General features: G+C 43.2%; 2 protein-coding genes across 2 annotated transcripts; both read left to right on the top strand.

Annotated features, from left to right (window-relative positions):
• Positions 1 to 26347: 26347 nt before the first annotated feature.
• LOC142217665 (hemoglobin subunit alpha-C-like) lies at positions 26348 to 27229 on the top strand. The gene is made up of 3 exons (XM_075285998.1): positions 26348 to 26503; positions 26680 to 26884; positions 26995 to 27229. The coding sequence occupies exons 1-3, from the start codon at positions 26406 to 26408 to the stop codon at positions 27121 to 27123; spliced, it is 432 nt and encodes a 143-aa protein (XP_075142099.1). The 5' UTR covers positions 26348 to 26405; the 3' UTR covers positions 27124 to 27229.
• Positions 27230 to 48263: 21034 nt separating this feature from the next.
• LOC142217664 (hemoglobin subunit beta-2-like) lies at positions 48264 to 49471 on the top strand. The gene is made up of 3 exons (XM_075285997.1): positions 48264 to 48419; positions 48739 to 48961; positions 49197 to 49471. The coding sequence occupies exons 1-3, from the start codon at positions 48328 to 48330 to the stop codon at positions 49323 to 49325; spliced, it is 444 nt and encodes a 147-aa protein (XP_075142098.1). The 5' UTR covers positions 48264 to 48327; the 3' UTR covers positions 49326 to 49471.
• The last annotated feature ends 22618 nt before the right edge of the window (positions 49472 to 72089 follow it).

Here is a 72089-nt window from a genome sequence, read left to right as displayed (position 1 = left end):
ACTTGCCATACAATTTATAGTGGGGGGTTTTGTATTGAAGCCCTACCCCATAGACCGACCGATACGACTCATATGGCAAGTGAGCAGTTCAGCTTCTAGCATGTGAACAATACTAGGAGCCACCATTTATGGGCTTGTTGTTTGCGGGATTAGTTGAATTTTTTTTAAAAGCATAATTTTTATAACACAAATCATTTAATAATTTATATTTTTTTTAACTCTTGGGGAAAAAACAGCTATTTTGCCAATGATTTTTGTACTATTAATTCTATGCTGTTCGTTCTATGGTAAAAATAACATTCTTATGGTGCATTCACACTAAGTATACGCTGAGCTGATTCTGAACGTAAAGCACGTTCAGAATGAGCGCGTACAAAGCAGATCCCATTCATTTCAATAGGAGTCGGCATACGAGCGCCCCCCATTGAAATGAATGGGCTGCTTTTTTCCCTATTGGTTTCAATGTGATACGCGCGTATGCCGGCTCCCATTAAAATGAATGGGATCTGCTTTGTACGCGCTCATTCTGAACGTGCTTTACATTCAGAAACAGCTCAGCATATACTTAGTGTGAATGCACCCTTAATTTATTCTGCGTGTCTGTACAATTATGGCGATACCATATATGTATAGGCTTTCTATAGTAGGTCTTACTACAATAACACTAAAAAACTCGCTTTCTATTCTATTTTTTGAATAGTGGGATAAATAAAAATGGCGATTCTGGCATTATTTTTTACTTTTATTTTTTATGCCATTCGTCATGCGGGTGAAATATTGTAATAATATTATACGTAGGGTGGTTACGGATGTGGCGATACCAAATATGTGTACTTTTTTCATTTTTAATATTTAAAACATGCAAAACATCTTAATGAGGAAAATGGGGTGTATTTGTTTTATTTCATTTTATTGTTTTTTTAATTTTTAAAAAATATTTTATTCATTTTATTTTTACTTTTTTTCAAGTACTTTACCACTAAGAGTCTTGATCAACTGTCCAATATGTTACTTAATTGCAAAGGCAGGTCTCAATAGAACGTCTATGATGGCAGTCACATGGGCCTTTGGCTCAGCAACGCATCGCCACCACATGAGTGGACTGCAGGGGGCCGATGGGATTGTCAGTTTCACTGACAAACATCTAAGTTACCTCTTTCTGGGATATCTAGGACTATTTTTACAGTCCTGAAAAGCAAACTTACCAAGTTATGCAATCAGGGTCGTATTAACCATCCCAGCCTACTCCTCTCTCCTGGCACCACTTTCTATCAATTTCTACAATAGTTGAGAACTTGCTTCACTGTTCTCCATCGCCTGCTGTCAGTGGCGTAACAAGGAATGGCGGGGCCCCGTGACAAACTTTTGACATGGCCCCCCCCCGACTGACACCGAAGACCTCGACCGACCCCCTCCTTCGCATTTCTGTGCGTTCTATTATGCCCCATAGTGGCCCCTTAACACAATATTAACCCCCATAGTGGCCCCTGCACACAGTATTATCCCCCATAGTGGCCCCTGCACACAGTATTATCCCCCATAGTGGCCCCTGCACACAGTATTATCCCCCATAGTGGCCCCTGTACACAGTATTATCCCCCATAGTGGCCCCTGCACACAGTATTATCCCCCATAGTTGCCCTTCACACAGTACTATGTCCCACTGTGGACACCCATAAACAATTATTGTACTCTGGGGTCTTTTCAGACCCCAGAGTATAATAATCGGAGACCCAGGGGAATAAAAACATAAAAAAACTACTGTTACTTACCTGTCCCCCAGCTCCTACGCGGTCTTCTCCGCTGCCTTCTGCACTGCTGTCCTTGTTCAATGACGTCGGACGTCACATGACCCGGGACGCAGGCCGGGTTCATGTGACGTCAGAGACATCAGGAAGGAGGCCTGGCAGGATCGTGGAGAGATAAGTAACAGTGTTTTTTATGTTTCTTACCTCTGCCGGGCCGCCGATCATTATACTTGTGGGTCCGAAAAGACCCCCGAGTATAATGATTGCAGTGGTAGCGGTTGTCACCGGGCACCCAATGTCCCAGGCCCTGTGGCAGCTGCCTCTGCTGCTATAGCGGTAGATACGCCACTACCTGCTGTGGTCTAGCTGTGCAGCCTTGGAATAAAGCCCTCCTCCCCCACCAAGGGAACTCTTTCTTGCACACAGATAAATGTATTAAGATTTTGCAAGCATAGAAAAAAGATTGGGGGCACTCACCAAGGCTGGATATTGTTAAAAAATGAGTCCTTTATTCAATATGTTATGAAAACAAGGAAGGAATAGATGATAGCTGGACAATGACTCTGGGCAAAAGCCATTTCGCGCCCCAAAAACCACCTCTATGTCAAAAACCGCTTCCTAATTCCTGAAGCGTTTTTTTTACAGACCAAATTCCGCCACATCCTATTCACGTGTGAACTAGCCCTAAATGTGACCTAATAGACTAAAAAATGTAACCTAATAGAAAAAAACAAAAACACAAGTGAACAATAATAAAATATACTTAGAACTGTCTTTCCTTTTCAAGTGTTCTATAGTAAATGAATAGAAACTTTGGTTTCTATTCTGGTGGCAGGAGACCTGGAGGTGAGAATTCTGATCTCAAAGGTCTGTCTTATCTCAATAGTCTGTACATCTGAATAAGATAGTGGAGGGAGCTGCATAAGGTCTAGTTTACACGGGTATGGAATAGCATATTTTGGTCCTGATTTTGACGCGGGAAGCCGCATCAAAATCGGGACCAAAATATGCCTGCTGCAAATATCAGTCCCAGCTTCCCGCTCTGGAGTAGGCCCAACATGAATGGGCCTAGTCCGGAGGGTGCTGCCGCGAGGCGGAGGCCACGGCTCAATGAGCCGCAGAATCCACCTGAAGAAAGGGCAGCTCGCTTCTTTTTTCCGTGAGCAGCAGGATATATCAGGATATATGAGGATATATAGAGAGGGAAATTTCCAAATTGTAACATGATTTTCTTCTAGTAAGACACCCCATAACAGCAACCTTTTATTTACCAACTAAAATTCACAGAAATTTGGAGCATCCACCTGGTAGACTGATTGTGTCTCATGTGGCGTGCCTGACCAAGAAATATAGTGAATATAATAAGGTAATCTAGAATTTCCTGGTAGATGGCTGCGCTGACTTTGGTCTTGATAAAACACAGTGGACCTACACCAGCAGATGACATGTCTCCCCAAACTATCACTGATTGTGGAAACTTCACACTAGACCTCAAGCAGCTTGGATTGTGTACAGCAGGGGTGCTCACACTTTGTCAGCATGTGAGCTACTTTATAACATGCCCAAGTCGAAAGATCTACTACCCACTTCTTGTGGGCGGTGGCGGGGCGGGCCTATGGGCGGGGTGGGGCGTGTCTGTGGGCAGGGCCGGGCATGTGAGCGGGGCCAAGCGGAGCATGAGAGCAGGAGACAGCGGCGTTCTGTGGCCACCCAGGGATCCTCGGTGTCTGCTTGTTCACAGCGCAGGCTGAGAGTTATCTCTGGACACTGGCAGGCTGGGGCTGCGGCAGCCCCTCCTGCCAGGGTCAGTAGATGACTCTCAGCCTGCACTGTGAACAAGCAGACACCGGGGATCCCTGGCTGCATCCCGCGATCGGCCCATATGTCCATTGCAATCGACCGGTAGGTCGCAATCGACGTATTGGGCACCCCTGGTGTACAGCCTCTCCACTCTACCTCCAGACTCTGGTACCTTGATTTCCATATGGAATGCAAAATTTACTTTCATCTGAAAACAACTTTTTGATGATATTTTAATTTATTGAGATGCACTAGTATTTACTTGACTGCACAAGTAACAGATGGGATTCAGTAATGCTGAACTTTCATGGAGGAATGTTCGAGGTCTTTGTTGGCTTTACGTCCTACCACAGTTGGTAGCAGTGAGCACAGGTCTACACTCCCGGGCAGTTTTGGTCATTCACGTTGGTAGAAATTACCTTTATTCAGTTAGGCTGGGTTAATTTATTCTGGTTTTGACTTAGGGATCCTCAAAGATGGAGGATGGTTAAGACAGTAGGTAGATAGATAATGACTTCATTGATTTCATTTGCGCCCATAAGTTTCAGACTAAGTTTGGCAGAAAGGATCTTGAGTTGAACAGCCCTTCCTATCTTTCTTTTCTGTAATGATAAAACACTCAATATTCCACCAAACCTGCTTCAATTGGTCAATATAGGACTCACTCGACCTTTGGAGTGTTGAAATCTACTGAACAAGAACCAAACTAAGGACTGAAACAATTATTACAAAAACATTGGAGAAGTTTTGGTAGAATCATGGACCTAGTTGTTCAATGCAATTCAACTAGAGGAAATAAAGACACCCAGTCAGATCTATGTTCAGAGAGGATTTATCTGCTATTGAACCCACCTCTGCTTGCTGTCTGAATTCTCCCTTCATGCATCTGCTGTAATATTCAATGGTATATAATCTGCTATTGAACCCACCTCTGCTTGCTGTCTGAATTCTCCCTTCATGCTTCTGCTGTAATATTCAATGGTATATAATCTGCTATTGAACCCACCTCTGCTTGCTGTCTGAATTCTCCCTTCATGCATCTGCTGTAATATTCAATGGTATATAATCTGCTATTGAACCCACCTCTGCTTGCTGTCTGAATTCTTCCTTCATGCATCTGCTGTAATATTCAATGGTATATAATCTGCTATTGAACCCACCTCTGCTTGCTGTCTGAATTCTCCCTTCATGCATCTGCTGTAATATTCAATGGTATATAATCCTGTATTTCACCTCTGCATGATTACTGAACTATATCCTAGCATTTCATCCAGGCTGTATATTTTTTGCACTTCCATGTCTTCTTATCTGCACTAGTGTCAGTCTTTTGATCCGCACTGATTTTATTGCTGTTTCTGGCCAAGTGTTTACTTGGATCCACACTGCCAGTCTCCTCATGTGTCACAGTTTGTAGATTAATTAGTTAACGACTTAAATTAGTGCTAGTCTGAAGCTCTGCTTTCCTATATAAGTAGATATAGCTTATGGGGTGCATCTCATCTGCAGCATGCATCTTAACCAAATTGCATCTTAACCGAAGTGCAGATTTACCAAAGTGCACTTATACATGGCACTGAAACAGGGCACGAAACAGGCTAACCATGGCAGAACACCAGGTAAATTTCAACCTAAAACAACAAGTTTTACCACATGGTATCCTGTAGCTGCACTGTCTCTTACTATCTTAGCCATTGTCTTCCTGCAGTCCTCTCCTCCATCTCCACCATCGGTACACTCCATCCATATCAGTCCCTCTCTTCTTCCCTCTCCCATGTACAGCTCTCACACACTTTTCACACTCTGTAATCACCCCTTTACTACTTTTAGCAGTGACACCAAACAGAAGCGCCCACATAAATCACTGAACCACCTTCTGTCTCTGTCCATTTTACTCCTCCTAGCTGCTGGGGACATCTCTCCTAACCCCGGCCCTCCTTCCTTCACTAACTCTTCTTCCTGCACACATAGAAGGCCTACAAACCTCATCAATATTTACCGTGTTCCTTCCCCTCATCTCTTCCCTGTCTCTTTTAACTGCTCTCTCTGGAACGCCCGCTCAGTGTGTAACAAACTAGAATATATTAATGACTTATTCCTTAGTAAATCCCTTGGCCTGCTCGCCCTTACTGAAACTTGGATCCAGCAGGCAGACACGGCCTCCCCTGCTGCTCTGTGTCATGGTGGCCTACAATTTGCACACACCTCTAGGCCTGATAATAGGCAGGGTGGTGGGGTAGGATTACTGCTGTCACCGCAGTGCATTTTTCAGTCCATTCCCCCGGTCCCCTCACTCACATTCTCCTCATTTGAAGTCCATGCTATCAGACTTTTCCGCCCACTCTCCTTACGTGTAGCCATGATCTACCGTCCACCTGGCTCACCATACCAATTTTTGGACCACTTTGCTTCTTGGCTTCCCCACTTCTTATCCAGTGAAATTCCTACCCTCATCATGGGTGACTTTAACATCCCTATTAGCCCCCCTCACTCCCCGGCTGCCTCACAGTTTCTCTCATTAACCACTTCTCTTGGTCTCTCACAATGTTCTTCTTCCGCCACACATATAGATGGTAACACGATTGATCTAGTCTTCCATCGACTCCTCACAGTCTCTAAATTTACTAACTCTTCTCTGCCGCTCTCTGACCACAATCTTCTGTCTCTCACCATCAGTGCTCTCTCCCCTTCACAAGACGCCCCTACCCATCACACATATAGGAACTTGCGTGCTATTGACACCCAGCACCTCTCAGATACTCTACAGTCCTCCCAGTGCCGCACCTCCCATGAGGCGACCTGAAGCGAGCGCTTCAGGCGGCGCTATGGCAGGGCCTCAGGGAGGGCGGCATTTTTTCTTACCTAAGCCAGTCCAGGACAAGCTGTCCTGGACTGGCTTAGTACGGAGCGGTGGATGGGGGAGGCCGCTGAAGCAGCGCTGCTCCGGCAGCCTCCCCTCACACTCAGGCAGAGAGCAGGCCTGCTCTCTGCCTGCGAACGGCGCTAAGCCCCGCCCCCTCACACTCAGGCAGAGAGCAGGCCTGCTCTCATGCCTGTGAACGGTGCTAAGCCCCGCCCCTCCGCTAAGCCCCACCTCCTCCACTAAGCCCCTCCCCGGCGGGGGGGGGGCGGCTTTCTCTCGTTCGCTTCGGGCGGCGAGAGGGGCAGGTTCACCCCTGAGTTCTCCCTGTCCCCCATCTCTTTAATCACCTGTCTTAAACCCTCAAAAATGCATTGGATAAGGTTGCTCCCCCCTCTACTCGTAAAGTCCCACATAGGAGGCAGCAACCCTTGCACACGCCACAGACACGATTTCTCCAGCGATGCTCTAGGTGTGCCGAACGTCTCTGGAGAAAATCACGCTCACCTGCAGATTTCCTCCACTTCAAGTTTATGCTTAAAACATATAGCTCTGCCCTTTACCTTGCCAAACAAGACTATTTCACCGCCCTCATCTCTTCTCTCTCCAGCAACCCTAAAAGGCTTTTTGAAACCTTTCACTCCTTACTCACACCCAAGGTACAGACGCCATTCACAGACCTTAGTACTGATGACCTGGCCATGTATTTCCATGATAAAATTGATAAGATCCGTCAGGAAATTACTGCCCAAGCCTCAGGTGGCATTGACTCCCACACCTATGATAGTACTGATCCCCTCAACAGCCGCACTTCAGCCTGTCCATTCTCATCTTTTGAACCTGTTACAGAAGAGGAAGTCTCCCAGCTACTTTCTTCATCTCGCCCCACAACCTGCAGTAGTGACCCCTTCCCCTCACACCTTCTCCAATCTCTGTCCCCTGCTGTCACTACTTACCTTACTAAAATATTTAACCTCTCTCTCTCTTCTGTAATCTTCCCATCCTCCTTCAAGCATGCTATTATAACCCCGCTACTGAAAAAACCCTCCCTGGATCCATCCTGTGCTGCTAACTATCGACCCGTCTCTAACCTCCCCTTCATCTCTAAACTTTTGGAACGCCTGGTTTATTCTCGGTTAATCTGTTATCTCTCTGCTAACTCTCTGCTTGACCCCTTACAATCTGGTTTCCGCGCTCTGCACTCTACTGAAACAGCTCTCACAAAAGTCTCTAATGATCTACTAAAGGCTAAATCCAATGGTGACTTCTCTCTTCTTATTCTTCTGGACCTCTCTGCAGCTTTTGACACTGTTGACCATCAACTTCTCCTCACTATGCTCCGCTCAGTCGGCCTCATGGACACTGCGCTCTCCTGGTTCTCCTCTTATCTCTCAGACCGCACTTTCAGTGTATCATTCGCGGGCTCTGTTTCCTCCCCTCTTTCCCTTGCTGTTGGGGTTCCTCAGGGCTCGGTCCTCGGCCCCCTGCTCTTTTCTCTCTACACAGCCCCCATTGGACAAACCATCGCCAGATTTGGCTTCAGGTACCATCTTTATGCTGATGACACCCAATTATACACATCTTCCCGTGACATCACCCCTGCACTCATACAGAACACCAGTGACTGTCTCTCTGCTGTCTCTAATATCATGTCCTCGCTCTATCTGAAACTAAATCTCTCTAAGACTGAACTACTACTGTTTCCACCATCTAACAGATCTGTCCCTGATATATCCATTGCAGTCTCAGGCCTTACTATAACTCCTAGGCAGCATGCCCGCTGCCTCGGGGTCATATTTGACGCAGACCTTTCCTTCACCCCTCATATTGAATCACTCGCACGTTCATGTCACCTCCACCTCAAAAACATCTCCAGAATACGTCCTTTCCTTACCAGAGATACACTAAAGACACTTATTGTCTCTCTGATTCATTCTCGCCTTGACTACTGTAACTCCTTACTAATCGGTCTTCCCCTCACTAAACTCTCCCCTCTACAATCTATTCTGAATGCAGCGGCCAGGCTCATCTATCAGGCTAGACGCTACAGCGATGCCTCTGGTCTGTGCCAGTCACTACATTGGCTGCCTATTCATTATAGAATAAAATATAAAGTTATTACTCTCATCCACAAGGCTCTCCATAATGCCGCACCTCCCTACATTTCTTCCCTCATCTCTGTCTACCGCCCAACCCGTGTTCTCCGCTCACTCAATGATCTAACACTTACATCCTCTATTATCAGAACCTCCCACGCTCGTATACAAGACTTCTCCCGAGCTGCACCACTTCTCTGGAATGCTCTACCCCGGACAATAAGATTAACTCCCAACTTCTACAGTTTCAAACGCAAACTAAAGACACATCTTTTCAGACAAGCCTATCACAATTCCTAATGCTAACCCTACCGTTCTTGATGCCTTTTCAGCCTAACATAGTTGTCCAAGCTCTATCCACATGTTAAAGGACATGACTAGTGACGGCTCACAAAGTTTTGTATGTGTAATGACTGTAACCCCTATTACAAAATTGTCTGAACACTGTATAAGCAATGCCGCCCCTGCTACCTCTTGTGTCACCCCCTCTACCTCATAGATTGTAAGCTCTTTTGAGCAGGGCCCTCAGTCCCATTGTGTGAAATGACGTTCTTTGTTATGTATGTCTGTATCTGAACCCTATAAATTGTACAGTGCTGTGGAATATGTTGGCGCTATATAAATAAAATGTATTATTATATTATTATTATTATCCATCCATATTGTTCCAATTCCAATTAAACTCTGGGAGATAGAGATTAGCGAATTGAAGCTGATGAAGTGGAATTTGATCCAAATTTCAGGAAATATTCGATTTGCAACAAATCCGGATTTCCACACACTTTGTGGTAACAAATCACATTTTTTTCATAAAATGGCTGCTACATGTTAGGACATGCGGCAAGGAACTCTGGGAACGTGGAATCACCCACAATACCATGCAGCCAATCAGTAGCCAGTCAGCACTGTTATGTCACAGCCCTTTAACCCCTTCGCAACTGCACACTGCATCTGGAGTGGGTATTAGCTGTAACTGACAGCTAACACCCTGGTCAATAACCTCCGGTTGGAGCACAGCCCCAATCGCGGGTTTTCTCCCCTTGGATACAGCTGTCAAACATGACCATGGCATCTAAGGGGTTCCACCATGCTACATGTCCCACTCGGCACCCCCGCAGCGATATCGTGGGGTGCTAATATGCATCTTCTGCAGCCCAGTGTCTGGCCAGTGACTCCAGGCTGCTAGTAGCCCCCTGTACCTGTTTGATGCTGCCCAGAAGTGAGGAAGCCAGCTTATGCATCTGCATAGGCTGACTTCTTCTATAGACTGCAATACACATGTATTTCAGTCCAGAGTACTGAACCAGCGATCAGTGCTTCACTGATTCAGGTCCCCTAGTGGGACATCACTAAAAACCACAGCAGGCTCCCTATGTGTGTAAGCACAATCTTCTACACCACTATACAGGCTCTCTGCAGCCAGGAAATAGCTGTTTTTAATGTGATTTGCTGCAAATTGAGTTTTTAAAAATTCACTGATCTCTACTGGGAGAAAAGTAGATAAGAATCTTAAGTCAACTTTAGAATCCTAAGTCAACTTTAAGTGTGGTGCAAAATGTCTTCTGGACAAAAGCTGGATATCAGAGACAACATTCTCAGGCTAGGTTCAGACTAGCGCTCAATTTCTGTCCTCCGTCTTTGCAGGACTTTTCTCTCTGTTGATTTAAGTGGAATCTCAGTCGGGTTCACCTGAATGCTAATGTAAACCTAGCGATCTAAACTGATCTATGGTGATGTAAAGCTATCTCTGCCAGGGATACTATGTAGTCTCAAAACATGTTGGAAAAGCAATTTAGATATAGTCACAAAGGGGAAGATTTATTAAAGGGGCTCTATCAGCAAAATTATGCTGTATGAGCCCCACATATGCGTGAATAGCTTTTAAAAAGGCTATTCAGGCACCGGTAATCTAAACTTATTTTAACCCCCCTCCCGTTTTAATATAAACTATAAAAACATATATGTAAATCATACTTTAGCTTGCACACTGGGCGGTCGTGCACGATCTGATATCATCTTCTGGCACGCCTACCTCTTCTTTCTTCTTCTTTCGGTGACGCCCTCCGGTCCTGGCTCTTCCCCAGCTTCATCTCGTCTTCTTCCGGCGGTTAAATCCGATTGGCTCAAATCCGGTGCGTGCACACTGCCATTGAGAAAAATGGTGCCGGTGCGTGCATAGTAGCTCTGGAGGGAGTGCTACTGTGCACGCACTGGATTTGAACCAATCGGATTTGAACCGCCCCGGAAGAAGACGACAATGAAGCCGGGGAAGAACCAGGACCGGAGGGTGTCGCTGAAAGAAGATCTATAATGAAATCCATGGACAAGTGAGTCCAGGATCAGTTAGGTTACGGGAAGAGGCAACAACTTCCAGCAGATGAAGAACGAGGCGGTTTTGCTCAGGGCTTCAAAGTTGAATAATAGAGATATATTCGGAAACTGTAGAATCACCTCTTCAAGGTACTGGGATTAGATTTATAACCAATTTACTACTGACAGTCTCCCTCTGAACTCTATTTATACATGATAACCCAGATTATGTAAAACCAATTCAAAACTACAGCCAAACAAAGGAGGGTTGCTTCCGTAATAAAAATAGCTAGCAATGAATACATTACAAAAATCAATAATAAACATATTAATATAATAGTCAGCATTAGGAGAAGCCCACCTTTACATCTACACTAACAGACAGCTGCCAGGGTTTAGAAGAATATTCACATGAAAACATGTTTGTAGTCCACATCAGGCTTTTTAGCAATTTCAATGCACAATACACCTGAGACACAGGATAGCTGTAAATGTACATTCTTGGTTCCAATAATACACTAAAATTGGGGATGGGACATGGAAGATATAGTCTCTACAGGGAAGTTTTTATAATAGGTAATCCATAGTTTATAAATCAACACAAAATCAATTTCAATAGTTCAATATATTGTGTGTGTGTGTGTATATATATATATATATATATATATATATATATATATATATATAGTATATCATAGTAGATAGAATAATAAATAAATACAATCCATATCTGATAGATAACACGCTATTAATTGGTTAGCTCATTGCCAGTGAGCCCATGAATTGAACTTGATGTGTATTCCTGACTGCTAGTTATTCTGTGCTTGTAGTGTTAAAGAATAGCCACTAGATGGCGCTATTCTGCTGCTGATTCTATGTATGGAGAGCTCTATACTGTAGGAATATGTTATCTTTACTAGAGATGAGCGAATACTGTTCGATCGAGTAGATATTCGAGCGAATATTAAGGTATTCGACATATTCGATTCCAATCGAATACCATTCGGTAAACGCAGTAAAAATTCGTATCCCCTCCCACCTTCCTTGGCGCTTTTTTTGCATCAATAACTGTGCAGGGAAGGAGGAACAGGAAGCAGGAAAACGTAGGCACAAAAAAAAATAGGAAAAAGTTATTGGCTGGCTAAATCAGGTGACCTCGGATTTATAAGAATATTGTCAGCCATATACACTCACCGGCCACTTTATTAGGTACACCATGCTAGTAACGGGTTGGACCCCCTTTTGCCTACAGAACTGCCTCAATTCTTCGTGGCATAGATTCAACAAGGTGCTGGAAGCATTCCTCAGAGATTTTGGTCCATACTGACATGATGGCATCACACAGTTGCCGCAGATTTGTCGGCTGCACATCCATGATGCCAATCTCCCGTTCCACCACATCCCAAAGATGCTCTATTGGATTGAGATCTGGTGACTGTGGAGGCCATTGGAGTACAGTGAACTCATTGTCATGTTCAAGAAACCAGTCTGAGATGATTCCAGCTTTATGACATGGCGCATTATCCTGCTGAAAGTAGCCATCAGATGTTGGGTACATTGTGGTCATAAAGGGATGGACATGGTCAGCAACAATACTCAGGTAGGCTTTGGCGTTGCAACGATGCTCAATTGGTACCAAGGGGCCCAAAGAGTGCCAAGAAAATATTCCCCACACCATGACACCACCACCACCAGCCTGAACCGTTGCTACAAGGCAGGATAGATCCATGCTTTCATGTTGTTGACGCCAAATTCTGACCCTACCATCCGAATGTCGCAGCAGAAATCGAGACTCATCAGACCAGGCAACGTTTTTCCAATCTTCAATTGTCCAATTTTGATGAGCTTGTGCAAATTGTAGCCTCAGTTTCCTGTTCTTAGCTGAAAGGAGTGGCACCCGGTGTGGTCTTCTGCTGCTGTAGCCCATCTGCCTCAAAGTTCGACGTACTGTGCGTTCAGAGATGCTCTTCTGGCTACCTTGGTTGTAACGGGCGGCTATTTGAGTCACTGTTGCCTTTCTATCAGCTCGAACCAGTCTGGCCATTCTCCTCTGACCTCTGGCATCAACAACGCATTTCCGCCCACAGAACTGCCGCTCACTGGATGTTTTTTTTCTTTTTCGGACCATTCTCTGTAAACCCTAGAGATGGTTGTGCGTGAAAATCCCAGTAGATCAGCAGTTTCTGAAATACTCAGACCAGCCCTTCTGGCACCAACAACCATGCCACGTTCAAAGGCACTCAAATCACCTTTCTTCCCCATACTGATGCTCGGTTTGAACTGCAGGAGATTGTTTTGACCATGTCTACATGCCGAAATGCACTGAGTTGCCGCCATGTGATTGGCTGATTAGAAATTAAGTGTTAACGAGCAGTTGGACAGGTGTACCTAATAAAGTGGCCGGTGAGTGTATGTGTCAGATGCGTTTAGGTGAGATAGGGAGAGATTGTTCTGAGAGTGAGAAAGAGATTGTAACTTCTGCTAGGCAGGAAAACGTTTGTAAAACAACAGCTCTTTTCAGAGCTACACTGCAGGAACATTGTACACATACACTGAACCTGAGAAGGATGCGTCAGGGTAGCATAAAGGGACGGGTGGTGGTGGGGGGGGGGTGGGTTGGGAGAGAGGTGAGCGTGGAAATCCAGCTGGGGATCCAGTCCACAGGGTGTAGTGCTGGCGAGGCCCGAGCACCAGGAACCTATACTAGGGTGGATAGCAGATATTGTGGACCCGCAACCAGCATGTCCTGTCCACAGTACTGACGAGACACAGTTCCATGTCCTCCCCGTGTGGTATTGTGTGAAGAGGCGCGTATCTAATCCTCCAGTAAGTGAAACTGTGTGCAGACACGCGTATCTAATGAATCTGGCGTGTGGTACTGTGTGCAGACGCGCGTTTCTAATCCTCCGGCGTATGGAACTGTGTGCAGATGTGCATATCCAATCCTTTGGCGTGTGGTACTGTGTGCAGATGCGCATATCTAATCCTTCCCCGTGTGATACTATGTGTAGAAACGCGTATCTAATCCTCTGGCGGTGGTACTATGTGAAGACATGCATATCTAATCCTCCAGCATGTTGAACTGTGTGCAGATGTGCATATCTAATCCTCCCCCGTGTGGTACTTAGAGCAGACATACGTATCTAATCCTTCAGCGCATGTAGACGCGCACATCTAACCCTCGGTCGTGTGGTACTGTGTGCAGATGCACGTATCTAATCCTCCCCTGTGTGGTATTGTGTGAAGAGGCGCGTATCTAATCCTACGGCATGTGGAACTGTGCGTAGACGTGGGTATCTAATCCTACGGAATTTGGTACTGTGTGCAGACGTGCTTATCTAATCCTCCCCTGTGTGGTATTATGTGAAGAGGTGCGTATCTAATCCTACGGCGTGTGGAACTGTGTGTAGACGCATGTATCTAATCCTACGGCATGTGGTACTGTGTGCAGACACGCGTCTCTAATCCTACGGCATGTGGTACTGCGTGCGGACGCATGTATCTAATCCTATGGCATGTACAACTGTGTGAAGAAATGTGTATCTAATCCTCCCCTGTGTGGTACTGTGTGCAGATGTGCGTATCTAATCCTCCCCTGTGTGATACTGTGTGCTGAGATGCGTATCTAATTCTCTGGCTTGTGGTACTGTGTGCAGAGGCATGTATCTAATCCTCCAAAGTGTGATACTGTGTGCACACACATGTATCTAATCCTCCCCTGTGTGGTATTGTGTGAAGAGGCGCGTATCTAATCCTTCGGCGTGTGGAACTATGTGTAGACACGCGTATCTAATCCTACTGCATGTGGTACTGTGTGGAGACGCGTGTATCTAATCCTATGGCGTGTACAACTGTATGCAGACACGCGTATCTAATCCTCTGGAGTGTGGAACTGTGTGTAGACGCGTGTATCTAATCCTACGGCATGTGGTACTCTGTGCAGACATGTGTATCTAATCCTATGGCGTGTACAAATGTGTGCAGACGCGCGTATCTAATCCTCTGGAGTGTGGAACTGTGTGTAGACGCGCGTATCTAATCAAACGGCATGTGGAACTGTGTGTAGACGCGCGTATCCAATCCCCCGGCATGAGGTACTGTGTGCAGACGCGTGTATCCAAACCCCCGACATGTGGTACTGTGTACAGACGCGCGTATCTAATCCTATGGCATGTGGTACTATGTGTAGACGTGCGTATATAATCCTCCCCCGTGTGGTACTGTGTGCAGACGCGCGTATCTAAACCTCCCCCGTGTGATACTATGTGCTGAGACGCGTATCTAATTCTCTGGCTTGTGGTATTGTGTGCAGAGGCATGTATCTAATCCTCCAAAGTGTGGTACTGTGTGCACACACACGTATGTAATCCTCCCCTTTGTGGTATTGTGTGAAGAGGCGCGTATCTAATCCTTCGGCGTGTGGAACTGTGTAGATGCGCTTATCTAATCCTACTGCATGTGGTACTGTGTGCAGACGCGTGTATTTAATCCTATGGCGTGTACAACTGTGTGCAGACGCGCATATCTAATCCTCTGGAGTGTGGAACTGTGTGTAGATGGGTGTATCTAATCCTACGGCATGTGGTACTCTGTGCAGACGCGTGTATCTAATCCTATGTCGTGTACAAATGTGTGCAGACGCGCGTATCTAATCCTCTGGAGTGTGGAACTGTGTGTAGACGCCTGTATCTAATCCTTCGGCATGTGGAATCGTGTGCAGGTGCACGTATCAAATCCTTCAGTGTGTGGAACTGTGTGCAGAAGTGCGTATTTAATCCTCTGGTGTGTGGGACTGTGTGCAGACCCATGTATCTAATCCTCTGGCGTGTGATACTGTGTGCTGATCTGTGTATCTAATCCTCTGATGCGTGAGTCTCAGTTTGGATATCAGTGTTGTATTGTGCATGTGGAGTGACCGTGTGTATTGCAGTTGGAATATGAGTGAAAGACTTGCAGGTTTGTATTGGCTAAGGGGGGTGGGGGGCACTGTGTTTGGTATCTCAGCAATGGTACATCCGAGCGAGTTGGAGTCTCGTCTTAAACCTTCCCGGATATCTGAAGTATCTGTGTACCAAATTTGGTGAAGATCGGTCCAGTCGTTTGGTTCGCATTAGAGAACAGACAGACAGACAGAAATTCATTTTTATAATATAGAGAGATTGCAACACATAATAAGTACCAAGTTGTGGTACACAAACTTTTTATCTTTGTGTTCTCATTCTACTTGTGCTAGGTTCACACTAGCGTTCGGGTTTGCGTTCTTCGTACCTGCTTGGGACCAGTTACCCATGGAAATCCATGGACCCCATAGACTATAATGGGTTTCAACAATTTTTGGACCAGTTTCTGCTTGAAAAATGCAGAGAGAAAAGCACTGCTCGCATTTTTCAAGTGGAATGGGGAACGGAATCCCCAAACAGATACTGAATGCTAGTGTGATCCTAGCCTTACAGACACAGCTAGGACAGGGGTTTAACACTTCCCTGTACAATAGCCCTATTGTACAAGGCGTGCTTACACCTTACACTATAATAGTTTTGTCCATATAGTGTATCTCATTATTCAGATCTACTGTACATTAATTGTCGCCGCACTACCTGTTGTGATACAGTAGATGGCAGTGTTGTAAAATTTTAAGTTACTGATAGTCATCACCAGAGCCAGAAAGACTAATACAATTCTGGATAGAAGAACAGAATACTGAAACAGTATTTTCTAATAGATGACAATATACTCGAATATGATTTTTTGCTCTATGTGATATTTAGTTACATGCAGCACCAATCAGAAGTTTAGGCACTCTTGAATAACTTCTGCTTTCTATAGGTTACAACTTCAGTGCTGTAATATTTTGCACAAATAGAAATATTGTAGTTGATGCCTATGGGTGAAAAATAGTAAATTTTGCAAAGATAATATTTTCCTTTTAATACCATTTCAATTTGAACTTGTGACATATTGATGTGGAAAATATTAAAACCAAATCAGACTGAAGACACTGGAGGAAATCTATAAAGACTGGCATGTCTTAGACCGATCTTAGGCTAGATTCACATAACATCCATCTGTGCTCTGGCCTGAACATCATACTGGGAGAGGGACTCTGGCATACAGGACAGTCCTTCTCTTGGCATTAGGTTCAGGCCAGTATATTCGGCGCACACAACGGAGGGTCAAGTGATAAGGGCTTTATGCCAATTTGAGCCTTTAGAAAAATGGATAACCCCAGTGTTAGGGAATCTTGTGTGTTTGAAAGATCGTCAGAATAAAAGTAAAAAAAAGATAAAAATTTAAAGCGTAAATCATCCCCTTTCCTTAGATACTCCTGCGTCACACAAAAAAATGACCCATTACACAGCTACATGTAAATAAAAAAATTCTGGAGTTCACAATATGGTGATGGAAATAAACTTTTGTTTTATACAAAGTTTTATGATTTTTTTTGAAGGTATTAAGACATGATAAAATGTATATTAATTTGATATAGTCCTGATTGTGCTGTCCCATAGAATATAGGAAATGTGTCCTTCTTACTGACTAGTAAGCCCTGTGTGAATCAAACTTGTAAGAAAATTGTACAACTGTGATTTTTATTTTTCCCAATATTACTACATTCTGATTTTTTGGGGCTTTCCAATACATTGGGGGAAGTTTTACTAATACCATAGTTGGCAGCACAAACTGCACCAGATTTATCAAAGTATCTGATGCTGTATGATAAATTTGACATATTCATAGACTGTCTAGTCTAAATTTACACCTCCTTTTAATTGGCTTCAAAGTTTGCAGAAGTGCAACATAAAATGGCTCTACCTCTTCTTGTGCGGAATCTAAGGATTAGTGAAGCAATTTGTTTAGAACCAGATTCAACCTGAAATTTCCAAATGTTTCGGGTTCGCCCACATACAAAACCCTTGGGGTTTGTCATCCAAAAAACACTATGAGGGTGCATGCACACTGAGTAACGCCGGGCGTGTATGAGAGCCGTACATGCCGGCATTACAGCAGACTGCCGAACACTTCCCATTCACTTCAATGGGAGCGCTCGTAACAGAGGCGTTTACGAGCGCTCCCATTGAAGTGAATGGGAAGTGTTCGGCAGCCCTGCTGTAACGCCGGCGTGTACGGCTCTCATACACGCCCGGCGTTACTCAGTGTGCATGCACCCTTATACTCTGAGGTCCCCTCAAATCCCAGAGTGCAATAAGTGCAGGTCCAGGGGAGATGGGGGGTAATAACAAACACTAATACTCAGCTTCCTCACCTCTCCTGAGTGTTTAGCAGTCTCTCAGTATCCTCTTAAGGCCTCTAGCTGATGTGACAATTACAGGCCTCAGTGGTGACCCGGGACATGTCACATCAGCTGGAGACCTTAAAGGGGTTGTCCCATCACAAGGATCCTATCTATACTGCTGGTTAATGTGAATGTAACACTTTTCCTAAATACATTGCTTCAGCAAAACTGCTTTGTTTGTCCACTATTTTACTTTATTCATTTTTTTTCTGACACATCCCTTGACTTATCTGGTCATAAGTCAAGTGATGTACCTGCTGCTCTGAGGGGGGAGGGAGGAGGGGCTAAGTGCACGGGAGCGAGCCTGGAGGGAGGGGGGGGGGTAGTTTACCCTTTGGGGGGAAGGGGCTGCCAATACAGACCCGGCATCCACTGTAATAGAGAGGCGGATGCCGGGGGTGGTTAGACGCCAGCACAGATGCCTGCAACATCACTATGCTCCTGCCCTGCATGAAGCCAGCAGCGGCAGGAGCGATGCTGCTATTCCGGGGGGGGGGGGGGGGGGGAGGAGCGGAATAACGGCATCTGCTGGCTTCATGCAGGACAGGAGCATAGCGATGTTGCAGGCATCTGTGCCGGCGTCTACACTCCCCGGCATCCGCCTCTCTATTACAGTGGATGCCGGGTCTGTATTCACATATGCAAAGCCAAGCGGCGAGATGCCGCTGGCCCTGCGTTCACGCTCATAGACCAGTCTAGCCTTCACAATGCGAATACAGACCCGGCATCCGCTGTAATAGAGAGAGGCGGATGTTGGGTCTGTATTCGCATTGTGAAGGCTAGACTGGTCTATGAGCGTGCACGCAGGGCCAGCGGCATCTCGCCGCTGGATTTGCATATGTGACCCCGCCCACCAATGACGTAACAAAGCTGGAAGACAGAAGAATTTACAGCAACAAAGACTGGTGAGTATGCGATGTGGGAATACCCCTTTAAGCTCTGGGTCCTAGCATCGTATGGTTGCCGCACACCGCATTACCGCTGAGCGGTTGAAACTGCTTTGTTTTTAACCAGTTTGTGATATTCCTCCTCTGCTCTTCTACCTCTTGTTACATGTAGTGGTTGCCATTTTACATTTGTCAGAGACCAATCGCAAAAGTTTTGGTTTCGTTATACACTAAAATTTTTGGAAATTTTGGGTCAAAACCAGTTTGTTCATAACTTGCTTACTCATCTCTGCTTTCTAATGTTTATAACTTCACTTTACTGCAACAGAAAGATTACAGAGGAAACCAATGGAAAGGTCATTACTTCAACCTGAACATGATAGGGCCAGTGAATGGTGGAAAAACCACCTGGCAGGTTCCCTTTTTTATTTTAACCAGAGTAATATGTACAGGAACACGACTGGCAATAGCATTGGCTGTAATCGATAATTCTGCAAACAGGATAATTCAGTGTACAAACACGCAGATTCACAATATATACAATGTACAATAAATATGTGAAGTGACAGTCTTAATATGCAACTGGTCACTGGCCACTTGTTCTGCATACATTACACTGAGCCCTTTCCAATAGATGCTAGCCCAGGGTAGGTGAATAAACATAAGAATTACTTATACCCACCTTTCCTGGGATGCTGTCTATCCACAATATCTTCACCAGGGCTCTTCTAGTCTGTGACTGAGGTAATAACACAGTAACGTCAGTGTGCTCTAAGTGACCACTGAGGCCCAATCAAAGGCCCCAACAGTGACGTCTGGGGTGCGTCATCTCAGTCTCAGGCAGAAGAGGACTGAATAAGATGTTAAAGAGAGCCAGACAGAGCAAACATACCCAAGAGAGGTGAACCAAAGTGTTTGTTATTTTTAATCACCTTCCCTGGGCCTCTACCTTGGAGCATATTATACTTTGTGGGGTCACTGTGGATCACATTGTACTGTGTGGGGTCACTGTGGAGCACATTGCACTGTGTGGGGTCACTGTGGAGCACATTGCACTGTGTGGGGTCCACTGTGGAGCACATTGCACTGTGTGGGGTCCACTGTGGAGCACATTGTACTGTGATATTGATACAGATAGTGTGGTGCTTTTGCAACTCCTTCACTATTCAAATCACACAGCATCTGTTACATAGCAGCCATGCACTATTATTATGGACCGTAATAACATCACATGGTCATTATAATGCAGATACTGTGCAATGTAAATAGCGAAGGAGTCACTGCACTTTCAAAAGCACAACAGTATCTTCAAACAGTTGATCAGGGACTATACCCATACCTTCAGGTCGTCTGTCTGGAACTCCATTGCAACTGTTGTAGCCCCCTATCTGTGAGGTATATTTCTAAGTCTGTTGGAACCCAGACTGTACTCACATCACACAAACACATCAAACATAGCATGTGCCTGAAAAGCAGAACCCTAGAAACTGAGTGCTCAACCCTTGTGAGAACTGAGCAATCGCAGGATATTGCTATAGGACTGCAACACTCATACTAAGAAAGATTGCTGAGCCTTCAGAAAATGTAGTGCTGAATTGAACTGCTGTCCTTGATCCTTGCTACAACTAAGCAAATGTTGTTAACTACTCTGTGGCTGAACACCTTCCACCACAGTACAGCACTGGTGATAACAAATCTTGTTGAAGTGAATGTGCTTTCTTTGGCTACGTCTCTGCAAGCATGAAAGTACTGGCATTCTGGCATTTTGGTGACCTAAGGGGAGTATTTGGCCTTACACAACTTGGTGGTATATGCAGTTCGTGTCCCAGTCCCTTATACTGCACTGCAACATAACATAAGGCAGTTTGGAACCAGGTTGCAATGAACATAACTCTACAAGACAATTATTTGCAAACTAATCACATTGCAACAAAAGAAGGTTTCTTCAGCCATCTTGGAACCTGTAGAAAGCAGAAAGAACATAACCAACACAGCACTAGTATTAGGTACTAAAACACACATTATGTAAGATAATAGATGCCAATTTTAAAACCCAGTATCATATAGTATAACCAGCTTATGATATAATAATAATTATCATTAGTATCATTATTTTCCAAGGGGGGGGAATCCACCAGGTCTTACATGTGGATATTTCCCCTTTACCAGCTCCAGCCAAAATCGAGGAGTGTGCTTTTTATTGATCATTTATCTGTAGCTAATCATATAGTAACCAGGGATGGAGTTAGACTTGCGATGAAAGTGAAGTTCAGCAAGATCCACTTGATTAAAAAACTTGAATCTTTATTACTTTGTCCAATTAAAAAATGTAGATATACAGATGGTACGGACATAGACCCTGATGGTATACCTCGGTAGCAGGTTACACGAAAAGCAGCTGATGCGTTTTGAAACTTACTGTTTCTTAGTCATAGCTAGCTTAATCCACAAAAATACAAGTCTATTTATAGGAAGGGGGGGAGGGAGAAAGTCAAAACAGAGTATGCAAACAAACAGCTGACGCTAGGTTAACACCTGCGTTTGTGTCTCCGTTCTGTAGTTTCCGTCTTCTGCATGCAAGAAGACGGAAACCACAGACCGGGTCCGGCCGTGAGCGGTGGTGAGCGTTTTATGCTATCCGCCGCGAAACCATTTTTTTTTTTAAACCGGAAACAGAGTACTGCATGTCCGACTCTGTGTTCAGATTTAAAAAAACGGTTTCGCAGCGGGGAGCATAAAACGCTCACCGCCGCTCACGGCCGGACAGCTTTCAAACCCATTCAAATGAATGGGTATGAAAGAGTCCTGCAGGTTTCCATCTCCTGCCTCTGTTTTGTACAGGAAACGGAAACCTGCAGAACGGAGACCGGGCGCAGATGTGAGCGAGCCCTGAAACAGTTTGACAATATTGACTATTAACCCTTGAGAGAGTAATAAAGATTCAAGTTTTTTAATCAAATGGATCTTGCTGAACTTCACTTTCACCGCAAGTCTATATGTGCATTCACGTTCCGAGCCAGAGGAATCTTTGGGAGTTCGTGCGTTGGATCCCATACATTGCTAAGTGAGTGTTCCAATATTATACGTTTGCATTCAAGTGTTATGCATTGAAGATTGGATTTTCTTTATTATATGCTGGAGGGCTGTGTTTCTTTTCCTGTGAGTACTAAGGGATGGAGTTAGGCTTCCTTTCACACTGGACAAAGATTCATTGTTATGCTCCTTGATACTTGAAATCAACAGTTTTTTTTAATTGTAGCAAAAGTACTTTGTTTTTCAGTGAGTTCTTTAAAACGTATGCATATATACAGCCACTGTTGCTAAATCTATAGACTATGGGGAGTCATCAATATTAATGCTCCCCCTCAAAAAAAAAACAAAAAACAAAACACAACCAAACAAACATAAATTATTTTTTACAGATGTCAGAATATCCCCAAAATTTAGAAAAATTTTTAAGGGGTTAAAATGTAAATAAAACTATAAAAATATGGTATCCCTGGAATCAGGCCTAAACATAGAATACATAGAAAACGAAGCCCGCAAGAAAGTCGCACAAATGCATTTTTTTTCCAATTCCTCCCTATTCTGAATTTTTTTCCAGCTTCCCAGTATATTGTACAGAATTTTAAATGGTACCATTATGAAGAACAATTTTTCCTGGAAACATTAAGCCCTCATATGACTCAAATAAAAAAAAGTTATTGGGTTTGGAAGGTGGGGAGTCAATAACGAAAATCGAATAAACTCTGCATCAGGAAGGGGTTAATGGTAGTGGAGTAATGGACTCAGGTGGAACTCGTGTTTAATGTCCATTGCTCTCATCCATCACAGGATAAGAGAAAGGGACATTTAAGCTAGGGCAACATAGCGAATTTGACCGAGACTTCCTATTATGCTACCAAAGATCGCCATTTTGCCCTATTGCTTCTTCACTCAATGTTTGACTTTTTTGCGTCCGGAAGTTACAATTGTGGCACCCTCAGGGGAACAACACGACTCCATATACTAATATACGAGAATGAGTTTTACGGCGATTCAGCAATCTTTGTCTGCACAACGTAAGTCACCTTGTAGCAATAGCCTAAAAGGCAAATATTAATGAAGTCTCCTCTGTTTGGTATCCATCAGCATTCACCCCAATGTGAAAAAACAAGACACTTTCTTATATCATATTTGTTTTTCTAATAGAAGAAAAAGTCCTGCATGTGGAACTTTTTCTTCAGTTAGAAAAGTTAAAAAAAAATATCGGAAGAAAGTAGCGTTCTTCACATCTGGGTGAATGTAGACAGACACCAGATAGGAGGGGCTCCAACTATACCTGTCTTTTAATATCTACTGCTTTCATCCTATGATGGATGAGAACAATGGACATTAACTAATGGTATGGTGAAACCACTCTTAGGGTCCATTCACACGGAGGAAAATGGCGCTTTATTTGGTGCTGAACTTTCAGCGCTGAAAAAAAAGCCTCCCATTGACTTCAAAGGGCGCTGCTAGCTTTTTTCCCACCATTTTATTACACTGTGTTTACAGCTTTATCACATGTGTTTATTTAGAAGATTATTTTTATGTCTTTACAGTAAATGTTTTTGTAAATTTTTTTAGGTGATTATTAAATACAAATTCGATTTTCTTGTCGGTTTCTGAAATTATGCATTATATATATGAGCAGTAACCTCACGTCTGCTGCATCTATAGATATAGACTCTAGAAATTAACCCCTTACTTCATCACTAAAATGCTGAGTTATCAACAGCCAACAGAGACTGATAACGTGCGGCAGACCTCATGCGTTGATGCCTCACAAGTCCTCACAGAAAAGACACTAATAAAATTCGGTTTTCTACAAATAAAAGTAGCTGCTCATTATATACTTATAGCAGTTTCAATGAACTTACACAAGAAAACGTAAAAAAACTTTTATATTTTGATGTCTATGTATATTACAAATGAGCTCATATTGCAACTGAATAATTAATAGATGGTGTTTGATCCCTTATGTGTATGTTTAAATGTCTAAATATATATTTAAATCATGTTATATTCTATCATAGTTAATACACATTTTGTACAATTTTGACTTCTAGCAGAAAATGTTTGTGATTTTTTTCACCTATTTATCATTATCTTGGGTCTGTATGGGTTGATGGATTATGGGGAGCAACGTTATGAGGGAGCAGAATATTTACAGACAGTTTTGCTGGAGTTTCCTTTAGTCCAGAGCTATATGTTGTAAAAACACAGCATTGTGATGTGTTGTACAGTACCTGCAAAGTGGATGGAATTGTGGCTAATCCCATCCACACATTGCAGAAAAAAATCTAAAGCGGAACAGCTGCGATTTAAAAAACACTCACGTTTTTGAAAAATAGCAGCATGTCATTTATACCAACGGAAAGCTTGACTTTTTCCATATAGGTATAATAGGGGAAGAAAGTCCGCAGAGAAAACTCCCTGTGAACTTTCTATGACAAACGTTGCGGGAAAAAAAGTGATGTGTTTCTGCTGTGCTCTTTTCCGCAGCATTTTTTACACTGTGGCTCGCCAAGTGCGGTCTTAGCCTCAGTGTAATTTGTGACAAAATGATCAAAAACCATCTGTTTTTTGACAAAATGGGGCATGTTTAAGGGTAAGTTCAGACGAGGTTTTTGGTCCGGAACCTCTTCCGGATTATGCCCAATGAAACGGCCTAGTCTGGAGGAGGGAGTGTTTTCAGGCAGAATCATGAGGAGACTCTGTCTGAAGAATGAGCATCTCGCTCCCGGAAAAAAGACCTGAGCGGCTCCCATTGATTTCAATGGGAGCCGTCTTTTTGGTCAGGATTTTGAGGTGGATACAGCCTAAAAATCCTGACCAAAAATCTCCGTGTGAACTTACCCTTAGGCAGCGGAGACGCTGCGGGAAAAATCGTGGCGTTGTACAGTGCAGGCAAAGTGGATGGGATTCATGTGAATCCCCTCCCCACTGTGCAGTAGAAATTGCAGCGCGGACACGCTGCGATTTGCAAAGCCGTTGCGACTTTGCAAATCGCAGCATGTCAATTATATCTACGGAAACGCCGGCGGCTTTCCCGTAGATATAATTTTAAGAGAAAATCCGCAGAGGAAAACTCTTTGAACTTTCTCTTAAAGGCGCTGCGGAAAGAACCGCAATACGTTCATGCAGCGGTTCTTTCCGCAGTGCTTTAGCGCTGCGATTATGGCCCGTGGGGCCTTAGCCTTAATTAGACTTCTGTCTTGAGCTGTCACTTCACTTTCCACACATCACCCTGTAGAGAGATTGCAACAATTTATGTGACTTCTTAAAAAGCTAGACAGCTAGACAGACTACTCGCGTCCACTTTCCACCCACAATTCAAAAGTGGAGTAAGAATACAAAATATTGCACATTTTTTTATTCAAAAATCTTAAAAAGACCAGAATGTCTGCTCTGTAACTTTGTTTGTGTTTTATGGCTAGATAATTTTCCCCCTTTTATACGATAAGTTTTCTGGAGCTTATATATTAATTGTTGATTTTTTTTTTTGTCCTTTTCTTGCACTTTGTGCACCATACTATCATTGTAGTTTTCATCAATCATATAACCACCACATAAATGTTCCATGCTACCAATCAATCCTTGTATTTCTTTAAGTATACATGTGTAAGCTGATATATCGGCACAGAAACACTATACACACACACACACACACACACACACACACACACACACACATATAAATATATATATATATATATATATATATATTAGACATAAATAATATAATTGAATAGATATAGATAGTATAAATATACAATATATATATAATAAGTATAAACACACACAGATATAGATATATATATAGATATATGTAATATATATATATATATATATATATATATATATACACACACACACATATATTATTAGGGGTTTTGTTTATTATTTTATAAAAAATGCATATAAATTTACCTAATATAATTTACCAAAAACTTACATATAGATATATATGCGTTAGTCATAGCTCGAGCAAAATAAAGGCAATGCAAATAGCAAATAAAGTATAAATTATGTCTTTTGGATGTATTTGGATTTCAAAAATACAATGATATAATGATAAATATGTTCAACATTGTATACAATTAAAATGTAACGTTCTCTGGCTTATTTTATTACATTGTAATCAGAAATTATATTTATGAAAGTTTAAAAAAAAATACTTAATACTGGGCTGGGTGGTTTGTTTTGGATTTGGTCCAATGGGGTTGGGTGTGGATGTGGGTACAGGAGGAGCTAGTTTTTTGGCTAAACCAATAAAGATGATGGGGGCGGACATCATTATGTTAATAACCAGTATCAGAACCACATAAAAAGCTGATTTTATGAAGCTATAGTCATTGGTGTGCAATACTCATACTACACGCAGTAACCATGACTTGTCTCAACGCTGACGACAAAGCACATGTCCAGGCTATCTGGCACAGTGTAGCCGCCCATGCTCAGGAATATGGAGCGGAAGCTTTGCACAGGTACAGTACATGTGGTTTTCATTATTTCCTGTGAGGTATAGGGGATGAGGTCAGATGTATTTTGGTGTTTCATTGTTGAATGATCCTTATTGCTATTCTCACCATCTGCTGTTGTCTGCTGAATTCAGCCATGTATTTACTTCCTTTATATCTTTTATTGTAATTGTCTCTTTTAGGATGTTTGTCACCTGTCCTCAGACCAAGACCTATTTCCCAAATTTTGACTGCAGCAAGGACTCTGCTCATGTTAAGGCTCATGGCAAGAAAGTCATGGATGCTCTGACAGAGGCTGTAAAACACATAGACAACATTGCTGCCGCCCTGGGTTCACTGATTAACCTCCATGCCTTTGACCTGAGAGTGGATCCTGGAAACTTCAAAGTAAGTTTTTATACATTAACTACTACTGTAGTAGAACACATATTGGCTGGCTACATAACACAAGACATAAAGCATGGGATATTGTATTTACGTGTTTCCTTCTTTTTCAGTACCTGACTCACAACATCCTGGTCACATTGGCAATCCACTTAGGTGACAAATTGGACTGCGTGACTCATCAGGCCGTGGACAAGTTCCTGGCTGAAGTTGCAACTGCTCTGACATCCAAGTACCGTTAAATATGTCAAGAAAAACAGAGGATTCATCAACACCAAGAACCTAACAATGACCAATATGTGACATCTTACACATGTGAAATGTGAAATAAAGTGGATTACATTTTAATCACTTGTCTGTTGTTATTCTGTATATCTTCAGACCTAATAAGTGAAAGGTCTCTATGACAGTTATTACAAATGGTTTTCTGCATAGGGCAGACAAAGGGGGTGATCACAATGAATACATCAACCTTAGGGAAAATAAAATAATTCCTACCTGGAACTTAACAATTCCAAAAAATATAAAAAGGGACAAAAAAAAATAGACATTTATACAATTTATATGTATTATCCGTGTAGTTCATGTTGTAGGCTCCAGATCCTAAACAAGGATTGTGTATTTCGGGTCAGTGCAGTGCACAGATAATTTGCATAGGAGGTTCAGAAGAATAATATGGGGGACCTGTAATTGGCCGAAGTGGGTTTGTGTAATATGAGGTAGCTTGTGTCCAATCCAGTTCTAGCAAATGAAGCCAGATTGTATGTCCTGATGATAAGAAAGTTTAATTTCCCTATTTAGCTCAGGTTAATGCAGTACATGGAATGGGATTGTCAACCTCTTTTCTTCTCAAACGATCCATCTATACAGTCAAAAAAATAGCTTTTAATTCATCCATCTCAGATAAATAGGTAATGACTGACAGAGGAGTTTTGTAACTTTTGATGTTTGCTCATATCCAGGCTATAACTAGCAAAGACCGCTCCCCATATCGGACTTTTGACTGGGGCTTCCTTGGCCACCACACTGTATAGCACCCTACTGGCTTCCACATGGTATAATGCCCCCATTACTGGCCCTGACATGGTAGAAACCCCTCTTTACTGGCTCACACATAGTATAATGAGCCCTTTCCTAGTCCCCAAACGGTATAACTTCCTTTTTACTGACACATACACAGTATAAAGTCTCCCTTTACTGGGCCCTACATAGTATAAACCCCATTACTGGCCCTGACATGGTATAGACCCCCCTTTACTAGTCCCACATAGAGCTCACAATGTACATTTTTCCCTAGCAGTATGTCTTTTTGGAGTATGGGATGGAAACCCACGCAAACACGGGGAGAACATACAAACTCCTCGCAGATGTTTTTTTTGCCCTTGGCAGGATTCGAACTGAAGACTCCAGCGCTGCAAGGCTGCAGTGCTAACCACTGAGCCACCGTGTGGCCCCTAAAATACGTTATTTTTTTCTGCAGTGTTTTTCACAGAGAGTCCGCAGAGTTTTCCTCTGTGGACTTTCTGCCTCTATTACACCTATATGGAAAACGACAGCGTACGATTTTTTTAAACTGCATTTCCACTGCAGGTTTTTCTTTTTTCTTTTGCAATGTGTGTATGGGTTTCGCTAGGATCCCATTCACTTTGCAGGGAATGCAAAATGCAGCGGTTTTTGCCCTGTGGGCCCCCAGCCTGAAACACAGTTTTTCCATAGTTTTATCCTGCAATGTGTGGACGAGGTTAATGAAAACACTGTAAAAAGCAATGTTTTGTGTTTTTTGCTGTGTTTCCATAATGAGGGGCCTTAGCCTTAAATAATGATAAGCTATTGATTATACAGAAATGGGTAGTGCAACATGGACAGTGTGTGTTATATAGTAATTTGGTTGCAGAAGATGATGCAGGCCTTCTTTTTATGACACTAAAGGAGATGTAACATATAAATCAGTAGTTGACATTAACCCCAAAATCTTCCTTCAGTAGCTGTGTACTATAACGAAAAAAGGACCCTTGCTATAAATTATTAAAAATATTAGCAATCATCCCAGAGCTCAGTGGCCAGCGTATATGCTCTAGCCCTGTGAACTTCTTTTATATGTTCACAAAACTCATGAGTTCTACTTCTAAAATATTCTTAGAATTTACAGTAGGAGAGATATTAACCAATGTACTCAACCCAATATGTACCTAAATAAAGGTTTAATAACATAAATATATATATATATATTTTATTTTATTTTTTACAGTGAATATTTTGTGTATGTGTATGTGAGGATCATAGGGAAGTCGGGTTGACAGTGATATCCACAGTCAATCCAGAGCAGAAAAGTAAAAATAATTAGGAAAAATATACTTAGTAGTACAGGCCGATAACGTTCAGTTTGATTAAAAACTTATTGAGCCAAAGAAACATATAATTAAGACTTGCAAATATGCCATGAAACCAATCCTACCATAATGTAATTGTAACCGCTGCAAATAAACATCATAGTGCATAATCATGAAGTGCAAAATATAGTTCAAATCTCCAAATCCAGGTCTGGAAAATTGATTCCTATTTATACCCCATGTATATAGCTGGAAAGCAGCGGTCTTCTTCAGGGGTCTTGTACTAAAGATATTCATTACATTTACTTCTACTTATATACATTTATTTATACTTGTAATAGACACTTATTGTTAATATATGGTTTAACACATTGCTTTACCACATATTCATTTGGTTAATTCCTAAAAACCTGGGATTATTCAACTGAGAAAAGAAGATGGCTATGGGGTGATCTTATTATAAGTGTGCATAAATAAGAACAGACATTAAAGAGATCTTCTAATGATCATTTTGCACATTCTGTAACCACAAGAGGTGATTTCATTGTAAACGTACAAATATAAGAATAGACAATACAGAGATCTTTCTAATGATTAGAGATGAGCGAACAGTGTTCTATCGAACTCATGTTCGATCGGATATTAGGCTGTTCGGCATGTTCGAATCGAATCGAACACCGCGTGGTAAAGTGCGCCATTACTCGATTCTCCTCCCACCTTCCCTGGCGCCTTTTTTGCTCCAATAACAGCGCAGGGTAGGTGGGACAGGAACTACGACACCGGTGACGTTGAAAAAAGTAGGCAAAACCCATTGGCTGCCGAAAACATGTGACCTCTAATTTAAAAGAACAGCGCCGCCCAGCTTCGCGTCATTCTGAGCTTGCAATTCACCGAGGACGGAGGTTTCCGTCCAGTTAGCTAGGGCTTAGATTCTGGGTAGGCAGGGACAGGCTAGATAGGAAGGAGAAGACAACCACAACAGCTCTTGTAAGAGCTAAATTCCAGGGAGAAGCTTGTCAGTGTAACGTGGCACTAACGGGCTCAATCGCCGCAACCCAGCTTTCCCAGGATCCTGAATGGAATACACTGTCAGTGTATTCCCGTATACCCGATATATACCCCGATACCCGTTCCAACGGTGTGCCCCCCCACCTTCACCCCAGAAATACCCTGCAAGTCCCCTAGCAATAGAATTGGGGCTATATACACCCACAATTTTTACTACTGGTATACAGTGCCATTGTCTGACTGGGAATTCAAAGAATATATTGGGAATACAAATACCCTCATTTCTTGCTACTGCCATATAGTGCCAGTTTCTGACTGGTAATTCAAAGAATATATTGTGGTTACGTGCACCCACAATTTTTACTACTGGTATACAGTGCCATTGTCTGACTGGGAATTCAAAGAATATATTGGGAATACAAATACCCTCATTTCTTGCTACTGCCATATAGTGCCAGTGTCTGACTGGGAATTCAAAGAATATATTGGGGTTACGTGCACCCACAATTTTTACTACTGGTATACAGTGCCATTGTCTGACTGGGAATTCAAAGAATATATTGGGGTTATAAATACCCTCATTTCTTGCTACTGCCATATAGTGCCAGTTTCTGACTGGTAATTCAAAGAATATATTGTGGTTACGTGCACCCACAATTTTTACTACTGGTATACAGTGCCATTGTCTGACTGGGAATTCAAAGAATATATTGGGGTTATAAATACCCTCATTTCTTGCTACTGCCATATAGTGCCAGTTTCTGACTGGTAATTCAAAGAATATATTGTGGTTACGTGCACCCACAATTTTTACTACTGGTATACAGTGCCATTGTCTGACTGGGAATTCAAAGAATATATTGGGAATACAAATACCCTCATTTCTTGCTACTGCCATATAGTGCCAGTTTCTGATTGGGAATTCAAAGAATATATTGGGGTTACGTGCACCCACAATTTTTACTACTGGTATACAGTGCCATTGTCTGACTGGGAATTCAAAGAATATATTGGGAATACAAATACCCTCATTTCTTGCTACTGCCATATAGTGCCAGTGTCTGACTGGGAATTCAAAGAATATATTGGGGTTACGTGCACCCACAATTTTTACTACTGGTATACAGTGCCATTGTCTGACTGGGAATTCAAAGAATATATTGGGAATACAAATACCCTCATTTCTTGCTACTGCCATATAGTGCCAGTTTCTGACTGGGAATTCAAAGAATATATTGGGGTTACGTGCACCCACAATTTTTACTACTGGTATACAGTGCCATTGTCTGACTGGGAATTCAAAGAATATATTGGGAATACAAATACCCTCATTTCTTGCTACTGCCATATAGTGCCAGTGTCTGACTGGGAATTCAAAGAATATATTGGGGTTACGTGCACCCACAATTTTTACTACTGGTATACAGTGCCATTGTCTGACTGGGAATTCAAAGAATATATTGGGGTTATAAATACCCTCATTTCTTGCTACTGCCATATAGTGCCAGTTTCTGACTGGTAATTCAAAGAATATATTGTGGTTACGTGCACCCACAATTTTTACTACTGGTATACAGTGCCATTGTCTGACTGGGAATTCAAAGAATATATTGGGAATACAAATACCCTCATTTCTTGCTACTGCCATATAGTGCCAGTGTCTGACTGGGAATTCAAAGAATATATTGGGGTTACATGCACCCACAATTTTTACTACTGGTATACAGTGCCATTGTCTGACTGGGAATTCAAAGAATATATTGGGGTTATAAATACCCTCATTTCTTGCTACTGCCATATAGTGCCAGTTTCTGACTGGTAATTCAAAGAATATATTGTGGTTACGTGCACCCACAATTTTTACTACTGGTATACAGTGCCATTGTCTGACTGGGAATTCAAAGAATATATTGGGGTTATAAATACCCTCATTTCTTGCTACTGCCATATAGTGCCAGTTTCTGACTGGGAATTCAAAGAATATATTGGGGTTACGTGCACCCACAATTTTTACTACTGGTATACAGTGCCATTGTCTGACTGGGAATTCAAAGAATATATTGGGGTTATAAATACCCTCATTTCTTGCTACTGCCATATAGTGCCAGTTTCTGACTGGGAATTCAAAGAATATATTGGGGTTACGTGCACCCACAATTTTTACTACTGGTATACAGTGCCATTGTCTGACTGGGAATTCAAAGAATATATTGGGGTTATAAATACCCTCATTTCTTGCTACTGCCATATAGTGCCAGTTTCTGACTGGGAATTCAAAGAATATATTGGGGTTACGTGCACCCACAATTTTTACTACTGGTATACAGTGCCATTGTCTGACTGGGAATTCAAAGAATATATTGGGGTTATAAATACCCTCATTTCTTGCTACTGCCATATAGTGCCAGTTTCTGACTGGTAATTCAAAGAATATATTGTGGTTACGTGCACCCACAATTTTTACTACTGGTATACAGTGCCATTGTCTGACTGGGAATTCAAAGAATATATTGGGAATACAAATACCCTCATTTCTTGCTACTGCCATATAGTGCCAGTTTCTGACTGGGAATTCAAAGAATATATTGGGGTTACGTGCACCCACAATTTTTACTACTGGTATACAGTGCCATTGTCTGACTGGGAATTCAAAGAATATATTGGGGTTATAAATACCCTCATTTCTTGCTACTGCCATATAGTGCCAGTTTCTGACTGGGAATTCAAAGAATATATTGGGGTTACGTGCACCCACAATTTTTACTACTGGTATACAGTGCCATTGTCTGACTGGGAATTCAAAGAATATATTGGGGTTATAAATACCCTCATTTCTTGCTACTGCCATATAGTGCCAGTTTCTGACTGGGAATTCAAAGAATATATTGGGGTTACGTGCACCCACAATTTTTACTACTGGTATACAGTGCCATTGTCTGACTGGGAATTCAAAGAATATATTGGGGTTATAAATACCCTCATTTCTTGCTACTGCCATATAGTGCCAGTTTCTGACTGGTAATTCAAAGAATATATTGTGGTTACGTGCACCCACAATTTTTACTACTGGTATACAGTGCCATTGTCTGACTGGGAATTCAAAGAATATATTGGGGTTATAAATACCCTCATTTCTTGCTACTGCCATATAGTGCCAGTTTCTGACTGGGAATTCAAAGAATATATTGGGGTTACGTGCACCCACAATTTTTACTACTGGTATACAGTGCCATTGTCTGACTGGGAATTCAAAGAATATATTGGGGTTATAAATACCCTCATTTCTTGCTACTGCCATATAGTGCCAGTTTCTGACTGGGAATTCAAAGAATATATTGGGGTTACGTGCACCCACAATTTTTACTACTGGTATACAGTGCCATTGTCTGACTGGGAATTCAAAGAATATATTGGGGTTATAAATACCCTCATTTCTTGCTACTGCCATATAGTGCCAGTTTCTGACTGGTAATTCAAAGAATATATTGTGGTTACGTGCACCCACAATTTTTACTACTGGTATACAGTGCCATTGTCTGACTGGGAATTCAAAGAATATATTGGGGTTATAAATACCCTCATTTCTTGCTACTGCCATATAGTGCCAGTTTCTGACTGGGAATTCAAAGAATATATTGGGGTTACGTGCACCCACAATTTTTACTACTGGTATACAGTGCCAATTTCTAACTAGGAATTCAAAATGCGCAAGGCTCCCGGAAAGGGACGTGGACGAGGCCGTGGGCGAGGTCGGGGGAATGGTTCTGGGGAGCAAGGTAGCAGTGAAGCCACAGGGCGTCCCGTGCCTACTCCTGTGGGGCAGCAAGCATTGCGCCACTCCACAGTGCCAGGGTTGCTTGCCACATTAACTAAACTGCAGGGTACAAACCTTAGTAGGCCCGAGAACCAGGAACAGGTCTTGCAATGGCTGTCAGAGAACGCTTACAGCACATTGTCCAGCAGCCAGTCAGACTCTGCCTCCTCTCCTCCTATTACCCAACAGTCTTGTCTTCCTTCCTCCCAAAATTCCGAAGCTTTACAGAACAATAACCCAAACTGTCCCTGCTCCCCAGAGCTGTTCTCCGCTCCTTTCATTGTCCCTCAACCTGCCTCTCCACGTCACGATTCCACGAACCTAACAGAGGAGCATCTGTGTCCAGATGCTCAAACACTAGAGTCTCCTCCATCTCCGTTCAATTTGGTGGTGGATGACCAGCAACCCACCCTCATCGACGATGATGTGACGCAGTTGCCGTCAGGGCATCCAGTTGACCGGCGCATTGTGCGGGAGGAGGAGATGAGACAGGAGTTGGAAGAGGAAGTGGTGGATGATGAGGACACTGACCCGACCTGGACAGGGGGGATGTCAAGCGGGGAAAGTAGTGTGGATGTTGAGGCAGGTGCAGCACCAAAAAGGGTAGCTAGAGGCAGAGGCAGAGGTCAGCAGCTTAGGCGAAGCCAGGCCACACCCGGAATCTCCCAAGATGTTCCAGTTCGTACCCAGCCCCGAAAAACTCCCACCTCGAGGGCACGTTTCTCGAAGGTGTGGAGTTTTTTCAAGGAATGCGCCGAGGACAGATATAGTGTTGTCTGCACAATTTGCCTCTCGAAATTGATTAGGGGCTCTGAGAAGAGCAACCTGTCCACCACTTCAATGCGCCGTCATTTGGAATCCAAGCACTGGAATCAGTGGCAGGCAGCAACGGCAGGACAAAGGCCGCCTGCCGTTCACGCCACTGCCACTGCCTCTGCCACTGCCTCTGCCTCTGCCACTGCCACTGCTGACTGTGCTGGCGATGCACTCCAGAGGACGAGCCAGGACACCACTTCATCTGCCTCCGCCACTTTGTTGACTTCTACCTCATCCTCCCCTGGTCCTGTCTTATCTCCTTCTCCTGCACCATCAAAGGCACCATCAGGCGTTTCTTTACAACAACCCACCATCTCTCAGACATTGGAGCGGCGGCAGAAATACACTGCTAACCACCCACACGCGCAAGCCTTGAACGCCAACATCGCTAAACTGCTGGCCCAGGAGATGTTGGCGTTCCGGCTTGTTGAAACTCCCGCCTTCCTGGACCTGATGGCAACTGCGGCACCTCGCTATGCCGTCCCTAGCCGTCACTACTTCTCCCGGTGTGCCGTCCCCGCCTTGCACCAGCACGTGTCACTCAACATCAGGCGGGCCCTTAGTTCCGCGCTTTGCACAAAGGTCCACTTGACCACCGACGCGTGGACAAGTGCATGCGGACAGGGACGCTACATTTCACTGACGGCACACTGGGTGAATGTAGTTGAGGCTGGGACTACTTCCCAAACTGGCCCGGTGTACCTCGTCTCCCCGCCTAACATTCCTGGCAGGGACACGAGAAGAACACCCCCCTCCTCCTCCTCCTCTACCGCCTCCTCCTCCGCCACCGCCTCCTCCTCCACCACCGCCTCCTCCTCCGCTGTTAGATTGACCCCAGCTACGAGTTGGAAACGTTGCAGCACTGGCGTTGGTAGACGTCAGCAGGCTGTGCTGAAGCTGATCAGCTTGGGGGACAGACAGCACACTGCCTCCGAGGTGAGGGATGCCCTCCTCGATGAGACGGCAATATGGTTTGAGCCGCTGCACCTGGGCCCAGGCATGGTTGTTTGTGATAACGGCCGGAACCTGGTAGCAGCTCTGGAGCTTGCCGGACTCCAACATGTTCCATGCCTGGCCCACGTCTTCAACCTAGTGGTGCAACGTTTCCTAAAGAGCTACCCCAATGTTCCAGAGCTACTGGTGAAAGTGCGGCGCATGTGCGCCCACTTTCGCAAGTCGACAGTAGCCGCTGCTAGCTTAAAATCTCTCCAGCAACGCCTGCATGTGCCACAACACCGGCTTTTGTGCGACGTCCCCACACGCTGGAACTCAACATTTCAGATGTTGAATAGAGTGGTTGAGCAGCAGAGACCTTTGATGGAATACCAGCTACAAAACCCTAGGGTGCCACAAAGTCAGCTGCCTCAGTTTCACATCCATGAGTGGCCATGGATGAGAGACCTTTGTGACATCCTACGGGTCTTTGAGGAGTCCACAAGGAGGGTGAGCTCTGAGGATGCGATGGTGAGCCTTACAATCCCGCTCTTGTGTGTTCTGAGAGAATCCCTGATTGACATCAGGGATAACTCAGATCACACAGAGGAGTTAGGGATAGCATCCGATCCGTCACAGCTGGAGAGTAGGTCCACACATCTGTCCGCTTCACTGCGTTTAATGGAGGAGGAGGAGGAGGAGGAGGAGGAAGAAGAGTTGTCCGATGATGTGATGGTGATACAGGAGGCTTCCGGGCAACTTCGAATCGTCCCATTGTTGCAGCGCGGATGGGTAGACATGGAGGATGAGGAGGAAATGGAGATTGAACTTTCCGGTGGGGCCAGAGGAGTCATGCCAACTAACACTGTGGCAGACATGGCTGAGTTCATGTTGGGGTGCTTTACAACCGACAAGCGTATTGTCAAAATCATGGAGGACAACCAGTACTGGATCTTTGCTATCCTTGACCCCCGGTATAAAAACAACATCTCGTCTTTTATTCCGGTAGAGGGGAGGGCCAATCGCATCAATGCTTGCCACAGGCAATTGGTGCAGAATATGATGGAGATGTTTCCAGCATGTGACGTTGGCGGCAGGGAGGGCAGTTCCTCCAGTAGGCAACCAAGTTCTCACCGGTCCACACAAAGGAGGGGCACACTGTCTAAGGTCTGGGACACCTTGATGGCACCCCCTCGCCAAAGTGCCGCCACGGAGGGTCCTAGTGTCACCAGGCGTGAGAAGTATAGGCGCATGTTGCGGGAATACCTTTCCGACCACAGCCCTGTCCTCTCCGACCCCTCTGCGCCCTACACGTATTGGGTGTCGAAGTTGGACCTGTGGCTTGAACTTGCCCTATATGCCTTGGAGGTGCTGTCCTGTCCTGCCGCCAGCGTCCTATCTGAGAGGGTGTTCAGTGCAGCCGGTGGCATCATCACTGACAAGCGCACCCGTCTGTCAGCTGAGAGTGCCGACCGGCTCACTTTGATAAAAATGAACCACCACTGGGTAGAGCCGTCATTTTTGTGCCCACCTGTGTAAAGCACCCCAACATGAAACTCCATGTCTGTACTCAACCTCTCCAATTCCTCCGCATCCTCATACTCATCCACCATAAGCGTTGCACAATTCTGCTAATACTAGGCTCCCTCCACCCTGATTTCCACCAACTCTGCTGGTTAGAGGCTCCCTCCACCATGAATTTGCCCAAACTGGGCTGTTTAGAGGCTCCCTCCACCATGAATTGGTCCAAACTGGGGTTTTTAGAGGCTCCCTCCACCATGAATTGGTCCAAACTGGGCTGTTTAGCGGCTCCCTCCACCATTAATTGGTCCAAACTGGGCTGGTTAGAGGCTCCCTCCACCATTAATTGGTCCAAACTGGGCTGGTTAGAGGCTCCCTCCACCATGAATTGGTCCAAACTTGGCTGTTTAGAGGCTCCCTCCACCATTAATTGGTCCAAACTGGGCTGGTTAGAGGCTCCCTCCACCATGAATTTGCCCAAACTGGGCTGTTTAGAGGCTCCCTCCACCATGAATTGGTCCAAACTGGGGTTTTTAGAGGCTCCCTCCACCATGAATTGGTCCAAACTTGGCTGTTTAGAGGCTCCCTCCACCATTAATTGGTCCAAACTGGGCTGGTTAGAGGCTCCCTCCACCATGAATTTGCCCACACTGGGCTGGTTAGAGGCTCCCTCCACCATGAATTTCCCAAAACTTGGCTGTTTAGAGGCTCCCTCCACCATTAATTGGTCCAAACTGGGCTGGTTAGAGGCTCCCTCCACCATGAATTGGTCCAAACTTGGCTGTTTAGAGGCTCCCTCCACCATTAATTGGTCCAAACTGGGCTGGTTAGAGGCTCCCTCCACCATGAATTTGCCCAAACTGGGCTGTTTAGAGGCTCCCTCCACCATGAATTGGTCCAAACTGGGTTTTTTAGAGGCTCCCTCCACCATGAATTTGCCCACACTGGGCTGGTTAGAGGCTCCCTCCACCATGAATTGGTCCAAACTGGGGTTTTTAGAGGCTCCCTCCACCATGAATTGGTCCAAACTTGGCTGTTTAGAGGCTCCCTCCACCATTAATTGGTCCAAACTGGGCTGGTTAGAGGCTCCCTCCACCATGAATTGGTCCAAACTGGGGTTTTTAGAGGCTCCCTCCACCATGAATTGGTCCAAACTTGGCTGGTTAGAGGCTCCCTCCACCATTAATTGGTCCAAACTGGGCTGGTTAGAGGCTCCCTCCACCATGAATTTGCCCACACTGGGCTGGTTAGAGGCTCCCTCCACCATGAATTTCCCAAAACTTGGCTGTTTAGAGGCTCCCTCCACCATTAATTGGTCCAAACTGGGCTGGTTAGAGGCTCCCTCCACCATGAATTTGCCCAAACTGGGCTGTTTAGAGGCTCCCTCCACCATGAATTGGTCCAAACTGGGTTTTTTAGAGGCTCCCTCCACCATGAATTTGCCCACACTGGGCTGGTTAGAGGCTCCCTCCACCATGAATTGGTCCAAACTGGGTTTTTTAGAGGCTCCCTCCACCATGAATTTGCCCACACTGGGCTGGTTAGAGGCTCCCTCCACCATGAATTTCCCAAAACTTGGCTGTTTAGAGGCTCCCTCCACCATTAATTGGTCCAAACTGGGCTGGTTAGAGGCTCCGTCCACCATGAATTGGTCCAAACTTGGCTGTTTAGAGGCTCCCTCCACCATTAATTGGTCCAAACTGGGCTGGTTAGAGGCTCCCTCCACCATGAATTTGCCCAAACTGGGCTGTTTAGAGGCTCCCTCCACCATGAATTGGTCCAAACTGGGGTTTTTAGAGGATCCCTCCACCATGAATTGGTCCAAACTTGGCTGTTTAGAGGCTCCCTCCACCATTAATTGGTCCAAACTGGGCTGGTTAGAGGCTCCCTCCACCATGAATTGGTCCAAACTGGGTTTTTTAGAGGCTCCCTCCACCATGAATTGGTCCAAACTGGGGTTTTTAGAGGCTCCCTCCACCATGAATTGGTCCAAACTGGGCTGTTTAGCGGCTCCCTCCACCATTAATTGGTCCAAACTGGGCTGGTTAGAGGCTCCCTCCACCATGAATGTGCCCAAACTGGGCTGTTTAGAGGCTCCCTCCACCATGAATTTGCCCAAACTGGGCTGGTTAGAGGCTCCCTCCACCATGAATTGGTCCAAACTGGGGTTTTTAGAGGCTCCCTCCACCATGAATTGGTCCAAACTTGGCTGTTTAGAGGCTCCCTCCACCATTAATTGGTCCAAACTGGGCTGGTTAGAGGCTCCCTCCACCATTAATTGGTCCAAACTGGGCTGGTTAGAGGCTCCCTCCACCATGAATTTGCCCAAACTGGGCTGTTTAGAGGCTCCCTCCACCATGAATTGGTCCAAACTGGGTTTTTTAGAGGCTCCCTCCACCATGAATTTGCCCACACTGGGCTGGTTAGAGGCTCCCTCCACCATGAATTGGTCCAAACTGGGGTTTTTAGAGGCTCCCTCCACCATGAATTTGCCCAAACTGGGGTGTTTAGAGGCTCCCTCCACCATGAATTTGCCCAAACTCTGCTGGTTAGAGGCTCAATCCACCCTGATTTTCAAAACAAATGTTGGTGCCAACCTCAACTTACTACAAGGGCCAAATTCACTGCTGGTGACAAGCTCTCCTCACTGCAAGTGCCAAATACACATGTTTCAAGGTGTTTTCCTACTGTCAGAGAGGTGGTATTGAGTGTGTAAAGTGTGTAGTTGTTAGGCAGTGATGTTGGGGTAATAGAGGGTCTTTGGTGTGTTAGATGCCCCCAGACATGCTTCCCCTGCTGTCCCAGTGTCATTCCAGAGGTGTTGGCATCATTTCCTGGGGTGTCATAGTGGACTTGGTGACCCTCCCGACACATGGATTTGGGTTTCCCCCTTAACGAGTATCTGTTCCCCATAGACTATAATGGGGTTCGAAACCCGTTCGAACACACGAACATTGAGCGGCTGTTCGAATCGAATTTCGAACCTCGAACATTTTAGTGTTCGCTCATCTCTACTAATGATCATTTTATACTTAGGTCTGTAACCACATGGGGTGATCTAATTGTAAATGTTCAAATATAAGAACAGAAATGAGAGAAATGCTCCTAATGGCCATTTTGCACCTCAAGTCTACATTCACTGAATGAGAGGAGAGAAGGGTTTTGCAATCATCAAAGACAGGAATACTCTTTACTGTAAGGCCTGGTTCACATCTGCATTCGGTATTTTGTTTGGAGAGTCCACTTGTGGACCCTCAGAACAGAATACCGAATGCATTAAAAAGTGGTTAGCTACGAAACCACACAGACCCCTAGACTATAATGGGGTCCGTGTGTTTTCCGTACGGTGTCCGCACAAATCATGCGGAGAGTAAAGTACTGAAAGCATTACAAATGGAATTCCAGAAGCAGTGTAAATGGTGTTTCCAGACATGCACACTTGCTAAAGCTCTTTTTAAAGGAATCCTATCATTCAATCACTTTTTTTTTAATCATTAACACGTCAGGATTGCCTTAAGAAATGCTATCTCTCAAACAGCACTGGGGGTTTCCCCAATGCTGCCAGAGAACTCCCCAGTGCCGCCTCCATCTTCTTCTGGAATGAGGTTCTCACCGCATTTTCTTCTGGCGGTGGCTTGTAACTTCTAGGCCTTGGGCCTAGGACAAAGCCGACTGCGCATGTCCGCCGGCCACCAGAAAATGGCAGTACACTTACAATACTATGGGATGCCCCCAGTGCTGTTTCAGCCTTGGGGCCCGCCCCCAGTGCTGTGAGAGAACTCATTTACATATCGACAAAAAACAGGTAGAAGAAGAAAAACCTTTCTTAAGGCTATTTCAATGTGTTAATGATAAAAAAAAGTGATTGAATGATAGGATCCCTTTAATACTGTAGATCTACCTGAACATAAATAGACAATATACTTGTTTGGTTAACCAGTTACGTGTTACAATATGAATGCCAGGAACGTTATAAATGATGTTTCCAGACTTGCACACTTGCTATATGCTATTTAGCCAGATCTGTTAGAACATAAATGAACCATATATCGCTCTCTCTCCGTACTCTCATGGTTACATTGTTACCAGCTTGGTATATGAGCAAATAGCATATATTGCCATATAATATTCACTGTTCTAATAAGTTGTGGTCACTTTTAATTGTTCTATTCTCTGCAAACAATTGAGTATTTTAGAGTGGATACCCTTTGGATGATGCATCTAATAACAATCCAGTTGTAGCAAGTGAAGCCAGACTGTATGTGCTGATATTAAAAAAAGTTTCATCTCCCTATTTAGTTAAGATTGCCACAGTTTATGGAATCGGATTGTCAACCCTCTTTCCTTCTCAAATGATTCCCTTATACATTTTAAGAAATAGCTTTTAATCCTTCCATCTCAGACACATTGGGAGGGACAGAACAAGACAGAGGAGTTTTGGAAACGTCAACATTTTTGCTTTGAGGACTCATTACAACAAATGTGAGAGGATGAAATGATAAAACCCAACAGATGTAAGGCTAGGTTCACACTAGCGCTGCACTCTCTGTCATTCAGGTCGGGTGAGGGGCCCAAATGATAGAAAGCTCGTCCTCTAAAATGGCAATTACTTGTGGACACCTGCGTACTATAATGGGGTCCGCAACGTGTCTGTCTGTTGCAACCACCACCATAAAGAGAAGACAGAAGCTTTCTTCCGTCTCGTTTAATATTTATTTTAAACAGGCGATCTTTATGTATCACAGCACTCACTCGATTTAAAGAATTGTATCTGTTACCCTGACTGACATGAGGCTGAGACTCAGTTGTCCAAGGACTCACCAAAACATGGAGCCGTACCTGGTTAGATCAAAGATGTTATTTAGATATCTTGGAATGATACAATTGCATTAGAAATCTAGTTCTCACCATTTCAGTAAACACTGAGGTCCGTAAGGTTTTGATCATGCCCTTCTGAAACAGGGCTTCACTTTTGTCCAAATTCAGTGTATACCCCGAGAGCAGTCCTACAGTTTAGCTCTCCCCTACAATTGTAGTCAGTGAACAAGAGATCATCTGCAAACACAGCTATCTGCAGCTTTCTGTCTCTGAATGAGACGTCCCAGAATGTCAGTGAAGTTGCAAAGTGGCATAGCAAAGGGTACAAGGACAAATTAAACAGAATGGGCAAAAGGGGGCATCCAGGCTAAGCAACACTGGAAGCTGTGTGTTATGATGGTGCCCTATTCTATTTAGTATAAAATGGTTCATGGATATGCCTAACTATTAATAATACATGTTTCCCAAGGAGACTCGAAGATGGGTGGCATTAGAGGTTAAAAGATAAAATTGTAGTATAGATATTTAATAGTCATGGTTACTTGTTCAGTGTGTTCAGAAAGTCTTATCTTGGTTAGACATCCTTTGTAATATGTGCAAATAATGAAACTATCCAGTGAATAGTAATAAGTTTTAAGTTTTTAAATGATTTTTGACAGATGTAACATGTAATGCAAGCATTGGTTGCAGCTGAACGTTAATGGCTAGTTTTCACTGCACATCATGTTTCCCATAAATGTCTGTGTACTTCTAAAGGTATATAAAATCACACAGGAAAATTTCCTTTTCACAAAGCTGCAGGACATTGTGTCATACACAGCAGGCACAACAAGAAAAGAACATTCTTTAAGTGAAAGTTAAGGACATTTTGGTTTTAAAATTAGCAATATCTCAATTCTATTGCCCAAATACAGTGTGAATGTAATTTGGAAATCCATTCTTGGTCTCATTTATTGATACTTTTCTGATACATAACTAGAGATTAGCAAACTGGTTTATAATGATCTTGGTTCATTGTGAATCCAAAGATCTCATGTTCAGCCCAAGGTTTTGTAGCTTCACCACCAATAAATTACTATTATACTCTGGTGGAATGTATTCAATGTTTTACATATGGGTTTGCACATTTTTTTTTTTTAAAGATTTCTTCAATTCTTTCAGTATATACCAGTAAGTGTGCTAATAACTAGAGATGAATGAGTAGTATTCAATCAAATACCTCGCCGCCATAGGAATGCGTGTAAGCGGCCAAACACCAAGGGGGTTAGCACATCAAATATTCGATGTGCTTAACCCAGTGGCGTAACTAGGAATGGCGGGGTCCCGTGGTGAACTTTTGACATGGCACCCCCCCCCCCCACCGACGCCGAAGACCTCGACCGACCCCCTCCTATGCATTCCTGCGCGCTCTATTATGCCCCATAGTGGCCCCCTCACACAGTATTATCCCCCATAGTGGCCCCTTCACACAGTATTATCCCCCATAGTGGCCCCTGCACTCAGTATTATGTCCCACTGTGGACATCCATAAACAATTATACTCTGGGGTCTTTTCAGACCCCAGAGTATAATAATCGGAGACCCGGGAGAATAAAAACATAAAAACTACTGTTTCTTACCTGTCCCCCGACTCCTACGCTGTCAGCCTCCGCTGCCGTCCTTCTTCAATGACGTCGGACGTCACATGACCTGGGACGCAGGCCAGGTTCATGTGACGTCAGAGACGTCAGACAACTAGGAAGGAGGCCTGGCAGGATCGTGGAGAGGTAAGTAACAGTGTTTTTTATGCTTACCTCTCCCGGTCCGCCAATCATTATACTCGGGGGTCCGAAAAGCCCCTCGAGTATAATGATAGAAGCGGTAGCAGCTGTCACCGGGCCCCTAATGTCCTGGGCCCTGTGGCAGCTGCCTCTGCTGCTATGGTGGTAGTTATGCCACTGGCTTAACCACTTGGTGTTCAGCCGCTTACACGCATTCCTATGGCAGTGAGGTATTCGATCGAATACTACTTGCTCATCTCTACTAATAACCTTTATATTTAATGTACCCAGATCGCAGTTACAGGTTTCTATCCTAAAAAATGTTTTGAGTGTTCAAGATTAAAATGTAAAGTTTTTCATTTTGTAACAGACTTGTTCTATTATACTACATATCAGAGGCCTGACTAGTCTTTGTAGTTTCATATAATTTTGGAAACACTTTTGGTATCTTATATTTTATTTTTCTATAGGGATGCAAATTAAATCGTAAATGGTCTTCTAAACAGCAGAGTAAACGCCTATAACCATATAATGGATGTAGCACACATTATATCTCATTAGAAGCAAAATCATATTTTAATTGAATAAAATAAATATAGAAAAAACATAGTTTGCCTCTTTAAAATGATATCGCATGACACAACAATTTTTCGGGGGACCATGTGTTTTTCTGGCACACTCTAGCATGACATGCAGTATTTCATCAGAGGAGTGCAGAGAAGGGCGAACGCTCAAATAATTTATCAGTAGGGCACATTAAAGGGTTATCACTAATGCCACACAAGGCGTACGTGATCTTGTATTTCTAGGGGGTTTTTTGGGTGGGGGAAATCTTAAGTACATTTCTATAGCCAAAAGAGGGAAATTGACTACAAGACTTTATTGTACATTATTTAGTCACATAAAAAACTCATAAAACATAAAAAGCTGTAGGCTAAAAGATCTAATAGCTAATACCTATATCTAGTCTTACAATGCATATTTAAGATTACTATAGCTTAATAAAGCTACAGTATAATAAGTCCAGCTTCACACCCAACAGTTCACATGCAAAATAATAGGGGAGTGTGGATAGGGGATAAGTGTCACAATACTCGGGGCCCAACTGCTGGGTCCCCCCAGTGTTAAGGAGAACAGCAAAACAGCTGTGTAGTTTGGCATCTAATAGGGCAACTCACAATTTGTTTTCTGTTGGATTCTGTATGTATCCAGTGTAAGATGCATGGACATCTCAAGGGGCTTTATTGCAGCTTCATACAACTCAGAGGTTACTTTTTGGTATGAAAATTAGTAAACCCCTATAGATTTACTGGCTTACATAAAAGCTGAGATCTAAGTCATCTCCTAGCTGGCATATATTTCACATTCTAGCACGAGGACATTATGAGATGGCAATGCCTTTTAATACTTTTGGTACACCTTTCTCAAGTGCTACAGATGAGTAAAAGTGTTTGTCCTCTACACAAGAAAATGTATGGACACATTAGCACTTCATGTTTATGGACACATTAACACTTCATAACACATTGGCATTTCATGTGTATGATGGACACACTGGCAGTGCATGGTGAACACATTGGCACTACATATGTATGACAAACATATTGCCATTTCATGTGTATGATGGACACACTGGCAGTGCACGATGAACACATTGGCACTACATATGTATGACAAACATGTATTTGATGAACACGTTGGCACTTTATGAATATGGACACATTGACACTTCATAACACATTGACATTTCATGTGTATGATGGACACACCAGCACTTCATATGTATGACACATTGGCACTTCATGTGTATGATGGACACACCAGCACTTCATATGTATGACGAACACATTGGCACTTCATGTGTATGATGGACACATTGGCACTTCATATGTATGACAAACACATTGGCACTTCATGTGTATGATGGACACTTTGGCACTTCATGTGTATGATGAACACATTGGCACTTCATGTATATGATGAACACATTGGCACATCATGTGTATGATGGACACACTGATACTTCATGAGTATGATGGACACATTGGCACTTCATGTGTATGATGAACACATTGGTACATCATGTGTATGATGGACACACTGGCACTTCATGTGTATGATGAACACATTGGCACTTCATGTGGATGATGGAAACACTGGTACTTCATGTGTATGATGAACACATCGGCACTTCATGTGTATGATGGACACACTGGCACTTCATGTGTATGATGAACACATTGGCACTTCATGTGGATGATGGACACACTGGTACTTCATGTGTATGATGGACACATCGGCACTTCATGTGTATGATGAACACATTGGCACTTCATGTGTATGATGAACACATTGGCACTTCATGTGTATGGAAACAACGGTACTTCATGTGTATGGACACACCGGTACTTCATGTGTATGATGGACACATTGGCACTTCATGTGTATGATGGACACTTTGGCACTTCATGTGTATGATGGACACAGCAGCACTTCTTGTGTATGATGGACACAATGACACTTCATGTGTATGGAAACACTGGCACTTCATGTGTATGATCACATTGGCACTTCATGTGTATGATGAACACATTGGCACTTCATGTGTATGATGAACACAATGGCACTTCATGGGTTTGATGGACATTTTGACACTTCATGTGTATGGACATATTGGCACTGCATGTGTTGTAGCCAGGGCTCGTTCACATCTGTGCCCGGTCTCCATTCTGCAGGTTTTCGTTTCCTGCACAAAACAGAGACAGGAGACGGAAACCTGCAGGACTCTTTAATACCCATTCATTTGAATGGGTTTGGAAGATGTCTGCCCATGAGTGGCGGTGAGCGTATTATGCTCTCCTCCGCGAAACCATTTTTTTAAAATCGGACGCAGAGTCGGACATGCAGTACTCTGTGTCCAATTTTAAAAAAACGGTTTCACAGTGGAGAGCATAAAACGCTCACCATCGCTCACGGCCGGACCCGGTCTGACAGCTTTCCATCTTCTGCATGCAGAAGACGAAAAGCTGAGAACGGAGACCCGAATGCTGGTGTGAACCTAGCATAATGTAGCACTGTGGCACGGCATTCTGCCTTAGAGACAAAATCAATATAGAGTATACACCATGGAAAATATTTACTGCACCTTTATGTGAAATTTAGCCTATAGAGTATAAGCCCATAGATTTTAATATCTGTCATATTTTTGATCTGTATCACACAAAACTATGTGAGTAGTAAAACTTTTTAAAAAATCGCCTTGTCCCAGTGAATAAATTTATCAGGTTACTTAAGCCGCATGGTTCGTGGCATAACATGGATAGCATAAAAAGGCAATAGCAAAGTTGCTTGCCTTTTTTCCTTCTCAGAAGGGGTTAATAAAAGTTAATCAATTAGGTATATCTACCCCAAAAGCAGTGCCATTAAACAATACCACTTATCCTGCAAAAAAAAAACAAACTAAAAAATCCCCCAAAATTTACTATTAACTAATGCTGAATATTGTGCGTTGTAATATATCATATGTAATATCAAATGATTTTACGTAGGCAGGCAATTATACATGTTTCTTAAATGTATTGACAAATAATTTTCTATAGCTATATTCAGTCTTATGGAACAGCTTCCTGACGGATTCTAAATTACAAGACGCTGTTTGCCTTAGATATAGATAGCATTACAGAATTCTGGAGAAAATTACTAACTCCAGCAAGAATTGAGTTCCAGATGAACCTTGTTTTTTTCTATTTAATACAGCATATACTATCCAAAAAAAAATCAAATAAGAGAGAACCTAAAGAACAGTATAGGTATATATGGGTACAAACCAAGTCCCTTTGGAGCAATTTATGAATATAAATTCTCTATTGCAAAAAACAAACACAAGGAACCTAAGACTATTTTAGATAAGTCAATATTAGCACATTCCTTTCCTAAATAAAAGTGACCCTTTAAATAATTCCTCTTTAAAGGTTATATTTTTATATGTAAACTGGAAGTCATAATTGACATACAGCATAAACTTACCATAGAATAGAAAAAAACTGTAGCTCAACATGGATATATGGTTATATATTATTATTTTATAAAAGTGTATGCAAATGTTGTTAGCGTATATTAGAATACACACTACTGTAGCATACATTTTAGTATGTATTTGTTAGGATATTAATTAGTATAGTATATATTGGAATTAAATTCATTAAATTGTCAGGAGTTTTCTTTAATATAAAAAAAAACCATATTTCAGTAAGTAACTCTATGGGTTGGGTGGTGCCGCAGTTGAGACGAAGAGTGGGCAGATAAGTGTGGTTCTTGGCAGCCAATAGCTGAATAGTACAGCTGAGGGATGGGCTGTATCAATCCTATTTAAAGTCTGGAACTGGGTGAGAAAAAGCATCAGATTCTTTCTGCAGAAGCTCAGCACAGAAACCCAAAACATTCACCATGGTTCATTTGACAGAACAGGAGCTCAAGCACATCCATAACTTCTGGGCTAAAGTTGACTGCAAGCATGTCGGAGCAGATGCTCTTTGCAGGTAAATAATAAACAATGGAAATATATATATATATATATATATATATATATATATATATAAATTTATTACATTCCAAATATATTTTGGAATTATATATATATATATATATATATATATATATAAATTTATTACATTCCAAATATATTTTGGAATTATATATGTATATATATATATATATATATATATATATATATATATATAATTATAATATATATATATATATATATATATATATATATATATATATATATATATAAATTTATTACATTCCAAATATATTTTTGAGTATCTAATCTCTTTTTTTTTTTTTTATTACCAGGCTTCTTGTTGTATACCCTTGGACCCAAAGATACTTCCCTAACTTTGGCAACCTTTGTTCCCCTGATGCAATCTGCCACAATGCCAAGGTCGTAAGTCATGGAGAAAAGGTATTGCGCTCCATTGGAGATGCTCTGAAACACCTTGAAGAGGTCAAGGCTCACTATGCTAAACTGAGCGTCATCCACTCTGAGAAGCTGCATGTGGATCCCGCCAACTTTGTGGTAATTATTGAATAGATTTATTTTCTACACACTGGATAAACTGCTCAAAATATTGAACTCTATATAGTGTATCATGTTATATAACAACTGTATTTTATAATAATAAGACTTGTTTTACATAATAATAAATACATTTGACAAGTTTATATTATGAAATCACCATTCCATTGCATAATTGATTATTATGTAACTAAATGCCTTTAAGACCAATTTAACACATTTCTTTCTCTTTCAGCTTTTTGGAGGGGTGCTGATCATTTCCTTGGCTCATTGCTTCCATAAAGAATTCACCCCTGAAGTTCAGTGTGCATTCCACAAGGCATTCTGTGCTATTGCTGATGCCCTTAGCAAGGGTTACCACTAATCCTCCATTACTACCACTTCAAAGGAGTCTCAAGCTACAAGTTAACCACCAGGCATTGCTTCGAGCAGCAAGATTACATATGTAGTTTTGAATTCTTAAAATGTAGCTGTTGAAATTATCTCCAAATAAAATCAGCATTATTCTAATATTCTGTGGCTGTGATCTTTTACCCAATGAAACCTAAAATATTTTATTATAATATGCACATGGGGTTGATAAAATAACTACAAAATAAATTAACAATGCTTTTTAAATTCCAATAATGCCTAGCACATTTTACTATGCACGTCAGCTGTAAGCCAATGGCCAATGAAGTCCATAGCCATTTGCTTGCAACTAAATTACATAGTAAAAGAGGCTTCTCATTGCTGCAATTGATAAAGCCCATAGTTCTTGAGTGAAAAAACGCAAAGGAAAGGCATGTGTGTAAACACAACCTAATGCTTGCAACATATCTGCTGAATATAGATTAACTGTTGCAATTAAACAATTGCAATTAACATGCTAATTTCACGAGCAAGCCATATTTGGCAGTTAGGTTCACGATCTGCATAAATTCTTGGGGTCAGTTATGTGTAACATTTGCTTAGAGATAATACAGTTGTCAGTTTCATTTAAAAAAAAGAAAAATACCGTGTTATGTAAGTTTATAAGCTTGGAAATGAGGTAACACGGCTCAAGTGTATCCTGACTGGCCACTATGATTCTTTTTTTTTTTAACATAAAACAGAGTGCTTGTACTTGCATAAAGTGCAGAAGAAATTAGATGCTTCACATTGTACAGAATATAACCCCATCCCAGCTACCAAAGGACACCCAGTTCTCAGTGCCAGAATCAGAGAGGACTACAATTCTAGCAGATTAACCGCATGGATGCCATGATCAATACTAATCATAGCATCTAAGTAGAGAGTGAAGGGTTGCTCCCTCTCTCACCCCCTTGGCCTTCCTGCAGAGCTATCGCAGGGTGCTAAAGGGTTGACAAGGGAGCTAATCTAACCAAAATATTTCACCTATTTCTTCTGGTGAATTTCCTCTATCTTGTAAACATTCTGTCATATTTCCTCCACTGAAAAAACCCTCTCAAAACCAATCCTGTACTGTACGGTCCATCTGTAATCTGCTCCTCATACCTAAATTCCTATTCCTATGTACTGCAGTAAAGACCCTCATTGCTAAAAAGTGGAAGAGTGTGAACCCTCCCTCTGGTCTTGATCTCCTGGCCTGAATGAAGGATGTGAGCAGCCTTGAGTTCTTGACTGCTAACCTCAATAATATTCTGGATGTCTTCCACTCTATTTAGTTCCTCTGGGATGCGCACTGTATTCTATGTGGACTCTGATCCTAGATTCGCCTTCTTCCCCTCCCCCTTCCCTTCCTTTTGTTCTTTCCTAGTCCTTTGTGGTTGTTTTCCCCTCTTGTCGCTATTTTTTCTTCTTTTCAGTTTAGTCTAAGTGTTTGGTGTATATGACTGACTTTTGTTTGACTAAGGACCTAGCAGCTAGCTTTCCCTCTCCACTTATCTTATTTTGTTATGAAAAAATTTTGCGACGTGCCATTTGTAAATCAACCTGTGATGTCTGTGTCAGGTTGACGTCTCTGGTAAAGTGATATTGGATTGTGGGACTAGAAAACCATTTAGTTAGCCAAGGCCAGACCCCAGACACTGTACAGGTATCCAGTAGTCTGAGAGCTCCTCCCCCAGGCCACAGCCACTGCTTTTTGTTGAAGTGAGTGAAAGAGAGCAGAAGATCTGCTCAGTGATTGTGATGTGACAAAATTCCCCTCCCAGGAACGTCCTTCTTCCCAGCAGTGCCTATCGCGCTGTACAGTGTGAGCGGGGAGGAACGCTCGGGGAGGATGGCTCTTCACCTGGGGCACAGATCAGGAAAGCTGAGAGTGCACTGAATTTAGCACACTGTTGGCTTTCCAGCGGTATATAAAACTGCCTTTGCCCAAACCCATGAAAGGTCCTCTTTAATCCTAGCAGGCTTCTGCCCTATATAGTAATATACCAGACCACATGATGTCTGGGCATCACCATATAGGCCCAAGCCAACTAGGATTAACATCGGATCCCCGAGAGGTAAGTAACATTGTTTATTATGTTCCCTCACCTCCCCTGGGGCTCCGATTATTATACTCCGATTATTATACTGCTGGCCTCCGCGGTCTATAGTACAAGGGGAAACGGGGGCGGCAGTGACCAGGTCCGGGGAGGTTGGTAAATAGGCCACTATGCTGGAGATACTCCAACAGGTAGCAGCCTATTATAAAACAAGAAAAATGTTATTATACTTACAGATTGCGCTGCTGCTGCTGCTCCCGCTGCCTCCGCAATCCTCTTCTCTCGGCAGACGTCAGACGTCTACGTATCAGCGTAAGCGGCATGATGACGCCACCTACGCTGATATGTAGACGTCGGAACCAGTGCAAGGAGAGCGGCAGCTCTATTTGCATTGGCTCAAAGAAAAAAACTTTAAAAAAGAATAAAAAAAGAAAAAATTGCCCAGGCTGCCACTCCCCTCCCGTGCGCCGCCCGAGGCGAGCGCCTCGCCTCATTAGAGGTGCGGCGCTGCTTGTACACTTTATGTATTCCCTTCCTTCTTGCCACAGAGAGTTTTGTACAAAAGATGTGGCGGTTTTGTTTATTAATGTTACAATATATGAGGTTATAAGGGGGGGGTCCCAAAGTGTACTTCACTCCAGGTCCCAAGGAGGAATCTTATGTTGTCAGTGATAATAATAACACAATCAGGTGGTAATGCCTATAGTCATGGTGGACAAGTACGAAGGCCAAGCTCAGAGCATATTGTCTACTTAATCTGCCATTGGACATACGTCCTTTTTCACCTTTATTGACTGTACAGTAATATATGGATGCCAAGGTTTACCAAACTCTTTGTTCAAGATCATTGGGGGAATTCAGATAACCCAACTAAGTGGCATCCATATGTACTAATAGGGCACATGGAAGGAGTTGTAGTCATCAGACAATGCATTTCATATGACCCTATATTATTTATAGATACTTTTACAACATTTAATAAAATTCTTCCCATTAGGAACTGGGAAGACATGGGACATTCACATACCCAGGGATTACGCCTCATCCCAGTGGCGTAACTAGGAATGGCGGGGCCCCGTGGCGAACTTTTGACATGGGGCCCCCCTCCCAACCGACACTGACGCCGAAAACCTCAACCGACCCCCTCCTCCGCAATCTATTATGTCCCTTAGTAAGCCCTGCACACAGTATTATGTCCATTAGTGGCCCCTGCACACAGTATTATACCCAATAGTGGCCCCTGCACACAGTATTATGTCCCCATAGTGGCCCCTGCACACAGTATTATACCCAATAGTGGCCCCTGCACACAGTATTATACCCAATAGTGGCCCCTGCACACAGTATTATACCCAATAGTGGCCCCAGCACACAGTATTATGTCCAGGATTGGCAAGTAAATAGGGCCCGTAACGGCCAATTTTTTTTAAAAAAACGCAGCGGTAGTGGCTGTCACTTGGCCCCCTAATGGCCCGGGCCCTGTGACAGCTGCCTCTGTGGTAGTTACGCCCCTGCCTCATCCGATCTATTGGTGGGACCTATATTGGTAACCCATGCTTGCTGCTCCAAAAGCAGAATATATCCTGCGGTAATCTCAGCCTATATTCTGCTAAGTGTCACATTTGGGGATATATTTTCTCCATCACCGCTTGCTCCATTATCTGATTTCTTCCTGCTCATACAAGGTGTAATCCAGATAATAGATGTGTATTAGGGAATTGTTCTGTCTGCAGAACCTACTTGTACAAGTAGTGCACAGCTCCATGATATACCGTATAAACTCAAGTATAAACCAAGTTTTCCAGCACTGTTTTTGTGCTGAAAAAGTCAGCCTCAGCTTATATTCGAATCATTACAGTACATCATAGTTGCAGACCCGGCATCTGGACCGGCATACAAATATAAGGACGGGTCCTGGGCCGCAGCATTGCCATGCTCTTAGCAGGAGCGTGGCGATGCTGTTTATTTCAAACTGCAGAAGTACCTACGGTACTTCTGCTAGCAGGCCCGGAATGCAGACCCTGCCCCCCCTACTCCATCACATGCTGAGTGACGTGGCCACGAAAGGCCGGGCCCACACCTGGCGTGTGTCTGCGTTCCGGGCCTGTTAGCAGAAGTACCGTAAGTACTGTAAGTACTTCTACTTCTGCAGTTTGAAATGAACAGCATTGCAACGCTCCTCCCAGGAGCGTGGCGATGCTGCGGCCCCAGCACCCACCCCAGTGTCTGTATGTCGGGTCTGGATGCCAAGTCTGTAACTATAATGGCCCTGCTCTGCTCCATACCAACCGGCACCTCCGCTGTAACTTTTACAGCGGTAATGCCGATACTAATTGAAATCTCTGCTGTAAGTATTACAGCTGCCATGTCGCTTGAGGGAGGAGGGAGCTCGGCCGCACTGAGGGAGATCTCCTGCCACAGGCAGAAGCGCCGAAGGGCGGTCCTGAAGGAGAATGTCAGCCGGCCGGACTTGAAGGGGAACTGCGGCCGGCCGCCGGCAGAAGCGCTTCTACCAGGGATTCCCCTCAGCGCTTCTGCCAGCGGCCGGCTGAAGTTCCTCTTCAGGTCCAGCCGGCCGAGGTTCTCCTTCAGGTCCGCCCCTCAGCGCTCCTGCCAAGGATTCCCCTCAGCGCTTCTGTAATGGCTCCCCAGCCTGCAGTGCTTTTCTTTTGCAGGCTGCTCTATACAATGACAATGTTTGCAATGTATGGCAATGCATTAGCATTGTAATGCATTACATTAGTGATCAGACCCCCTGGGTTTCAAGATCCCTAGGGGGTCCAATAAATGCAAAACAAAACATAAAAATAAAGTAAAAAAGAAATAAAAATAAGTATTAAAAATTAAAATCTTCCCCCTTTCCCTAGAACACATATAATGAATAACTAATACTGTTAACACTCTGAAACACATACACATTAGGTACCCCTGTGTCCAAAAACGCCCGCTCTACAAATCTATAAATATATTTTTACTGTACGGTGAATGCCGTAGCAGGAAAAGAAAGTTGTCTAACTGCCCCTTTCCTGAGACTGAGTCCCCCCCCACTTGGAATTCAGCCTGACTACAACAAGGCTAAATATAGGGTATCTGCAGTGCTCCTATTCCATCGGGAAGGGTAATAAGAGCACTGCAGATACCCTATATTCAGCCAGGCTGAGTTCCAAGTGGGGGAAAAAAACCCAGTCCTCAAGCTCAGGGAAGGGGCAGACAGACAGACAACCAAAACACCCCTTCATTTTAATTTTTGAAATTTTCCAGTAGCTGCTGCATTTCCCTCCTAGGCTTATACTCGAGTCAATAAGTTTTCCCAGTTTTTTGTGGTAAAATTAGGGGTCGGCTTATACTCGAGTATATACGGTATATGGAAGACAACATTGTGAAAGATTTACTCATTTATTAGGACATTACATGGAAATCCAATAGAAATAAAGACATAGAGACCAAGATATAAGGGGAAAAAAGGAAAATTTTATTTCTAGTTTTAGGAAGGGGAGCAAAAATTTAATTTTTATGTATATTTTTAATACTCTAAAAATTTTCTATCAACTATTACTAACTTTATATCTCTAAACCTATTTATTAATGTATTTATATTATTTATGCGGGTACTTAGTATCTAACCTATCTGATTTTATTTTTTATATATTTTTTAATATATATTCAATATTATAGTTAATATATAATTTAAATATTTAATATTTTATTTTTCATTGTTCTTTTATAAATATATACTATATTATTATAGGTAAATGTATAATAGAAAATGTATGAACCTAAACCTATATATAGACTGTGTTGATCCAGAGGAAGGCGAAAACCCCCTTGAGGAAAGAGCCAATTATCCTCATGTAAGGGGGAAAAATTCCTTCCTGACCCCAAACATGGCGATCAGAAAAATCCCAGGATCAAATGCCAGCACTTAACCTACTCTATACGTTTTACAGAATTTTTTTGCAGGAATATTTTTACTATATCTAAACTATTTTTTTTATTTTTTATTTTTTATTTTTTTAATCAGCTAAGCATTTTATGAACAAAAAACTATTTTTTTTCTATATATATTTTATATTATTTAATAAATATCTATCATCTTAAAGCTATGTAAGACTGTGTTGATCCAGAGGAAGGCGAAAACCCCCTTGAGGAAAGAGCCAATTATCCTCATGTAAGGGGGAAAAATTCCTTCCTGACCCCAAACATGGTGATCAGAAAAATCCCAGGATCAAACGCCAGCACCTAACCTACTCTATACGTTTTAAAGAAGGTTTTGTGGGGAATATTTTTACTATATCTAAATATTTTTTTTTTCATTACTATTTTTTTTATATTTTTAAAATCAGCTAAGCATTTTATGAACAAAAAACTATTTTTTTCTATACATATTTTATATTATTTAATAAATATCTATCATCCTAAAGCTATGTAAGACTGTGTTGATCCAGAGGAAGGCGAAAACCCCCTTGAGGAAAGAGCCAATTATCCTCATGTAAGGGGGAAAAATTCCTTCCTGATCCCAAATATGGCGATCAGAAAAATCCCAGGATCAAACACCAGCACCTAACCTACTCTATACGTTTTAAATAATTTTTTGGGGGGAGGGGGGGAATATTTTTACTATCTCTAATTAACTATTTATTTATTTATTTATTTATTTTTAAATCAGTTAAGCATTTTATGAAGAAAAAACTATTTTTTTCTATATATATTTTTTATATTATTTAATAAATATCTATCACCCTAAACCTATTTAAGGCTGAGTTGATCCAGAGGAAGGCAAAAACCTCTCGAGGAATGAGCCAATTGTCCCCAAGAGGAAAAATTCCTTCCTGACCCCAAATATGGCGATCAGAACAAGTCCCTGGATCAAAGCCGATATCTATATCTAACTGTTTTATCTATGTGTCTATACTTAAATCTATCTGTATGTTTGTACTGCTATCTATGTGTCTATAGTTATATCTATGTGTCTATACTTATATCTATGTGTGTGTAATATTAATGTCTGTGTGTTATATGTAACTTACCTGGCCTGTGCTGAGATAGGAGACATGCACAGGCCACTCCTGGAGTTGTGGACGGTCTTCTGGAGGTAGAGATGTCTGATGCCGGCCAGATATCAGAGGATGCTGTCAATGTTCTGGGCCTCAACTTGATGGAAAATCTGCTGGGTCCAGCTTGGTGACATATATGAAAATTCGGCCACGGTGTGAAGGGACTGATGTTCCGGCCATGGAAGGTGTTGGTCCTGCAGAACTTCTTTGGATGGTATAAATGGTGGCTTTGCTCTCCTGAGCTCCAGTTCCTCCCAGCAGATGTTGTTGAAGAAGGGATGTTCTCTGATGTTACTGTTCACACCCAGTCGCTTCTCAGGATTCTTCCGCAGCAGTTGTTTGATCAGATCTTGTGTCTGGTTGTCCAGCCATGTTGCTATCTGTGGCATATCGTTGATGATGGAAAATGTGGACCACTTCCATTGATTCCTTTCGTAGTAAAATGGGGAGAATGCTGCTGACATTTGGGAGATAACAATTCCCAGGCTCCACCAATCCACTGCTGTATAATACTCCTGTCCTAGAAGCATCTCTGGGGCCATATAACGGAGTGTGCCCTTCGCTCCACGGATTTTATTGGAGGAGTTGACACCTTCTTGGGCAATCCCCAGGTCAATTATCTGGATGTGTCCATTCCCATGCAGAATGATGTTAGCTGGCTTTATATCTCTGTGAACGATGTTGCGTCCGTGGAGGAACTGGAGGCCACATACGATCTCTGCCGTGTAGAATCTGATGGAGAGGACAGAGTGTGGTATCAATGACAAGAAATCTTTCTCTAGCAATCCCCTACTGACAAGGTATTATAAAGTGTCACCAGCAGGAGAGAGGTGGCGCTGTGTATGTCCGCCTCTAATCCCTCAAGTCTGTGCAGTCCCCTGTATCTGACCTGTCATGTCTCCTTATCTCTTGTGCCCTTCAGTCTACTTTCACTCTTTTTCCCCATCTTCTGGTCTGTCATTTACGCACCTTACTGAGTTGTTGTTCAGACTGCCGCACTTTCTGAGTAGAGCCTCCAGGCTGCCACCGGACAGATACTCCATGATGAAATAGGCTCTGTCCCGAGACTGATGTGCGGCATACAGATGGCAGAGGAATGGACAGTCTCGGGACTCCAGGAGTATCCGCCGCTCTCTCATTAAAGTTTCTGCGTTGGTCCTCTGTTTGCTGATAATCTTGACGGCCATGAAGGTGTTTTGGCCGGGGACTGATGCCAGGACCACCTGAAGAAAAAGATGGAAAAGGCATTATAAGTGGTCACAGAGGAAATTCTTATACATTTATTACATGGTACTTTCATCTGCAGGGCCTTCTGAGTGGTCGGTCAGTCAGATGAATCCGGACTCTCCAGCAAACATAATGCGGTGTCTCTGAAGAAAGGTGCCCTTATCACCAATGAGACACAACATCCCCAGTGCAAGCGAAAAGAAGACTGGCATTGAATAAGCCGGACACCATAAATCGTTCCCAGCGAGTCTCGCATTAGCCTTAAGTGGCTGATAACAGGGAACAATAGCCTGTATTTATCTGCACTCCATGTTATGTTTGGAGGAAATAATCCCTTTATTATTTATTACTGATCCCATCTGGCACAAGTTGGAAGGATCTCGAGAGATGATGTCAGAATATTTTATTTGTCTTTAAAAGTTTCAAGTCTGAATATAGCGAATAACAAACAGATTATATATATATATATATATATATATATATATATATATATATATATATATTAGTCTCTGCCCGCGACTTTGTCTGCGTGTTGTTGGCATCGATGATCCGCCTATATTCTGCAAATTGCTGCCATCAATGGTTCGCCTGCTCCAGCGTTTTGGCAGTTCTCAAGCTGTCCTGTTGCTCACACTGTGCCTGTGATTGTTTCTGCATCTCAGCAGCTCGCTGGGACGTCATATAATGAGCGTGTTGTTGGCATCGATGATCCTCCTGAGCTCCGCTTGAGGAGACATCTGTTGACTTCTGGCTATCTTCATAGCTCTCGTTGTTTTTGAATTTTGCAACAAATTAGATCTTCCCGGCATGTTTAAAATTGCCAAACTGGCAATTTGGATTAAAAGGGCTGCCTGGAGAAGATCATATAATATGCAGAGGCTTGTACACAATGGACTCAGTGTTAGCTGTGTGTTTACACAGAGAGATAACAGACCTGGCTTTATCAGGAAACTCTAATTAGCTGAGAGATTCCTGATTAGAGATGAGCGAGTAGTATTCGATCGAGAAGGAATTCGATCGAATACTACGGTATTCAAAATATTCGTACTGGATCGAATACTACTAGCTATTTGCAGTAAATATTCAATTCAGAACCAGCATTGATTGCCCGAATGCTATACAGTGTATAGCATTCGGCAAATCAATGCTGGTTCTGTAACAGGCTCGTCCTTGCTAGGAGCAGGCAGCTTGCTGTTTCTCATAGTATTGAATTGACCAGCGTTGATTGGCCAGTGTACAGCATTCGGCCAATCAACGCTGGTTCTGCCGGCGACTCGTCTGTGAGGAGGCGGAGTCTAAGATTGGACCACAGCAGTTTCCATTGTGGTCCGATCTTAGACTCCGCCTCCTCACAGACGAGCCTCCGGCAGGACCAGCATTGATTGGCCGAATGCTGTACACTGGCCAATCAACGCTGGTCAATGCATTCCTATAACAAAAAAGTAAGCTCCCTCGTAACCGCAAGCTGCCAGCTCTCCTGACTAGCAAGGCCGAGCCTGCTACAGAACCAGCGTTGATTTGCCGCAGGCTCGTCCTTGCTAGTCAGGAGAGCTGGCAGCTTGCGATTACGAGGGAGCTTACTTTTTATCAGGGCAACTGCAAGCGCTGTGCAGTTAAAGCACATGGACCCCATAGACTATAATGGGGTCTGTGCGCTTTAACTGCACAGCGCTCCTCCTAAACACTCTCCTCCTGCTATTCGTGGACTTGGTGACTCTCCTTTAGTTGAATAGTGGTTTCCCCTGAAACGAGCATTTTTTCCCATAGACTATAATGGGATTTGATATTTGATCGAGTAGTCGAATATTGAGGCTCTACTCAAAACTAATATCGAATCTCGAATATTTCACTGTCCGCTCATCTCTAATTCCTGAATTTACATTTATGTGTATATATATATAATGGGTATACAAGTCTGGAAGGTGGCAGCCTTATTCTGCAAGGACGTACTGGGAAACAGGGAGCCAACTGTAACTTCAGCCAGAGCTTCCAGAGAAGGCAGGGAAAGTTTATTACCATCCCTGCCTTCTTGATAACTGTGTATACAGCACTCAATCAGCTCTATATACACAGCTAATGGGCGCCGCCCTCTGACCTGGCGGTCACGTGTTCCGCCGTGCTCAGTGTCTTCTAAGAGCTGCTGGGTCCTACAGGACCCAGATCAGCTGTATTTGTCTTATAGTAATGTGCAGGAGCTGTATTCCTCCTACAACTGGGGCTAAAAGTACCAGCCCCAGATACAGGGGAAATCAGTCTGCAACACAACAAAAAAAAAAAGTGATCCGATGTCCCCAAAGACCTTATGGGAACACAATCTGGAAAAAAAATTAATAGAAAAGTTAAAAAATAAAAATTAATAATTTAAAAAATTAAAATAATAAGCAAATGAAACACTGTTATTAAAGATTATAGCCCCACCCCCAATGACACCATACCAAATAAAATTTACGATAATGGAGAGGAAAAAATATTTTCTAAAGTTTTTAGTAGCACTCTGTTATTAAATAAAAACAAGAAAAGTGAAAAACACACGTTTTCCCTCCTCCTTTGCTTATATTTTCCCAGATATAAAATTTTTTTCAAACACATGCACAAATAAAAACAATGTTACAATTAAGCCCTATGTGTCACCGAAAAAGAGACACAAAAAATAGTTGAATAATCCAAATGATAAAATTGTTACAGCCTTCAAAACTGCACATACAAAAATAAAACCTAAAATGTGTCTGGTCCTGGACAACAAATCGGCCCGGTACTGAAGTGGTCTTTCCAATTTATTTTCAATGGCTGTTGTTGTCCTGTGTCATAAGATATCACACTGTGACAGTTTAACCAGTTGCTGAAGTTGGGGTCACCTCTGCTACATAAACATACACATGTGAAAGAGCGCATGAAATGGAATAGGCTCTGATAACAACAAGATCAAATCCATTATTACAATTATTGTATCCAGTATTTATTGATAAATTATTACATGAATTTAAAAGATGAATAATTATTTTTAAAATAAGGACAAATGACACTAAATAGATATAATCAATATATCCACTGTCTCTTAGTAGTAACACATTTTATTTATATAGCAAGAACACAGTGGTGTAACTAGGAATGGCGGGGCCCCAAGGCGGGCTTTTGAAATGGGGCCCCCCAACCGACACCGACGCCGAAGACCGACCCCCTCCTCCGCACTCTATTATGTCCCTTAGTAAGCCCTGCACACAGTATTATGTCCCTTAGTGGCCCCTGCACACAATATTACCGTATTTTTTGGACTATAAGACGCACCTTAAAATAGGGAAAAAAAATTTTGAAGCAAAAAATTGTAAAATATTTAATATATGGGAGTTGTAGTTTTGCAGCAGCTGCAAGGCCACATTGACAGGTGACCCTGCAGCTGTACGGGGACGCATAGAGTGTTTTTTTTTTTTTGCGGGGCCAGATGTACTTTTTAGTTATACCATTTTGGGGAATGTCTATTGCTTAGATCCCCTTGTATTGAAAAATAACCTGGCGGTTTAGCACTTGTGATTTTGACGTTCACCGTACAGGAAAACTATTAGTAGACCGGGCATTTTCGGACATAGGGATACCTAATGTGTATGTGTTTGACATATGATTTTCTACTTTTATATATATTCTAGGGAAAGGAGGTGATTTAGAACTTTTATTTATTTCATTTTTTATTATATATTTTTAAAGCTTTTTTTTTTTTTTGTACTATCCCCCCCCCCCCCTGCGATATCGCCACGCAGGAGCCGGCCTGCAACTTTACAGGTATGGGGCCGGTGGGGACCGGCCACGGGGGAGAAGGGGCCGCCAATACAGACCCGGCATCCGCTGTAATAGAGAGGCGGATGCCGGCGAGAGATAGACGGGGCCTGAGACATCGCTACACTCCACTGCCCTGCATGAAGCCAGCAGCGGGGGGATGGAGGATCTAAGCATCGCCCCTGCCGCTGCTGGCTTCATGCAGGGCAGAGGAGCATAGCGATGTCTCAGGCCCCGGCACCTGTGCCGGCGTCTATCTCTCGCTGGCATCCGCCTCTCTATTACAGCGGATGCCGGACAGCCACATTCAGACTATAAGACGCACCCTTCTTTTCCCCCCAAATGTGGGGGGAAAAAAGTGCATCTTATAGTCCGAAAAATACGGTATGTCCCTTAGTAAGCCCTGCACACAGTATTATGTCCATTAGTGGCTCCTGCACACAGTATTATGTCCTTTAGTGGCCCCTGCACACAGTATTATGTCGCTTAGTGGCCCCTGCACACAGTATTATGTCGCTTAGTGGCCCCTGCACACAGTATTATGTCCCTTAGTGGCCCCTGCACACAGTATTATGTCCATTAGTGGCCCCTGCACACAGTATTATGTCCATTAGTGGCCCCTGCACACAGTATTATGTCCCTTAGTGGCCCCTGCACACAGTATTATGTCCCATAGTGGCCCCTGCACACAGTATTATGTCCCCATAGTGGCCCCTGCTCACAGTATTGTACCCCATAGTGGCCCCTGCACACAGTATTATGTCCCCATAGTGGCCCCTGCACACAGTATTGTACCCCATAGTGGCCCCTGCACACAGTATTATGTCCAGGATCAGCAAGTAAATAGGGCCCGTAACGGCCAATTTAAAAAAAAAACAAAAAAAAAACGCATCAGTAGCGGCTGTCACCGGGCCCCCTAATGGCCCGGGCCCTGTGGCAGCCGCCTCCGCTGCCTCTATGGTAGTTACGCCCCTGCACCAACATATTCCACAGAAATCAAAAGTTATAAAACTTACTTGGCCAAAGCCGCCCCTACCCAACTCCTGATGAATGTTGAAGTGGTTGATGTAAAATTCTGGGTAGGGGCTTGATGTTCCGGGGTCCTGGCTGCTGCCTGCTCTTGGCTTGACATCCTCTAATATACTGGCCTCTCCTCTTTGCTTCTTCATCAATCTGCTCTCTCCGTCCTCTTTTCTCTTCCTTTTCCCATCTTCCATCTTCTCACTTCCTCTCTTCTTTTTCTTCATAACTCCGCTCTCTCCATCCACTCCTCTCTTCCTCTTTCCACCTTCCTTCTTCTCATCTTCTCTCTTCGTATCGCCGCCTCCTCCATATCCAATAAATGGTACTTTCCGTAGAATCGCTGAGATCCAGTCGCGTAGTCTAGTCGCTGCCATGGTCAGTGAAGACTAATTGACAGTTGGTCGTGTGCAGGTCACATGATGGCGGAGGTCACAGCATCCTCAGGTGGCAACTGCCTGCCAGTACTCATGTACCAGCTCTGCCATATAGGATGTGGGCATCATGACTGATAGTCTAGTGTCCAGAGGAATGGAGGACTTCATGGCTGGTTCTTCTAGTGCTGTATTATCAGTAGATGGGGCAGGGGATGTGACTTTATGTCTAGGTTGGCAGTGGTGCCCATAATTCACCACAATCCCTGCTGATATGTAGAATAAGTGCAGTTGTGTAGAAATTGAAGGGGTCAGTTCTTAGAATAATTTCCACCCCCTGAAATGGTTTATCTGGGTCTCCTCTCAAGGTTGGTATAATAACTGAGGCAGACACAGCAGATGATGTTACATTGTCCCTTTGCAGAACACAATCCAATGGTTGTTGTCCATAGTAACAGTTGTAATAAGGGGCGTAACTACCGGGGTAGCAGCGGTAGAGCAGCCTGCAAAAGAAATTACGATTTTTTGCAATGCATTAGCAATGTAATGCATTGCATTAGTGATCAGACCCCCTGGGGTTCAAGACCCCTAGGGGGTCTAATAAATGTTAAAAAAAAATGTATATATATAAGGTATTTATATGTCATATCTATGCAGTTGTAGAAAGCGTTCTTGTTACAGATGTAAAGGATGTCCACTTGTCATGGTAATTACATTTATTTTTTATTTTTTTTATTTTTTTATTAATGTAGATTGTGAGCCCCACATACAGCTCAAAATGTACATTTTTCCCTATCATTATGTCCTTTTTGGAATATGGGATGGAAATCCAGGCAAACACGGGATGAACATACAAACTCCTTGCAGATGGTTTTATGCCCTTGGCGGGATTTGAACACCAGGACTCCAGCGCTGCAAGGCTGCAGTGCTAACCACTGAGCCACCGTGTGGCCCCCTGGTAATTGCATTTATTTTACACACTACCGTTCAAAAGTTTGGGGTCACACAGACAATTTTGTGTTTTCCATGAAAACTCACACTTTTATTTCTCAAATGAGTTGCAAAATGAATAGAAAATATATTCAAGACATTGACAAGGTTAGAAATAATGATTTTTATTTGAAATAATAATTTTCTCCTTCAAGGTTTGCTTTCATTACAGAATGCTCCTTTTGCAGCAATTACAGTCTTGCAGACCTTTGGCATTCTAGCTGTTAATTTGCTGAGGTCATCTGGAGAAATTTCACCCCATGCTTCCAGAAGCCGATCCCACAATTTCTATTGGCTTGATGGGCACTTTTTGCGTACCATACGGTCAAGCTGCTCCCACAACAGCTCAATGGGGTTGAGATCTGGTGACTGTGCTGGTCACTCCAATTACAGATAGAATACCAGCTGCCTGCTTCTTCCCTAAATAGTTGTTGTAGGATGAAATTGGCTCCAATCAAGTGCTGTCCACAGGGTATGGCACTGCAAAATGGAGAGATAGCCTTCCTTATTCAAAATCTCTTTTACCTTGTACAAATCTCTCACTCAGATATGGCTTTTCTTTGCCACTCTGCCCTGAAGGCCAGCATCCCGGAGTCACCTCTTCACTGTAGACGTTGACACTGGCATCTTGCGGGTACTATTAATGAAGCTGCCAGTTGAGGACCTGTGAATGTCAATTTCTCAAACTAGAGACTCTATTGTACTTGTCTTGTTGCTCAGTTGTGCAGCGGGGCCTCCCACTTCTCCTTCTACTCTGGTTAGAGCCTGTTTGTGCTGTCCTCTGAAGGGAGTAGTACACAGCGTTGTAGGAAATCTTCAGTTAATTGGCAATTTCTCGTATGGAATAGCCTTCATTTCTAAGAACAAGAATAGACTGTCAAGTTTCACATGAAAGTTCTCTTTTTCTGGGGATTTTAGGAGTTTAATCGAACCAACAAATATAATGCTCCAGATTCTCAACTAGCTCAAAGGAAGGTTAGTTTTATAGCTTCTCTAACCAGCAAAACTGTTTTCAGCCATGCTAACATACTTACACAAAGGTTTTCAAAACATCCATTAGCCTTCTTACACGGTTAGCAAACACAATGTACCATTAGAACATCGGAGTGATGGTTGCTGGAAATGGGCCTCTATGCACCTATGTAGATAATGCATTAAAAAAAAAACAGACATTTGAAGCTAGAATAGTCATTCACCACATTAACAATGTATGGAGTGACCCTAAACTTTTGAACGGTAGTGTATATTCAATGCTTTAAATAATGTAATAGGTGAAATAGGTAAGACAGGCATGTTAAATCCCTATTTTTATTATTTTTATTCAGTTTTTTATTAAATTTTGCATAGCCATGATACGTCCAAAATACTAGGTGAGATAATGTGGAAGATGATCAGTAATAGTACAGAAAGCTGGATACATAAGTGACAAAATACAAAAATCCTACAAAAGGGACATACGAGTATCAGTGAAGCAAATGACAAGCAGTCACTCATAAGCAATGTTTATCAGAACCATGAACATGCCACCCATTAGATAGCATAAGAAAAGCAATAAGGGAAGAGTTCATAAGATCTATCACAATCTAATGGGGAAAGCTCATTCCATGTCTGGAGAGAGGGGGGAAGCACGATGAATTAGCCACAGACATGATACATGATGCCATAAGGGAGATTTACTTCCAGGTCCTACTTGGTGGATGGTGGAAAGCAGCAACCAGGCCTTGGGTGAATAAAAAGTGTACAGTCTCATAACACAAAAACTAAGTATATCAGAGGCTCAGGAACAGGCTAAGGCTTTTTTTTTTGTTGAAGATTTTTTTTCTGTTTTTCTTTTTTGAGCCAAAGCCAAGAATGGCTACAAAAGGCATGGGAAATATATAGGAAGTTCTTAACCCCTTCCCGCCGATGGCATTTTTTGATTTTCGTTTTTCGTTTTTGACTCCCCTCCTTCTAAACCCCATAACTTTTTTATTTCTCCGCTCCCAGAGTCATATGAGATCTTAATTTTTGCGGGACAATTTTTTCTTCATGATGCCACCATTAATTATTCTATATAATGTACTGGGAAGCAGGAAAAAAATTCAGAATGGGGTGGATTTGAAGAAAAAATGCATTTCTGCGACTTTCTTACGGGCTTTGGTTTTACGGCGTTCACTGTGCAGCCAAAATGACATGTCCCCTATATTCTGTGTTTCGGTACGGTTCCAGGGATACCAAATTTATATGGTTTTATTTACATTTTGACCCCTAAAAAAAATTCCAAAACGGTGTTAAAAAAAATTTTTTCTAAAAAAACTTTTTCTAAAAGTCGCCATATTCCGACGGCCGTAACTTAGGTGTACGGGGATGCATAGGGCGTCTTTTTTTGCGGGGCCGGGCGTACTTTTTAGTTCTACCATTTTCGGGAAATGTTATTGCTTTGATCACTTTTTATTCAAATTTTTAGCAGAATTAAAACAGTGAAAAAACGGCGGATTGCCACTTTTGACTATTTTTCCTGCTACGGCGTTTACCGAACAGGAAAAATATTTGTATAGATTTGTAGAGCGGGCGATTTCGGACGCGGGAATACCTAACATGTATATGTTTCACAGTTTTTAACTACTTTTATATCTGTTCTAGGGAAAGGGGGGTGATTTGAACTTTTAATACTTTTTATATTTTTTTATATTTTTTTTTACTTTTTTTTTTTATTTTTTTTTTGCATTTATTAGACCCCCTAGGGGTGTTGAACCCCAGGGGGTCTGATCACTAATGCAATGCATTACAATGCTAATGCATTGCAATGCATTGCAAAAAAGCATCATCTCTTTTGCAGGCTGTATACACCAGCCTGCAAAAGAGAGAATTTGCAGACTGGCTGGGAGCCCTTAACAAGGCTCCCGGCTGTCATGGCAACGGGGGGTCGGCCCTGGAGCATGCTCCAGGAGCCGGCGATCCCTGCCAAAATGGCGGCGCCCATGCGCCGCCGGGAAGATGGCGCCTCCGGCGCCTTTGACAGCAGCGCCGGAGGGGTTAATGCCTCCGATCGGTCCGGGGACCGATCGGAGGCATTAGAGCCGGTTGTCTACTGCTTGAAGCAGTAGACACCCGGCGGCTATGACGGCCGCCCGGCTCCCGGGCGGTCGCCATAGTTACAGACCCGACACGCGCCGTACTATTACGGCGCATGTCGGGAAGGGGTTAAACTTCTAACTTCTACTTAATCCACTCCTGGCTTTGGCTCAAAAAAATGCAGCAAAATCTGCAACAAAAAAAGCTGCGTTTTTGCAACATGGGGCGTTATCCTTATACGGCCTCCAACTTAGAAATCCATGTCCACCTCAAGTCGTGGATAGCATTTATATGGTTAGGCCAAATGGGACCAAGGAGAGTATTGAAAACATTGCATCTCAAGAACCTCCACTGTAGATGGGGTGAGGCATAGACTGAATTTTATTCACTGGAAGTAAGTAGAATGACAGCAAGCAGAGATCTAGAAAACTGTGAGGAATTGATACAGAAAGTATATTGGGAAATGATACAAATTTTTATCATGCAAACAATAACATTTGTATCTCAATATTGGGCTGAAAGAGGGGCATGACGGTGGCTCAGTGGTTAGCATTGCAGCCTTGCAGTGCTGAAGTCCTGCCAGGAACAACATCTGCAAGGAGTTTGTATGTTCTCCCCGTGTTTGCGTGGACTTCCTCCCATACTACAAAGACATAGTGATAGGAAAAAGAAAATGTACATCGTGAGCCCTACATGGGCTATATACTTCTACAAACTCATCAGTCCGGCTGTGTATATACTGTATATATGTATTTAATTGCAGGTTACAATAAATTCAGAATTGCACTTGAATATATCCAATCAATGAAATTTACTACCATAGGGCTGCTGGATTATCATGTCTATCAGCGTGGGTGTTCTGAAATGGGGCATACAAAATCCATGCAGATATTTCCATTGGTCATTAAAAAATAAAATAACCATTGAGAACATTTTGAAGGGAACTATATCACAAAAGGCATGATGATGAAAGAAAACATTTTTTTTTCTCTACAGAGGGTTTATTCGATTAATTCTGATCTGTCCATATCGACTCTCAGGTTTACAATAAAAAATTTTACAAAATGCATAGTGCTGCTACAAAGTTAAAATACCAGGTGCCAGTGGTGTAACTAGGAATGGCGGGGCCCCGTGGCGAACTTTTGACATGCCCCCCCCCCCACAACCGACGTCGAAGACCTCGACCAGTCCCCTCCTCCGCACCCTATTATATCCCTTAGTGGCCCCTGCACACAGTATTACGCCCCATAGTGGCCCCTGCACACAGTATTATCCCCCATAGTGGCCCCTGCACACAGTATTATCCCCCATAGTGGCCCCTGCACACAGTATTATCCCCCATAGTGGCACCTGCACACACTACTATGTCCCTTACTGGCCCCTGCACACAGTATTATGCCTCTTACTGGCCCCTGCGCACAGTATTATCCCCCATAGTGTCCCCTGCACACAGTATTATGCCCCATAGTAGCCCCTGCACACAGTATTATGCCCCACTGGCCCCTGCACACAGTATTATCCCCCATAGTGTCCCCTGCACACACTACTATGTCCCTTACTGGCCCCTGCACACTGTATCATCCCCAATAGTGTCCCCTGCACACAGTATTATACCCCATAGTGGACACCCATAAACAATTATTATACTCTGGGGTCTTTTCAGACCCCAGAGTATAATAATCGGAGACCCGGGGGAATAAAAACATAAAAAATTACTGTTTCTTACCTGTCCCCCGACTCCTACGCTGTCTTCTCCGCTGTGTTCTGAAATGACGTCAGACGTCACATGACCCGGGACGCAGGCCGGGTTCATGTGACGTCAGAGACGTCAGAAAGAACGTCTGGATGGAGGCCTGGCAGGATCGTGGAGAGGTAAGTAAGTGTTTTTTATGTTTATTATAAATTTCTCCCACTAATGGCCTGGGCCCTGCGGCAGCCGCCTCCGCTGCCTCTACGGTAGTTACGCCCCTGCCAAGTGCCCTCTTTTTTAATCTTTCTGGTGTGGGTCCCCCGCGTTCTAGTACCTGCTTTATTTCTGTAAAATGGCCGCTAGCTTCTCAGACTACTCTATGCAAACTGTGTGGTGTTATTTTATCCAGTAGTGACTAGTAGTCTTGAGATTTCAGGATCGATTTTAAAATCTGATTTCCGATCATTTTCCTCCCAATCCCAATCGCGATTGTGAAATTTGCTTGATTGCCGATTCTTTCCTGATACCGATCGCTCAACACTATTAATGATATATACATGAATAGGGTTGAGCCGATCTTGAGATAACCTCTGACCTTGATCGTGCCAGAAAAGATTGGGATCGGAATTCTCGTTGAAAGTTACTCAATCGCTGATTGAAATCCGATCTTTTCCGATCCTGAACGCTCAACCCTAGTGTTTTAGAAGAATAATCATCACTATTGCAGTTCATGTTTGTAGATGTTGCTTTTTATTTACTTTGCTATGTCTCCCTCTGCTGATGGCCCAGTGCTAATACTGTGAATGTGTTGTTTTGTTTTTTTTTCCTTATTTTCAATTTAGCATCATATGAGAAGTTTATATATTATTGTGGTGATTATTCTAAAATGTGTGTAAAGAATGAAAATTTAAAGGGATGCTATCATTAGAATATCGTTTTAAGCTAAACCCAAGTCGAAATAGCCTTAAGAAAGGCTATTCTTTCCCTACCTTTAGATGTCTTCTCTGCGCCAAGATAGATATCTCAGTTTTCGTCCGTAGTTTTCTTGCAGCACTGGAGGCAGTCCCCAGTGTTTAAACAGCACTGGGGGCATCCCCAGTGCTGCAAGAAAACTATTCTTCGTGTTTGCCACCTCCGCCTCTTCTTTCCTGTTCGGCCAGTCCGTTGGCCATTTTCCTGTGGCCTCTCTCCTTCAGCCATAGGAAAATGGCGACGGACATGACACTTTTTGAAGAAGACTTGATAGGACAAGGAAGAAGAGACAGAAGAGCGAACAAGAAGAAGGATAGTTTTCTCGCAGTACAGAGGACGCCCCAGTGCTGTTTAAGTGCTCTGGACCGCTGTGGACCTCTCTACGCGTCTTCTTCCGGAGCTGGGTTCAAACTTCTAGGCCTCGGACAGAGCCGACTGTGCATGCCTGCAGGCACAAGAAAAATGGCCCCTTACACAGTTAGTAAGCAACCATTTTCTTGTGGCCTGTGGGCATACGCAGTCGGTTCTGCCTGAGACCTAGAAGTTTCAGCCCAGCTCCGGAAGAAGACATGCAGAGAGGCCGTTCCTAAAGAAGATGGAGGCGGCAGTGGAGATTTCTCAGAGAACTCATTTGCATACAGACGAAAATCGGTACTTCTACCGAACGGCGGCGCGGAGAAGACATCTAAAGGTAGGAGAAGAATAGCCTTTCTCAAAGCATACCTCCCAACTTTTGAGGAGCAGAAAGAGGGACAAAATGTGCGGCGTGCAGAGTGCGCCGCGGCAAACGTAGCCCCGTCCACGTTTATGTTGACTCTGTCCATTCTCATTCATTTTTCATGTGCCCCCACACAGTATAATCCCCCTACAATCACCCGTAAATTATATAAATTATATATCCCCCCTCCATATCTCCTCCAGTTTCATATAACCCCTTCATCTTCCCCCAGTTTCATGTCCCCCCTCCATCTCTGCTCCCAGTTTCATGTCACCCTTCCATCTGTCCCCAGTTTCATGTCCCCCATCTTTGACCCCAGCTGCATGTCCCCCCTCCATATCTGCCCCCAGTTTCATGTCCCCCTCCATATCTGCCCCCAGTTTCATGTCCCCATCTCTTCCCCAGTTTAATTTCCCCCCATCTCTGCCCCCAGTTTCAAGTCCCCCCATTTCTGCCCCCAGTTTCATGCCATTCTACCCCCTTCATCTGCCCCAGTGTCATGCCGCCCCCCCATGTTTAACACAAAAGAAACACTTATACTCACCCTTCCAATGCTCCCCCGCCGCTCTCTGCAGTCTCTCTGACTCAAATAGTCTAGGCGCGATGTGACATCATCACATTGCGTCTACACATGCAAGAGCCGGAGCGCAGCGTTAAAGCAGGAGCTGTGCTGTGACAGCTCCTGCTTTAACCGCCTATGTATTCAACTCATGAGAACTCTCTCCAGCACCGCTTTCATCGCCAGTATTGTAGGCAGCCATTTTCTTGTGGCCTGTGGGCATGCGCAGTCTGCTCTGCCCAAGGCCCGAGGCCTAGAAGTCTGAAACCTGCACCGGAAGAAGAGGATGAAGAGGCTGTTGCTGATGAAGACGGAGGCGGCGCTGGAGAGAGTTCTCTCGCAGCATTGGGGATGCCCCCAGTGCTGTTTGAGCTCTGGGGCCCGCCCCCAGTGCTGCAAGAGAACTCATTTTCATACCGACAAAAAACAGGATTCCTACGGAACAGCTACGTGGAGAAGACAACGAAAAGTAGGAGGAGAATAGCCTTTCTTAAGGCTATTCTGACGTGTTAATGAGAAAAAAAGCGTTTTTATGATAGGATCCCTTTAAGGCTATTCCTACGAGTGAACAAGAAAAATGTCATTTTAATGGTACAATCCCTTTTAATTATGCCCCTTATTAATAATGCCCCAGGTGTTTCCTACTAGAGAGGTTTAAAAAAAAAAAAAAAAAAAAAAGTTAAAAAAAAGTTAGAGAGGACCTTCCATCAGATTGGGCACAGGCAGTTATATATACTGCTGGAAAGCTGACAGTGCGCTGAATTCAGTGCACTGTCGGCTTTCCCGATCTGTGCCCCGGGTAAAGCGCTATCGGTCCCGGTACCGTAGCGCTTTATAGTCAGAAGGGCGTTTATGACACTTAGCCAGGGACGCCCTTCTGCCCAGCAGCGCCTATCGCGCTGCAAAGTGTGAGCGGGGAGGAACTCCCCCCTCCCTCTCCTGATAATACTCGTCTAATGGTTTCCCTATAGGTATAATGGAAGCAGAATGTCCACAGAGGATTTTTCCTGCAGCGCTTTTTTGCTGCAGCCTGCTACGTGAGACCTTAACCTTAATAAAGCTCAAGTGACACCTTAATTAAATTAATTGGCCCCTTATGTTATGCCCCTGATTACCCCTGACATAAATACTATGCCCCAATGACACCTTATAGAAATGACTACCCCCTTATGTTCATAATGTCTCCTTATATAAACTATGCCCCCTAATGGCCCCATGTATAAATAACCTCCACCCTTTATATTCATATTGCCCCCTAATGGCCCTTATT

The sequence above is a fragment of the Leptodactylus fuscus genome, chromosome 8, assembly GCF_031893055.1.
Source record: "Leptodactylus fuscus isolate aLepFus1 chromosome 8, aLepFus1.hap2, whole genome shotgun sequence".
Classification (NCBI taxonomy): Eukaryota; Metazoa; Chordata; class Amphibia; order Anura; family Leptodactylidae; genus Leptodactylus; species Leptodactylus fuscus.
This window is presented reverse-complemented; position numbering and strand designations above follow the sequence as displayed.

Excerpts from the sequence above, each read along its gene's own strand:
- LOC142217665 (XM_075285998.1), top strand. The coding sequence starts at position 26,406 with ATGACTTGTCTCAACGCTGACGACAAAGCACATGTCCAGGCTATCTGG. Across the intron at positions 26,504-26,679 it reads GGAGCGGAAGCTTTGCACAG|GATGTTTGTCACCTGTCCTC; the intron begins GTACAGTACATG and ends TGTCTCTTTTAG. Across the intron at positions 26,885-26,994 it reads TGGATCCTGGAAACTTCAAA|TACCTGACTCACAACATCCT; the intron begins GTAAGTTTTTAT and ends CTTCTTTTTCAG.
- LOC142217664 (XM_075285997.1), top strand. The coding sequence starts at position 48,328 with ATGGTTCATTTGACAGAACAGGAGCTCAAGCACATCCATAACTTCTGG. Across the intron at positions 48,420-48,738 it reads GGAGCAGATGCTCTTTGCAG|GCTTCTTGTTGTATACCCTT; the intron begins GTAAATAATAAA and ends TTTTATTACCAG. Across the intron at positions 48,962-49,196 it reads TGGATCCCGCCAACTTTGTG|CTTTTTGGAGGGGTGCTGAT; the intron begins GTAATTATTGAA and ends TTTCTCTTTCAG.